General features: G+C 39.8%; 2 protein-coding genes across 3 annotated transcripts in view; both read right to left on the bottom strand.

Moving 5' to 3' along the window:
• Il17f (interleukin 17F) overlaps positions 1 to 3569 on the bottom strand; it is a 9278-nt gene extending 5709 nt beyond the window's left edge. The window contains exon 1 of the mRNA XM_076859491.2: positions 3471 to 3569. Within this exon, the coding sequence (XP_076715606.1) occupies positions 3471 to 3569 (99 nt within the window). The remainder of the gene's footprint in view (positions 1 to 3470) is intronic.
• Positions 3570 to 26447: 22878 nt separating this feature from the next.
• Mcm3 (minichromosome maintenance complex component 3) lies at positions 26448 to 43782 on the bottom strand. 2 transcript variants are annotated; one of them, XM_076860091.1, is made up of 17 exons: positions 43621 to 43782; positions 41717 to 41829; positions 41083 to 41291; positions 40460 to 40590; positions 38045 to 38283; positions 37442 to 37550; positions 36555 to 36708; positions 36075 to 36206; positions 35281 to 35489; positions 33102 to 33276; positions 32671 to 32797; positions 31777 to 31927; positions 29810 to 29950; positions 28706 to 28806; positions 28370 to 28455; positions 27865 to 27934; positions 26448 to 27204 (listed from the first exon to the last, which is right to left on the bottom strand). In XM_076860091.1, exons 1-17 carry the CDS (start codon positions 43696 to 43698, stop codon positions 27006 to 27008), a joined length of 2424 nt encoding a protein of 807 aa, XP_076716206.1. In that variant the 5' UTR covers positions 43699 to 43782; the 3' UTR covers positions 26448 to 27005. The 2 variants fall into 2 exon arrangements, with proteins under 2 accessions (XP_076716206.1, XP_076716207.1); XM_076860092.1 differs by lacking the exon at positions 41717 to 41829.
• Positions 43783 to 72089: the final 28307 nt, after the last annotated feature.

Raw genomic sequence — 72089 nt, 5'->3', positions numbered from 1 at the left:
CCAGCTTCCTTGGGCAAAATACATACATACATGTCCCCTAAAGGACTGGCTAAGCTCCCCCCATGAGATAAGAGTTTTAGGCCAACCTAACTCTATCATGAGTGATCACCAGAGACCATGCCTGTCGTTGTGTACCAAGGACTGCACATGCTAATGTGACCAGGGCAACCTGGTAGCTGATTATTAAAAAGAAAATGTATGGATAACACCCACCATCACCCGGTTGCTAACAGCCTCCAGGGGAGGGGAAGGATCACACTTTCCAACACAAGCAATCACCCCCTGGACAGCTCTCTTCTCCCCTTTTGGTCACTCCCACCTTTCGGTCAGGAAGACATGAGAAGAAAGGAAACCTAGAATCTACAAAGGGGCAAGACACTCCCACTGCCTTGGGCACCAGCTCTGGACCCTCTCCTTTCTGGAGGAGTCTCTCTCTCTCTCTCTCTCTCTCTCTCTCTCTCTCTCTCTCTCTCTCTCTCGATCTCGCTCTCTTATTCCTTAAATAAAACATATTGTCTTTCCTCAGCATTTCTTGGGTGTTTAATCTTCAATACCAGGAGAACGAAGACCTGATTCTGATTTTCAAGACCGGTTTCACTAACACCACTGGGGCAAAAATCATCAGGCAAGGAGTTATGTTTTACACCCCACTACAAGTTTTCTAATTATTATTTTCTTTCTCTCTACCAAGCAAGAATCAAAATTAAAGTCAGCTTTAAAGAAGAAGAAGGAGGAGGAGGAGGAGGAGGAGAAGGAATTTTCTAAAGACTCTAATGAAGGCTAACTCTAGAAATGTGCTTTTCTGAAATCCTAGGAATGCTTACCCTTAAGCTGGAGTTATTGCTACTCACCATGGCTTTATCATGGAGGCTCTTCATTATTTCCCTTCAGTTGCTTGCTTTGTGCAGGAAGCAAGTCTGGTCTCCCTGGGTGTGCCTGTGTGTGTCAACAGGAGTACCTGTCGGTTTTATAGCAATCACTGTCCTTGTTTTGAATGACCTGCTTACTGTCTTTGAGTTGTGGTTGACCCAGAGATACTGACATTGCTGACAAATGCAGTTTTGTTGTGTTTTTTTTTTTTTTTTTTTTTTTTTCTATTTCACTTCCTGAAGGGGAACCAAAGGGGACCCTTTACAAAAAGGGATGACGGGAAAGGACTAAATCTTCCTTTTCTTCCACCCCACTTCCACCCCAATTACCCTCAAATTATACTAAAATTCTTAGCTGATTTACTACAGAGATGAGCCAAGGTACAAATTACTGTCATGATCTTTTAGATTCTTCCACAAATTGCCAACGTCACGCACCACGTGTTCTACTTTCCAGTCATGCAATAATCGGAATTAAACAAGAAGAGCATCTCTAGCTCCATTTTTTTGTACAGGAAATCAAAGAAGTGATTTGTATCAGTGAGACTCAGGAGCTATATCCCCAGTAGTTTTGTGGACTTCCTGAACAAATTCTAATTAACCCTATGATTAGACCCCTATTGGTCCTTAATGGTCATTTTTCATATAACATATAAATGGCCATGCTCTTGGTTATCTCTGATTGATAATCCCTTTTTTTTTTTTTACCAAAATGAATTAGCAAGGAGAAGTCTTCAAATGTTCTTATGTGTAATTTTAAATAATGGGCAAAATTTTCATTTGTCCCAGTTCAGTTCAGGTCAACATGTATGAAGCACATGGTACCGTAGGAATACACAGACATTTCCAACAAATGGTAACTTACATTTTTAAAACCTCTGTTAAAATAAGGCAAAATTACACATGCACTTTTCAAAAGGCTGAGCACATTCTAGCATCATGAAGTTATTTTCCACTATTATTAATATGTTTGAATAGGTTTCCTCCATTTTTTTGTTAAGAAAAAATTGTACTAATGTGTTAATATTTCAGCAAAGTATTGCAACGGGTTTAAAAGGCAGACACACTATAAGAGGCTATAAAGTAACAAATAAGTTTTATACAATTAAAATGTTACACAGACTTATAGGATACATTGAATAACTACCACTTCCAAGAAAGGTCAAATTCAGCATTAGCACCTATAATATCTCTGAAAGTAAAACTTTTACTGCTTACTGCTTCAACCTCTCATAATGTATTTTTTAACTTTCTCCTAAATACAGTGCTCTCAAACCCAGAAAAGAATGAAGGGTATGAGAAACACAAACACTAGGAACACATAGACAAAATAAGAGCTAGAAATATTGACTAAGACTTGAGATTTTTAACTTTGAAGTCATTCACTCAACTGAACCAACCATAAGATTTCTGTTTACTGAATACTATATGAGGAATTTATGAATCATAAAGTTGCCAATATGATTAAAAACTAGCCTATTAAATTTTTTCTCAAGTTATACTTATAACAAAACTATAATTAAAATATTTACTCATTACACATTCAGGGACAAACCAGGAACATAGGTGTTTGATGGGTTAACACCCACTTTATTGTGCTTATTTATTTCCAAAATGAACAAGCAACACATACCACATCTTTCCAACATTCAAGGTAATGCAATAATAACATAAAAGTCTCCAAAGAAAATAACTGGAAATTGCATGCAATACTGCTTTAATTAGGTATTTTCGCTATAATAAAACAAATAACATTATACATAATTTTTTTCAATGAACTTCAGTTTGAGAAACTGAACAGCAGAAATCAATCTTAAGATTTGAATCATGGCAAAACTGGTAGTTCTATGAAATCTGGAAAATGCATGAGCCTAACTATACACATAGTCTATCCCTCACCTGGAAAAAAAAAGCCTTTTATTAATTTTCAGGAATAAGACTGAACACCGGCTAAGATACACCTTGAAACCCAAGAAATGAAGAGAATTCATGGTGCTGGTGGCAGGTAAGAAATAAAACTTTGCATTGGACTAACCAACTGCATATTTTATTAAATCACTTGGAATTAAAAAAAATGAAATGCTCCACTTTGTTTTCTTGGAAATGAATCAGAGTCCTACACAATCTGGAAACACAAAGTGGGTGCTGACAGACTAGAGTTCACTTCTAGTGTGGAGTTTTAGAAAGTTAGTCCTTGGAGTAAATGGCACTGCAGCTCTGGTAGCAGATACAAAGGAATGACGCTCTGGAGAGGAGGTAGGGACTCTGTGATCAGTCACTGGGTAGATGAGGGTCCCAGCTGAGGTGGGATCTTTAATTTTATGTTTTATCCTCCACTGCTCATGCCTCTGTCTTCACAAATGGTAATTTCAGCAACTTGAAGTCCTCACTCGATAGTGTCTTTCCAGGGGAATTCTTGGGGAGCACATATTTTCTCGTTCTATCCTTGAATATATTTTAGACTTTCTTCAGAACTTTCTCATAATGAGTTTCCATGCATAAGAAGATGGTAGATGCTGTTAAACAAGCCAAACAGCCTTCAAGATACGCTTGGCCTCCAGGCTTCTCTGCTTCTGCATAAAGGTAATTTAGAGTTCAAACTGATTCTTCAAACTGCTGCCTATCAATCTGGTTCTCCAGCTGTTCCAGGAACTTGGTCTGGAACCCACAGTGTGTGCCACTGCTATAGTCTCCTGGCATCTTCCCAGACACATGGTAAGGACAGCACAGGCTGCATGGCCTCTTCTGGCCTCCAGCTGTCAAGTCTTCTTTAGTTAAAGAAAATGGAGAGGAAGCTGTCCTTGGCTTCAGTGGAAAGGCCTCCAAAACTAATCAAAATTCTGTGATCATGGGCCTTTCATCCACTTTGCTCCTGTCCATGCCTATGAGTCTTCTCTGCACCTCTCCTCTGCAGAACTTTAACTCCTACAAGAAGTTTCTCGAATCATCTTTCAGGTACTGTTCCCTTCCTCATTAACTCTGAGCTTATATTGCGCCTGTCTTGCATTCACCTATGTGTTTTAGAATGGTTTTTTAGGGTCTTCACAGATTTTGGGTAACTTTAGCCCCTCCCCAGTTAAGTCTACAGCCTCTTTCTCCAAATATGCATCCCCAATATACAATCTAAATTAAAACAATACAGATTCAAGAAAAGTCTCCTACTCAGATTAAAGTCCCCAGGCCCATCTTATAGAGAATTTTAAGGCCTAACCATATACTTTCCACATACACAGAGAAGCTAGGTTCATTAAAAGCAAGAAGCATGCATTTAGCTTTCAGCTCTGCTTACATCACCCATGCTGCCAAAGCAAGATATGCAAGAGAACCTAAATTTCAGTATGTGGACTGAATCCCTCACTTTCTTTAGTGGTCTACTCCATACAGAGCTATAGCTCGATGTGCAGAACAATACACCAGCCATCTTGAAGAAGGAACAAGTACATCACTTTTAACTAAGAGTATCTAACTCAATCCAAGAGGATTTTCTGGATTGTGCAAGAGAACAAAATGATCCCTTATGTAAGAAGGGAACAACACTGACCTTTATATCCAGTGGTCACAAAGTTTTCTCCATCTGTGTAAAAAAATTTTAAAAACTATCTTATCAGGATGCCAGATTAGGGAACTAGTAACTGGCTATCACTAAGTTCAAACAGAATCAACAGCTCTCTAGCATTAATTCAATTAGTAATGACATGAGATTGTTGTACTGACGGTACACAGTTAGTTTTAGAAATCTAATTTCAAGAGGCTTTGTCCACATTTTAAAAAGATACATTTAATCAAGATATGCTGAAATATATCTGAAGATCAAGAAATCGAAGTGAGGTGCTGCCCTAATGCAAGGCTACTGAACAGTAGCATGGTGGCAGCAGTCTGGAGGCAAGCCATGCAAGCGGTCAAACCGTAGGCTGAATCAAAGATGGTCTGTGCTATGTAACGGCAAAGCATTAGGCAAAACTATTGCCTGCAATAACTTGAGAAGCAGATCTTAGACCTAATGACTTGTAGCTCTAGAGAAAGAGATTAAAAAACAATGTTTGTTGTGGGTGTTGGATGCTATTTTCTCTATTTGACCAAGTAATATTAGAAGAGAGAAGCTCAGGAAGGAGTTGATAGTCTACAAACAAAACAGAATGGTAATACAGAGAGTTCAGAAGTCCATGATTGAAAAATTGGAAGAAAGGAAGGGAGGGAGGGAGAGAGGGAGGGAGAGAGAGAGGGAGGGAGGGAGAGGTTATTCTATTATCCAAAAGTAGAAAATAAGATTGAAAAAAAGTTTTGAGGGAGAAATATCTAGCAAAACTTTCAACCAAATCAATTTTCTAAGGACAAGAATCAGAATGAAGTATGAAGTGAATCCTTTTAATTGGACAAAAAGATAGTTCTTGTAACCCAACTTTAAATCAAGATAGGAAAGTTATAGGAATGAAAAAGCTAAGAAATAGAAATGTTCTGGAATTTATGCCTCAAAAAAACTGGACTTAAATGAGAAGTTTGCTAGGTTTTTGAAAGAGCTTTCAAAATTGATCAGAAACCAAACTTCAGTCCCCTAACATTGAGGAGCAGGAACTGTAAGATCCCCAAGCCAAACATTCACCAACACCATTTCATATGTGGCTAAAGAGATTACTAAGAAGTCAAAAAAAAAAAAAAAAAACTTTCTTTGAATCTCCCAAAGAATTGATCTGGGGGCCACAAAGTAAAAGAGGTGATCCACTCCCAGAACCAGAGTGTGGTATAGAATATTCCAAGTGTCTGGCTATGAGTTCCCAATAATCTAACCAAGCCAGATTTCAACGTTGCTACAGGACAAAACTCCTGTGCATTTCCTGCTCTATTTCCAAGTAGAAGTATTTGTGGCTATTTTCCTGCTCCTATTCTACCTGCTCAGACCTTATATAATGAAATACATACACCATATAGAAACCCTAGATTTTCTTGAGATATTCTGATTGCATGGGGCTTTGGGGTGCTCTTTCTTAGAGAGGGAGTGAAGATATTATGCATGCAAGGACCAAGAACCAAGGATTTGGTGAAAAGAAAGGTGAATAGTGATCGGTAAAGTTAAGAGCAACAAAATGCCTCTTACTACGTGAGTGGCTTTGGCCCATGAAATGTGAGTGAAAGTGAGTGAAGTAAGTCATTTCCAGGCAGAAGAATGTCAAACCCATGTGTCATTCACCTAGCTTCTCTTCTGCCTTGGGGATTAAGGAAATATGTGGGGAAATGACAGCACGGCAAGAAGGTGCAACCCCTATCCACCTCAGGGTGACTACAATGAGTTGTCGCCCTGCTGACCTACATTGTGCATGGCAGCCTGGCCAAGAAATGAGCTCCTGGAGCCAGGGTGGTAGCTTGGTGACAGACCACTTGCCTAACTGTTCAAGGATCTGGGTTCCATCTCCAATATCACAAAACAAAACAAGAGCCTCTGGTATTCTAAGACACTGGAGTTGAGAAATCTCCTTCTAAATTATTTGCTTCTGACAATATGTCGTGGTCTAAACTAACTAGTGGAGACATTAAAGGATTTTTTGGTTTTCTGCTTATTTTTAATTTTCATCTGGGATCTGATTTTTCACTAAAACAGACAGTTAACAGCACTAGGTTTATACAGTTTAAACAGTATTCAAAAAATTAAATTCGAAAAATAAAAAAGCTATATATATATATATATATATATATATAACTTATTTTAGTCTGTCTTATCACCAAATAATATTAAAACACTTCTCCCTAATTTTCCTGAACACTGCATATCTATGTTAAAGTCAGGCCCCTCTGAATAACACCATCAGAATCTTAGGTCACAAGGCCTCAAAGTATCATGGCTTTTACTCTTGACCTTCAAGCTTTCTGTAGTTCTTTGCTTCCTCAAGCCTGAAAAGTTTTCCTCTACTTATGTTATTCAAACTAATTAAATGTATGGTTTATTTGTCATTTTAGTCCTTAGTATAGGAAGTCTAGGCCCCATTTCCCTTCATAATTCTACCTTTCCATCCCTGATTAAAGGAAAAAAAAAAAAAGGTGGACCCCTGTGAGAGCATCTGTTACTGAGTAGAGTGCACAAACCTCAAATAATGTCCCTGACTCCTTTTTTTTTTTTTTTATGCAAAAGAGTATTTCTAGTTTCAGGATTCTTTGAATATGTTAATTTAGCTTTTCTTGTTTGAGGATTCAAACCCAATATGTACTTTCTAGAATCTCCACAAATTTACAATTGACAGCAATGCAGTTCTTCTTTTTAAATGTAATAACTATTTGTCAGATGAAAATGCTGTGCCAGAGTCTTCATGTGCTGATGTTTATGAGAGTAGAAATTATCTGGGATTTAGAATTTAAAAAAAAAAAGAAGAAGAAAAGCCCTCCTTTCCCTCTGTCTGTTCTCTCTGTCTCTCTGAGTACAACTTTTGATCTTCTAATGAAAACAGTGGTGGGAGCAGAGGGAAAGGGGGAATCAGGGGCAAAAGTTGAGGAAGAAGAAAAGGAGGAAAAAGGGAAAGTTAGAGAAGGCGTTTCCCCACAGTGCTGTGTGAGAATCCTAGGTGATAATAGGGTTGAAGGCACTGGAGCAAATTCCTTGAAAGAGGGATCTCTCAATTCTGACCTGTGGAGCTTCTTGCATCACAGTTTTATCTCCTTGTTGACAAAAATATCATTTATGAAACATGCATTCTGTGCTTCTGTGCTGGTCACTGTGCTGGATAAGAGGGATAAAAATCAAAGAACAATCTGAAAAAGAAGAAGGGCCAGGGATGTAGCTTGCCCAGCATGCACAGGCCTAGTGCTCGGTACCCAGTACTGCAAAATAAATAAGTTGAGAGTTCAGAAGAGAGAAAGATATAAGTAGGTGGGTTTTGAGTAGAAAAAGAGGGATGTTGTGGAAGAATCTGGATTTTGGGTAGAGCTGGGAAGAGCAGGCCAGAGCAGTGGCCCTGACTGGCCACTCTAGGGAAAAGAAACCAGTCTGGAGAGAGTGAGGACAGAGAAATATAAAACATTTTGTGGAGCAAAAGCTGATAGCTGAGTTTGCCTCATATGTAAGCTTTGGGAAAGCAATCTTTAACTGGGTTGGGGCTATGAGATTTAGACCAACATGGAAGGAATTGGTAATTTAATCTAGGGGCAAGAATGGAGTGAAAGGCCATCTTTCTGAGCCTCAACTTGGCATCCCAACTCAACACCCCAAGACTTTGTTGGTCACTAGCAAGATGCCCTTGGAGAAGTGCAGGGACAAGAGTTGCTAATCCCTGGGGCCTGTACAGAAACAAACTGTGGAGAAGCTTTGGTGGGAGGAAGCAGGAAAAATTGATGGTTTGCACCAACACTCAGCTGGGCTTTCCCCAGGCATTGCGCTCTGGCAGCAGGTTGACTAATTGCATGCACTTCAAGGCAGGAAATGAGCCCAGCTGCTGAGTAAGTGGAAGTCTGCACGGAACCCTGAGCTGCTGCCCCGACCTGTAGTTACTAGGGTGGCCACAGCCATACAGCAGCCTCTCTTTCCTGTTACTCACTTGCCAAAGAAGCTTCCAGAGTGTAGTATAGGAGAATAAGTATGGTTCTTAGCTATCAGGAAATGAAACCCCCAGATTTAAGATTTCTGTTTTCTTAGCCGAATAGACTTTCAGGATACTCGATTGTCAATATCTCAGTTTTGGAAAATGTAATGCGTCCAATGAATCCCATTGCAACTTTGTGGGATGTCCAGCATTTTCCATGACATTTCATTTGGCCACTAACTAGACACAACTTTTCAGTCACCCACTTGAATGGGTATTTTTATGGCTTTGCCTTCTTAAAATTTCAAGTCTTTGTTCCTAACTGCTTTCTGGATCTTAAGCTCTTTGAAGAAAATAATATGACTTTTGTTTTCTGTTGTTCTCACCACGCCTTCACCTCTCGAATATCATTTTATTCATAGCTGGCACTCAGTAAGTATTCACTTGAACCTGATTTGATGACAATACTGTTTTTTTCTTCCACCTAGTTAATTGTTATATTTGATTCCTAAAATATCAGATAAGTTGTCAATAAAATTATTAAAATGGGAATATTTTAGAGAAAACTTACAGACACAAAATATCATTCCCAAATATTTGGAAGCTTTTCAAAAAGAAGAGGGATTGGACTGCCCCCAGAAGGTCACACTGCTTGATGAGCCTCTAGTAGTGATGCTTCAGGGGGAGTCACACATGGGGGGCGGAGGTGTGGAGGTTCCAGTCTGGACTTCAACGTTAGGATCCCACAGAAACCAAAAGAAAAAAAATAATATTATAATTAATCATATTCAGAATCTCAGCCATGGAAGTAGGAGGGTGTGGGTGCATGTGCTTGCCCAGGTGCATGGTGGAAAGGGGTAATACAGCTCCTGCCCCAAGTTTTTTCCCCTCTCTCTGTGGAAAGGAATTGCAGGATTCCAAATGCAAAAAAAAAAAAAAAAAAAAAAAAGGCTTCCCATAAAATGTCTGGATGAAAAGGGTGCAGACAGGATCAAAGAGAGAACCTTGAAACACTTCTGAGAAATGCATCACTCTTGTGTGGATGTGACTCAGAACTGTAATTCTCAGGTTGGTCACCTTTGAAGCAGTGGAGGCTTGAAGAAGACATGGAGAAGAAAATAGAAGAGGGGAGGCTCTTGAAGAGGAGAAGCAGAGCCTGTGTGCCTTCCCCTTTCTGCCTTCCAGGTTCCCATGATACTGGTCTTGGAGATCAGGATCCGGTCTTCTTGGTTCCCCCTGTATTGAACATTTAACACCCAAAAAACTCCAAGGCAAACTTAGAAAGCAAGTTTTATTTAAGAAAGGGACAGAGACAAACTTCTGGAGAGAGGTGGGGCCCAGGGCCGAGTGCTATGGGAGTGGATGTGTCTTGCTCTTTTTTAGACTCCAGAATACTCCACTATCTCTTACTTCTTCAAGAACGTACATAAGGGCAAGAAGGAGGAGAATGGGGGTAATCACTTGTGTTGGGAAGTTCGATCCTTGTAGGCGTTAGCAACCCGGTGAGCTTGGAGTGTGATCCTGGAGGTTGGCTGTTAGCAACCCAGGGATAACCAGCCATCATCCTCACCCCCATCATTCATTATTTACACCAACTGCCAGGCCTTCCACCCTTTACCTCAATTTGTTGAGGAATTTGACATGTTGCAGGCAAATGCTTTTTGGCAAAGAAATGCAAATGCCTGCTCCAGGCAAATTGCTTTGTGGCAAAGAAAGCACGTGGGAAGTCACTGCAGTGGGATCATTTTATAGAATCGCTCTCTTAACCTCAGGTTCCCACCATCCTCATCTATTTGACTCCTTACAATTCCCCTCAAGGACTTTGGACCCCTAAATTCTTTTAGGGCATTTGGGCACCGACTCATTCTGGTTGTTACCAGCTGAAAAGGGGTGATGCCTAGGGGAAGGAAACCCAAAGTTCTTGTTTCCATCAGGAGGGGCATGGAGATTTAAAGGTGTTTAGCAACAGGACAGTCTATAGGTCCCTGGTGGCAGTTGGTGGGGTGACTGAATGAGGTACAAATGGGGTAGGAACCATGCTATGACAACAATAAATAAGACAACAAAACATTATTTTTGCAAACAATTAGCATAAAAGCAATCAATATTATGAGCTGATCTCTGAAAACCATGAAGATGGCAACTCATTGATGTTCTATTTGGGATCCACATGCCACTGATTTGTGAGTGGAGGTGAGTTAAGGCTTTAGAAACATTGGCAGAGTTGTTAGAAACATACATAACATTTAGTTTTTATAATATCACAGGTGTCCCCATAAGATGAAGTTAAGATATGTAATGCCATCTGATTTTTGTAAAATACCTTTCTATTGTCATTACCTTTGTGCATAGAAGAGATCCCTTAATTTCTGTCTCTTAGGACTAGATAATCATACTAACAAACACAAATCAAGCCTGCCTATGTAGAAGGTTAGGAAAATATACAGATCTCAAATTGACTAAGAAAAGTTTCTGACTCTGATAGTCTTTTCTGATAGTTTTTGGGAACTCCTATCTAAGAATTCTTCTTTTATAGCCTCTGGCTTTACTCACTCTTCGTGGGACTGACACAGTGTACATCTTAAGTTACATTAAAAGAATCATTGTCTTTCCTTTTAAATGCCCAGATATGGTTGTGCTATGGTTATAACTCTCCTGTCAGGTGTTTAAGACAAAGATGTTCAAATTGAACCTTGTTCTTATCTACTTATTAAGGGTCAGCTGAGATTCCTCAGGGGGTCATTCATGGGAACTTGGGAGAAGCCGCTTAACTTCTTTAGTGTCATTTTCCAGGATAGGCCAGGATCTTGCTGACCACATGTGGTTTCCTTTGGAAGAATTAGGGATGCTTCCCTCTCTGATAACCCTCCTCTTTGCAGCATTGTGCACTGGTTGGCTTCCTGTTCTTTAGGGTTCCATTGATTCCCCCTAATCGGGAGGTCATGAGGTCCAGAGTTTTAAAGCCTATAGAGTAGTCCTGTCATTCCCTGGGTTCAACCTGACCTCAAAAGGCAAGAGCCAAATATTGGCTATTTTCCTTGGCCCTTTTATTTTCTTTAAGGTAGTCTCCAAATTTTGAGTTTAAATATCTAGAAGGTTAGTTTTACCCAATCTTGGAGTAGAAGTACTGGCTTTTAACTTTAATGTTTATAATTTTATAGTTATTTACCCCTTCCATTTACGTGGGGTCAGTATTGGTACTGGAAATCAATCTTATATCCTGTCTGTCCTAGGGTGAGGGCCATTATCTCAAATTAACTCAGGCTATTTTACTAGAAGTTGTACTTCTGTAAGGCACTAACAGATGAAGTTATAAAGCTTATCTGGAAAATACAAAGTGAAATTAACAAAAGTAAAAACATATTTAGTTTGTATAATAGCTATGAACCAAGAAGCATGATTTTTATAATCCCAAAACTTTATTTAGTTATATATTGTATTCCCTGTTTATATTAAGGTAATAGTAATTTTTATAACAAAAAAAATCTATCTTTTGGACTTAATTTTAAATGAATTTAAGTAGTGATCCTAACAAAGAATAAGGTAAGAGACAGAGTTTTAAGTTAGGTGGCCTCCTGCCAAATCTTAGGTGAAGTATTTTGTTTTATTTTTTAATATTTCTAGTTATACATGGACACGAAATCTTTACTTTATTTATTTATTTTTTAATGTGGTGCTGAGAATCAAACCCAGCACCTCACAAGCACTAGGCAAGCACTCTACCACTGAGCCATGACACCAGCCCTAAAGTGTTTTATTTTTGAAACTGAACTTTGCCTCTTTTTAAAATATTATTTTTCAAAGCCCACATTTATTACTCCCTGAGTTTATATGAATATCAGTTAACACAATACAACATTACATCTTAAACATGAAGAAAACAAGCTAAGAGAGCTTTTAGCCCCTTTTTTTGTGGGAGAGTGACAAAAGCTTTTTATGTTCCACATTTTTAACTGTTAAATAAATTAGGCTTTTCCTATTACCTTCAAAAATAAATTTAAATCCCTATCCCAATGTAAAGAATAACACAAAATGTATATATAAATTATTGATAAGTTATTTTTAATCCAATTTTAAAATATTAAATGACATAAATAAATTTCCAACTAAATTTGCTATTTTATATAAGTCTGAAAGAGACTACTACTACAGAAAACTTTATTTTGAAAAATACCAGCTTGGTAAAATGTTCTTCTAAACCTATATTTTAAAGACTTGTATACTTGGAGGCATGAATACATCTCATAAACGAAGAAGCCAGTAACAGCACCACAATTATACTAATATTCTTATATTACCCAAGTTTAGCTTTGAAAGAACAATTTGGAATCTTAGTGTAGTGTAATATTCTTAAATAACAGTTGTTATTTAGCCAGAGTTGTACAAGCCCTAATTCCTTTAAGACTAGTTTCCCCTAAATAATAAAACTTAACAAACACAAGTAATTATCTTGATAGGAGCATATTAATGTTTTTAAAAATCCTTGTTACTTTAACACATACAGGATTAAACTGGCTTATATCACCACACTAATATTTTACCTTAGGAAAAAATCTTAAATAATTTTAACTGATTATGATGATTATAGCCAACTTAGCCACACACAAACTTTTTGAGATTTACCCTTTCCACACCTTACTTAGACATTCTACACCTAATTTACTTTGCCATACAAAAGACTTTCTCATCCAGAAACATTTTTTTTCCTTTCCTTTCTCATTTCAAAATAGAATATATTTCCATAACTAGAAGTTTCTTATATCTCTTTTCTAGTTGTTGTTCCTTTTTAAATTTACATTCTGCAACAATCCTTATAAAATTTCTGAATTTAGACAAATTATTTCATTTTAAAAGATGAAATACTTTGTTGTTTATAATACTTTAACTGAGACCTTTTGTGTTCTTCGTGTATAGAATTATACCTGATAGAATTTTAACTCTTAGTAAACTTGCTTTTAGTGAAGTCACAGAAACAAAACAATCTTAAACTCTTTTTCCCATTTACCAATTTATGAAAACACACCTAATGTTTAAAAATACATTACCCTATTTAAGAAACATCCCTAATGTTTAAAAATACATTACCCTATTTAAGGAATTTAAGAAGTCAAGAGTGCTTGATTTTATATTTAGCAGTTGGTGTTTTAGCATTTTAACTTTGCAAATTAATCAGATGTCTCTGTAACAAACATTTATGATGAGTAATCCCATTTATGATAAATTGAATTTACTCATTTTTAACTATAAAAATCAAAAATCAGATAAGTGTAGTTAACAGTATAAGCCATCTCTTCCCTGTTGAAGAAAAATCCTGGAAGCAATGGATATTACATTTTAGACATTTTATAGACGCCAACATTTGTTTGATCACCTAGAAAAACTTGTGAGTTAGTATTTTTTAAAGACATCTTTACTCTCTTCTGTTTAACCAATTTAAATTGAACTTTTTCTTAAGTCACATGAACTAAAAGGTATTTGGATCCATCAAATTTTGATTTATGAGTACTCATTTACCTATATGCCAATTTTGGTACCACGTAAATGATATGTAGCTGGAGACACAAACTTAGACACACATACAATACAGAGGCATGCACAAATATACATAAAACCCAACAGGAAACAAGAATTTTGAGATTTCCCTTGAGTTATTGACTTCTAAATAAAGACAAAGTGCAAGAAACCTCTATAGTTAGATAAAATAAGGCTGATCAGAACAGAATATATTAATTTAGGTGCACAGGACTTAAACATAAAAGCACCAAAAACTGTAAGCTCAAAAAAAATATGTAGAAATTTTAAAAAAAATTTCAGAGTTCTAAAAAAAAAAATGGCATGGCCATAATTACTCTAGCAAAAGAGCATGTAAAACTATCAGATCACAGTGAACTTTTGGGTCAACTTAGAGTCAGTGCAGATATCTAAAGAATTTGAGAGCTCTGAAATCCTCAGGTAAAGGTTCTCAAGGTTGTATATATGAGATCATTCTATTTTCTCTCCCTGTGTGGTAGCATTTAGGGAGGAACTTGTTAAGAATGAAGGGTGACAAATTGCAAGAGCCATTTAAGTCCTGCAGTGGCTTAAATTTTAAAATGACACTTTTTTTTCCCCTTTGATCCCAAACTAGTTTTGGTCAATTACCTCTGAAGCTTACATTCCAGACGAAATCTTGGAGAGATACAGATCTGATGGAAAGCTAAGAAGTAAGGAAACTTTGAGCTTGAGAAGCAAAACCTCATGCATTGGGAACTTTTGACTGTTTTTTCTTCTCGCTTTTGTAAACTCAATCTCTTGAGGTGTGTTTGTAGTCATATTTCCTTTTTAGGTTATTTTTTTTATTCCCTTGGCTGGTAATCAGGCCTGGTTTGGATGTAAAATATTATAATACAACTTTTTTTTAACTGTGATTAGGTCATCTCCCATCATTGCTTTTGAGGATGAGGCTCCCCTTTGAATAAAAACTGTCTCTGGATAAAGGACATCTCCTTGCTCCTGGATCATCTAGTATCAGCAGTTCTCACCCCTTCTTCCATGACCCCTAGATTTTTAATTTTGTTATTCTTATTAGTTATACATGACAGTGGAATATATTTTGACATTCTATATATATATGAAATATAATTTTCCATTCTTCTAGTTGTACATGATGTGGAATTATGTTGATCATGTATTCATATATGCATATGGAAAAGTAATGTCCAATTCATTATACTATCTTTCCTACTCTCATCCCACCTCCATTCTCTTCATTCCCCATTGTCTAATCCAAAGTGCTTCTATTCATCTATGCTCCCACCCCTTATTGTGAGTTAGCATCTGAATTTCAGAGAGATTATTCAGCCGTTCATTTTTAGGAATTGGCTTATTTCACTTAGCATAATAGTCTCCAGTCCCATCCATTTACCTGCAAAAGTCATAAAGTCATTCTTTATGGCTGACTATTATTCCAATGTGTAAATATACCACATTTTCCTTATCCTTTCATCTTTTGAAGAGCACCTAAGTTTGTTCCATAGTTTAGCTATTGTAAATTGAGCTGCTATAAACATTGATGTGGCTGTGTTGCAATAGTATGCTGATTTTAAGTCATTTAGGTATAAACTGAGGAGTGGGATAGCTGGGTCAAATGGTGGTTCAATTCCAACTTTTCTGAGGAATCTCCAAACTGCTTTCCCTAGTGGTTGCACCAATTTGCAGTCCCACCAGCAATGAATGAGTGTGCCTTTTCCCCCACATCCTCACCAATATTTATTGTTACTTGTATTCTTCATAATTGCCATTCTGACTAGAGTGAGATGAAATCTCAATGGAGTTTTAATTTGTGTTTCTCTAACTGCTAAAGATGTTAAACATTTTTGCATGTATTTGTTGGCCAATCATATTTCTTCTTCTGTGACATGCCTGTTCAGTTTCTTTGCCCATTTATTGATCTGATTATTTGGGTTTTTTTGGTGTTAAGTTTTTTGAGTTCTTTATATATCCTGGAGATTAATGCTCTATCTGAGGTGCAGGTGGCAAAGATTTTCTCCCATTCTGTACTAGTGTGTTTAGAGCCTCTCTCCTTTTCATGTTATTGTTTGTGTCCTTTGCTGTGTGCTTTTTAGTTTGATTCCATCCCATTTGTTGATTCTTGATTTTACTCCTTGCACTCTCTCGGAGTCTTGTTAAGGAACTAAGTTCCTAAGTCAACATGATGTAGATTTGGGCCTACATTTTCTCCTAGTAGGCACAAGGTCTCTGGTCTAATGCCTAGGTCCTTGATCCACATTGAGTTGAGTTTTGTGCAGGGTGAGAGATAGAGGTTTAATTTCACTTGGCTACATATGGATTTTAGTTTTCCCAGCACTATTTATTGCCGAAGTCTGGCTGGGCATAAAATAACCAAGCCGCCACGAGGCACTTGTAGGTTCAAACAGGAACTCCTTTATTGCCCGAACTCCACCCGCACTCCCTGGGAACTCTCCCAGCCCCCAATGGAGGGCTCATGAGAACTCTACCGGAACTCCGGAGAACTCAAAAGTAGTGGGCGCCCGAGGCAGCAGGAGCCGCCCTATTGCCAGTCAGCAGATGTCTATGTACAACTGAATACACAGCCTGTTTCAATCCAGCATCATCCAGTCACAGCAATTATACACAGCTTAACTTAATTATCATCATCTTAATGGCTCGCTGGTGTCACCTCTCAACCACTCTGCCTGGCTAATGCCGGTAGCCATCCCGACTTGGCTGTGGCTCTCAACAATTTATTGAGGAGGTTACATTTTTTTATTCAATGTATGTTTATGGTGCCTTTGTCTAGTATGAGACAATTGAATTTATGTGGACTTTTCTCTGTGTCTTCTATTCTGTACCATTAGTCTGCATCTCCATTTTGGTGCCAATACCATGCTGTTTCTGTTACTATAGCTCTTCAGTATAATTTAAGATCTAGTTCACTTTTCCTGCGGAGGATTTCTTGGCTATTCTGGGCCCCTTATTTTTCCAAATTAATTCATGACTGCTTTTTCCATTTCTATGAAGAATGTCATTGGAATTTTAATAGAAATGGCATTGAATTTATATAGCACTTTTGGTAGTATGGCAATTTTGACTTTGCTAATTCTGCCTATCCAATGGCATAGGAGATCTTTCCATCTTCTAAGGTCTTCTTTAATTTCTTTCTTTAGTGTTCTGTAGTTTTCTTTGTAAATAATTATATAGATACACAGAGCAGAGGAATTAAGATGAAGTCTTTCATCTCTTTTGCTAGATTGATTCTCAAGTATTTTATTTTATTTTTGAGGCTATTGTGAATCAGGTAGTTTTCCTAATTTCCCTTTGAGTTGATTCATCACTGATGTATAGGAATGCAATTGATTTATAGGTGTTAATTTTTAAATCCTGCTACTTTGCTGAATTAGTTATGACTTGTAGAAGTTTTCTGGTGGAGTTTTTTGGGTCTCCTAAATATAGAATCATGTCATCAGCATGACTTCTTTTCCTATTCATATCCCTTTAATATTTTTCTTCTAATTGCTCTAGCTATAGTTTCAAGGACGGTGCTGAAGAGAATTGGTAAAAGAGGGCATTCTTGTCTTGTTCCAGTTTTTAGAGGAAATGCTTTCAATTTTTCTGTATGTAGAATGATGTTGGCCTTGGGCTTAGCTAAATAGATAGCTTTTACAATGTTGAGGTATTACTACTATCCCTAGTTTTTCTAATGTTTTGAACATGAGGTGTGCTGTATTTTTTTTCCTGCATCTATTGAGATAATCATATGATTCTTGTCTTTAAGTCTATTGATGTGATAAATGATGTTTATTGATTTCCATATGTTGAATTAACTTTGCAACCCTGGGATGAACACCCACTTGATCATGGTGTATCATCTTTTTAATATGTTTTTGTATGAGATTTGCCAGAATTTTATTAAGAATTTTTGCATCTATGTTCATCAGGGATATTCGTGAAGTTTCCTTTCCTTGATGTGTCTTTGTGCCTCTGGATTTTACTGCTACCTTATCAGTGTGGTCATAACCTCTCTCCTCCTTCATGGATGATCAGGAAAAAAATGCAAGCCTCCAGATTATCCACTCTTCCCATGTGACCTGTTACCCTGGGAGACTATGAGACCCTTAGATGTCTTTCATGTAATAAATTCTGGTCTGTCTGTGCTGAACCTACCATAGCTAATGAACTTTTGGGGGGAAATTGGGTCTCAATCAGAATGATCATAGCTGAATCTAATTTGCATTTTTGGTGCAATTTGGGTATTTTCCTTTGGCCTACACATAGGAATTTCTGATGATTTCCCTTTCTTTTTAAAGAACAGGCTAAGCTGCACAGTGGCATTAAAATTTATATTTCCCTCTGATGGACATGATTCTCTATCGGAAAGTTTGAATTGAGGCCATGTTTATAGAGGCCATATTTGCTGCAGGAGAAAATGAGGCACTTTTTCTCGAGCATCTGTGAGTCAACTTTGCCCCAATTTTTCAGTACACAAGCTAGTGGTCAACCTGGCATAACTGTTGAAATTAAACTTCTATCTGAATATGAGAAAACAGAAAGCAGATGCCTGTGTCAGAGAAATCGTCCATGTTGTTAGGGGCAGTTCCCTACTGGGCTTCTGATGGCCAGCAAATCTACTTCTTGCTACCTGGTTCTGTCAGGTTTATTGCTGCCTTACCAGAGAGGATATGAGGGCCTTTGTGTCACTGCATGCCCAAGACCTAGAGGATCAGCTGTGATTACTGATTTCCTCCTGTCACGTCAAATTTTCCAATATGATGACCCATGGTGGGGGTAGGGGAACCGCTACAGTGGGGTGTATTCCTTTGCTCTCTGTATCTATATAATTATGTAGTGTGGTCTGTAAGAATTGTCCCTAACGAGAGAATTTGAGAAAATTCTAGAGTACCCATAAACCTGGCACAGAGCCATTAGGACAGGCAAGGCCTCTCCCCTTTGCTGTCTTCCCCATCAGAGACTTCAGAAGGGGCGGTGTCTGGACCCTTGTTAGGGGCACGGGGTGTCATTGAGGCCATACTGATGGTCAGGAGATACAGGGCGATGCTGACTCTGGATGGTCCAGTTTTGGAGAGGGGTTGGAAGTCCTGTAACAGAAGCTGGTTCACAGTTTGGTTAGAGATCCTTTGAATCTGATCTTGAATAAATCTAATGATTCAGGGAGCATTAGCAAAAGGCCTATGACAAGGAGGAGGTCAGGAAAGGAAGTGTCTACTGGAAAAGGGGGTTACTTAGCTGCCATCCTTCAGTTCCAATGGCAGTGAGAAGTTTTGAGGCCTGACGGAGATCAGAGATAAAGGGGGCATTAGTAATTAAAGTTCCTTTGGTGGTAAGGAATCTGCACTCCTTCCAAATAGCAGAATGGGAGAGAAATATGTAGAAAGTATATTTAGAATCAGTGTAGACATTGAGGGAGGCTCCCTTTGCCAAAGTGAAGGCTCTGATGAGGCCAGCAAGTTCAGCCTGCTGATGGGATATATTATTGGGGAGGGGAGCCGCTCCCACAACCAAGGCTAGAGACTATAGCATACCCTGCCCAAGGAACTCCCTCCTAAAGGAAGGAGGAGCCATTTGAGCCATTGTATGTTGCTTGGAGCAAGGGGCCTTCCTGTACGAGGGAGGGATGTGGAAGAAACTCCTAAGAAGTGGGTTTATTGTCAGGAACCTGACAAGGCTGTTCTGCAAAAAGAGAGGGAGAGCAACAGCAAGGTGGAAAAGCAGGTATTGTGATTGGGCTAGAAAATGGAGGGGATTTTTGAGACAGATGTGAATGGGCTTGTGGTGTGAGGCGATAGAAGGACTTGAAACATCCCAGACAGTAGAATCCACCTCAGAAGTGGGTCATGGGAAGGCACTGGCAGACGGGATAGGGGATGGTCCTAAGGTAAGGGTGAGGATCAGGGGAGCGGCAGGCAAGTCTGGATGGAAGCATATGTGGGGGGGGGGAAGGAAGTATAGCCTCCAACTTTGTGAGGATGTCCCTTCCCATAAGGGGAACAGGGCACTGTGGAATGATCAAAAAGGAGTGGGTAAAAATTAGAGAGTCAAAAGCACAAACAAGGCTAGGTGTATGTAAGGGTTGGTAATAGGCCCCCAGAACTCCTTGAGGACTGACTATGTAGTCCTGGTGTCTACATGGAAGGAGACAGGCCTACCTGAAATATGTAGTTACCCTGGGTTCCCTGTGGAGTGATGGTAGTGGTCAGGTGATGGGGACCAGGAAAAGGGAAAGGGAAACCAGAAGGGCTGGATGGGCTTGGGGACAGTCAATGGTCCAGTGTCCCTCTTGATGGCATTTAGGACAAAGGCCCAGAGGCTTATGAGGCTTGGGACATGTATAAGTCCAGTGACCCGTCTGATCACATTTAAAACAGGGGCCAGGTGGTCCCAGGGACCCGTCCATTGGCCAGGGGAACCAGGGACGATGCTAAGGCCAGCTGGATGGCTTGAGAGAGCATCTGATATTTCTGCTTCTGGACCTTCTCATCTCCCCCGTTGTACACCTTAAAGACCACTCCCAGAACCTCTGCTTGGTGAGTTAGGAGCCTCCACTCAAGGCACCTTAGTTTGGCCTTAATATCAGGGAAACTCTGGGAGAAAAAGCAGGTCATTAGTAGTTGTCTCCCATCTGGAGACTCAGGGTCCAGATTAGTATATTCTAATAAAGCCTTGGTCAGTTGGTCTAAATATGCTGAAGGGTTTTCATTTTTATCTTGGATGAATTCCTGCAGCTTTTCATAATTGATAGCCTTATGGGCTGCCTTTCTAAATCCTGCCATGAGGCAAGTAATGAACTGGTTTCCTCTAGTTACTCCTCCAGTAATTATAACCCCAACTGGGGGTCCTGATCAGGAACGGCTTCAGTGCCATTTGGATGGGCAGGGGAGGTCTGATGTACCTCATCAGCATAATTTCTAGCTTGCTCCCAAAGTCACCTGTGCTCCTTGGGAAGGAGCTTATTTGTCAGAGCTGACAAATAAAGGCCATAGATGGAGAGAGGCAAAATAGGCTTGGGATTCAGGACTTTTATGGGGCAGGCTCAGGAATTAGAGCCAGTTGGGTCCTAATGGGAGGGCTGCGTTAAGTGTGGGACTGGTATGAGGGAGTGGTAAGCCTTTGTCAGAATCACCCTTGGGCTGGAAAGTGAAATTTTTCTTAAAATAGCAGCTGTCACTTAAGATGGCTGCCCAAATGCTAAGCAAGGGCCTTAAACGGGGTGGGAATAATATTTGGAAGTTGTCCAGGGCCATACAGCTATTAAATAGCAGAGCTGAATTCAAACAAAGGTATTTTAACTCTGAGCCCAGAGAAGAAGAAAATCACTTTCTTCAGATGCAGGCTGGAGAATATTGGAAACAGATGCACAGCCCATGGTGGAAAGGTGAGGGGTTGTCAGAGGATCAAACTTTAGAGACAGCAGCATCTGTAACATATGTCTGGCCCTGGGGTCATGAGCAACTGTCTGCTCTTTGAAAATGATGAGAGATGAGAGCTGAAACCAGTCTTTACTTTTTTGATTCTGAACCCTTCTCAATCTTTGCACATTATTTTACATGCATTGCTCCTTGTATTACTGATATGGCCATTAAGAGTTCTGCTCCCTCACATGTTGAAGTTTGAACATTAGAGAAGCACGCTGAGGCAAGCATATAATGTAGGGTTTATTTAAAAAGGGGTAACATAGACTTCTCCCGTGAGGGAAAAGTGGGCTATAGCTGGTATCCTGGTATCCCAAGAAGTGATAGGCTGGTTTGAGGTGCTAAGGGAACAAAGCACCAGGCAACCCACACACGTGAAAAAACAATTAATCAAGCACCAGGCACTGAGAGAGACAAGCAGCGATGGTGCCTTATAACCACCTGTCAATCAGCAGGGTCTCCTGACCAATCCTGGAAGGACACGGATCTCAGCAAGATCCCCTGACCAACCTCAAGAGGATAAGGAACTTTAAAAACCTCCCTTCCCTGTCCCAAGCCCTCCCTTCCTACCCTAAACCCAATAAAATTCCAATCCGACTGAGCCTGGGTGTGATTCCCCCCAACCAGCTCTGCTGGACCAGAGGGTCTCACCAGGAGCAAATCTCAATAAAGCCTTGTTCAGCTGCTTTTAATCTGCCTCCTTTTGATCACGGGTGCCTGACCTTACAGTAAGGGTGTTCTGCCTTTTTATAGGTCTCAGGCTTCCTTTGTTCTCCTGCTCTCTTCCTCTTATCTCTCTCCTTCCTGCTTATGACTAGACATCCTGATCAGGTAGGTTGGCCAAAAGATGGGAAACAGATGGCTAAAGGGGGAAGGGCAGGATGGAGCAACCCTGGATACATCTATACAACTTTATAGCTCCCTGTAGGGAGGGGTAATTCCTGGGACTGGATACCTTAGTAAAGGGTTGGAGCAGAAGAAAGTTCTTTTTAAGGGTGGAGGAAGGGCTCTGAAGGAATTAACATTTCAATCCCTCAGGGGACAGTCTCCAACTTCCAGACTCACTCAAAATTGGCCTCCGAGATCCGACCTGACTGGATTTACCTATCTATATGGACTGCCTAATTCTGGCTTCATTACCAAGATAAATGGAAACAAAATCAGGCCCTATAGTTTCAGTGACAGCTCTTCAGATGCCTCACTTGGCCAACTTTTTACCTCTAGTTCTCAAAGATTGTATACAGTGTTGAAAAGTTGCTTTTTCTACACTCACTCTGTTAATGATAGGAAGAATTTTCAAACCACTTCCTTATCAATGAGTTACAGGTTCAGTTGAATAGTAAACGCCAGTCGTTGACAAATTGGCTTCTTTGCCCATAGGGCACATTCCTGAAATTGCTCAGAGAGGTCAACCGGCTAAGGAAGGTTTGAATTTCAGCTCTAAACACTGATACCCACTTTAGGACCTCCACCACCCAGAGCTGCCCTTATCATCTGGGAAAGTCTCCTTTCCCAGCCATCTATCCCCTGGCCTGTTCTCCTTCCCGTAGCTTTGAGGTAGTTCACCATTTGATTCCTAATTTCTGGTCTGACTGTGAGAAACTGATGTGACTCCATTTTTGAGAAACCAGCCTCTACCTCAGAGCAAAGCCTGTCCAAGGAAGTGGGTGTGACCCTTGTCCTTGGAAAAACCCACAGAGCCTTTCTACGTACATACCCAACCCTGCTGAATTGTTTGTCTGCAAATAACAGGAGAGATCTGAGGTACCCTGTGTCCCTGACTCAGTTAGGCTAGGTGAGGATCCATAGCAATCCCCTTCCAACCACCAATCAGCATGAGACAGGGAAAATACCTGGGATGCCAGATGACCCCCCAGTAGTTTATGGTGGTTGATAACATGTTGGGAAACCATGTAGTTTAGCAAGTACACCCCTCGTGGCTTAAACCAATCAGTTCAAAGGAATCCCCCTCTTGAACTAACCAATCACCCTTACCTAACTTGTTCCCCCTAGTTAATGTGTTAATCAATGTTAAGAGTGGTTGTTTGATTTTCCCACGGTATGGAATGATTTGCTGTGGTGATGTGATGCATAGAGTATCCCCCAAAACCTATAAAATCTCACTGAACAAAGGACCGGGACTCACTCCCTGGGACCACTGCATCGGAAACGGTTGAGTCCAGGCTCGAGCTTGCAATAAAGACTCTTGTGTGATTGCATCGGATTTGGCTCCTAGAGGTCTATTGGGGTTCCATGAATCTGGCATTACAACTGAGACTGAGACCTACCCTGGCTAGCTACTTCTCCTGAGAGGCGTTCTTCCCTTAGTCCTGAGGGGTCCTGTTTTCGCTGTGGGGTCCCTGATTGTGTCCCTACAGACCTGTTCATACAAGAATTCTCATCCACCAGGTACACTGAGAGATGTAGCTCTGACCTTTCCAACACCCCAGTCCTTCCAAGAGAGCAACATGGCATCGTGGTCAGAACAGAGTAGTTATGTATCAAACAACTCTTGAGTGCGAATTCAAACTCCACCATCTACTATCTCAAAGCTCCTGGAGAAATTATTTTGGGGGCCTATTTCCTCTTCCATAAAACTGGGATAATAAAATCCACATCATAGGATTGTAGGAAAGGATCAAAAAGATAATTTATATGGTGCTTGCAATATTATAGCATGACCACTCCTTTTTACTTAATTACCAAATGCATGAATTAGTTTTCTGGGAGTCAAAGTATAGTTGGGGGTTTAGAATCTATATTTTTATATATCATCCACTGCTAATTATAATTTGCTTGGCTTTTCATTATCCATTAGGGTTAAGTGTGACATGAAAATGTTTGCATTTCTCTAGCCCGATTTTTAAAAATTGGACTTTAAATTCATAAAATTGTAAAAGCATCCTTAGTCCCTAAATCCCAACAGACTACAGTTTATAAATCTTAATTACCTGTTTTATCTCAAACTTGCCGACACAACTGGAAATGTTGTGCACTATTAAAATGTGCTTTAAAGTTCACCAAAAATAAACTATAGCAATCATGTTAGGGTAGTAATTTTTGGTTCTCTACTTTCCTAATATTCCATGTTGCTATATGCATAATACTTTGAAAAACTAAAACTATGATATGAGTTAAATTCCTATTTTATGCTTTGTTTTTGGAGATTTTACCAGGCTTGACTATGGCTTTCCTTTTGGACCCCATCCACTTAAATCACTAGAATAATACCTCCCTATACAAGCTGGCATGAACTGACTTTTCTATTGCAAAGTTGAATAGCAGTACCTAAAGGTAGAAAAAGCTTAGCTTGCTACAAAAGTACCTGCTGAGAGGACTATTATCTGAATGGTAAATCACAGCAGAAGCTAATATCTTCCTACAGGCTGTGGGAAAATACTCAGGACTTAATAGTAAAAAATATTCAGGAAAATAATTTAGAATCTTAATTCTTTCCCTTGCGGAAAAACTAAAGAGAATGAGCTAGGATTACATGCTGGTTAGTAATGGACCAGCCAGAATATAAGACTCATCTCTGAAGCATCAGACCTGAAAAAGTAAACGAGGTTTATATTTTAACAACTATAAATGAATTAAGATTAATTTTGTTCTAAAGTCTTTCTAGGAATTAAATAAAAATCCTTTGAGATCACTGAAAACATTCCAGATGCTACTCACAAAATAGGGAAGCATAGAAACCTTAAAGGCATTCAGTTGGCCCTCTGAATCTACAGGTCCATATCTGTGGATTCAACCAATTCAATTAAGAATATTCCCCCCAAAAATTATCTGGACTGTATGGACTTTTCTCCTTATCAATATTCCCCAAACAATTTAGTATAACAACCATTTATTTTATAGTATTTACTTTGAATTAAGGGTAGGTAATCTAAAGATGATTTAAAACATTCAGGAGGATGTGTTAAGCATCCTGTGATTTGGTATCCCTCCTGGATTGCTGAGGTGACAAAATGCCTGTTCAGACCCGTCTCTGCAGGCAGCCTGACTGGGTTTTATCCAGTGTGCCAGGGGTGTGTGGACTCATTCGCATTACCAGAGGCAATTCAGAAGTTAACTTGTTTGACCACTCCTTCCCCAAAGAAACCATGCATGTCCCTCTAAGAATGTGGCCTGCCTGGCTTGGCACAACACTTAGATACAGGGTCAGAAAAGGAACCGAAAAGCACTAGTGCAGGGTTCATTTCCCTTGGCCAGCTAGGGGTCCTCTGGTAAGGTTCCCACGAAACTAAAGCAAAACATTCCACCTCCTCACTTGCAGGAAGCTGGCATGGTATTACCTAGCTTCCGGGGAGACAGGCTGACAGGGATGAAGAACTCTCAGAGGTGTTACTATCCTGGGTATCTAAGGCAGTCAATACACAGCCAACTCTCACACCTGCCTTCATCCACTGACCCTTCAGGTAGATCTCACCTTGGAAAATCTGGAGTCCTTAGGACAACTGGTATGTATAGTCTAGACACTCGAGAGAAATGAGAAATGGCTGTCTGATTTCTGAGTCTTTCTCCTTTCTCATCCTTCTTCTTCTAATGACCCTACCTTGCAGGGCTATTTCAAGCACTCCTCACAATGGGTAGAAAAATCCCAGTCCTTGGAAGAAAGCTAAAGAATCTATTGTCACAAGCTAGAAGTAAGAGTCTTCCCTGTGACAAGTACTTGAGTGAGAGCCATACTGACTGGAGGACAGGAGCCGTCAAGGAATGGAAAGGTAAGGAAGGGAGGAACTCAGAAACACAAAATCAACCATCTTAGTCTCTTTTATGTTTTGAGGTTACTGAAGAAGAAAACTGACCCAATAGCCAGAAATAATCCCCAAAGAGATCACAGCAGGCTGCTGCCACCCTGTGGTAGCTTGGTGCAAACATGGGTGCAGAAAATCGGCTGGCCAAGCTTTCAAGAAAAAAACAGTAAATGTGTACATAAAAAGCACAGGCACCTATAATCCCAGTGATTTAAGAGGCTGAGAAGGAAGACTGCAAGTTCCAAGTCAGTCTCGGACCCTTGGTGAGACCTTGTCTCAAAAATAAAAATAGCTGAGGATGCAGCTTAGTGGTAGAGTGCCCCTGGATCCAATGCCCCATACTGTAATGAAATAAATAAATAAATAAATAAAAGCACCATTATTAAATCCTTGTGTACAAAAATGGTTAAGTTTATTCAATGTCTTTGATGTTTACTTCAAAAGTACATATGGGTCTTAGCTGCAAAAAAAAAAAAGCTTTCTCATGACCTGCCTCAGAACCTCTCCACTAGCATAGAACTCAAAGTCTTTTCTAGATCCAACTCAAAGCCTTTTCTAGATCCAATGCTTTGGAGGAAAAGCAAAACAGCCAACAAACACAGAAAGGATAAAAAGAAACCAGCTATGACCCCAAAAGACTCAAAAAAGTCATGTTATGTACATAAAACAATTCTGGGTCTGTTTGGGATGGAAAGTGCGATGTACAGTCCAGTCCTTCTGCAATGACGATAAAAAGAGTTCTAGTCCTCCCCATTTTCCCTTGCCTTACTTCATGGCAGTTTTCATCATCCATTTCCAAAGCTCCCACCAGGTGCTGATCCAACTTCATCACCCATGTCTCTCAACTTACACATTGTTTTTTAAAGGTATAAGCTAGTGCCAGGGAAGGGGTTAGAAACTTGAGAGAAACTTTCTCAGCACAATTCCAAATTCAGAGATGAGGTCTTCTCAGATAAGGAAGATGATACCCTCAGACACCATGACCTGGTTGTCATCCTGCATTCTGTTCAGCGCAGACTGGATCTCTTCTACAGAGAAAGGCTCTTCTTTGTCCCGGTTGATGGATTCTGTGAGGCGATTCATGCCCACAGACTGGGCATGAGCTTCTCGGAACACGTCCAAGAGAGCCACCTTGAATGCCTTCAACCTGCCCAAACGGGAAAAAGAGTAATGAACAGTAAACCCAAACGCTCTCAGGCATGATCCATACTGGGAAAACCCAGTGAGACAATACAGCAGAAGTGTTCCCAATATTCTCATTTGACACACACACCCCTCACTCTGATGGCTGCTCATGAGTATCTTTCTTTAAAGCTAACCTGGCGTACTATTAAGCTTCCTGCACATTGAGAAATAATACCACTTTAAAACTAGAGGCCTTTAGCCAGGCATGGTGGTGCATACCTGTAACCCCAGCAACTGAGACAGGATAGAAAGTTTAAGGTCAGCCTCGGCAATTTTGAAAGGCCCTAAGCAATTTAGACCCTGTCTCAAAATAAAAAATAAAAAGGGCTGGGGATGTGGCTGTGGTAAAGCACCTCTGGGTTCAAGCCTCAGGAACAAAACAAAATGAAAAATAAAAAGTACATATCCTTTTATAAGTTATAAAAGCTACCAGTTCTTTATACTACCCTTGCAACATTCCTCTAAGTCTGATATTATAGCCAGACTCTGAAGTGTTTAAAACCTCTTAGTTCCCCAGTGTTACTCTGTTGCTAAGCAGCTCACTGCACACCCTCCCCACCCTAGGAGCAAGTTCTTGCCTCTGTAGGAATTCACCCAGTGCAGGACCAAGTTCTCCACTCACCTGGATTCACTCAACTCTGCCTTCTGGGATTCCTTGGTCTCCTGCGTGTCTGCTGCCTTCGGAGTGTGCACTTCAGAGGAGGATGGAGAAAACAGCAAAGTGAAGCCACTGCCACCCACACCAAAGAAGTTATATTCTCCACTCTCCACCCCTCAAAGCCTGCAAACACATCTTATTTCCTGTGGTTCTTATGGGCCAAGCAGAACAATTAGAAAAAGGGAAATCACAACTGAAAATAAAGAAAAGAAGTCAGGCCTGGGTGCTTATACCAGGCTTGGCAAAAGATCACAGTTCATTGTGGAGGAAGCAAACTGAGTGAAACTTATTTCCTCCTATGTAAATTTCCCCCGAGATTCTCTTGGGACAAACCTCTTCAAAACAGGCCCCTCTAAGTAGGGAGCCAAATGGGAGACCATGAGAAAATACAGTACATCTCTGTGCACTTCTAAAAAGATCAGAAGTCAAAGAAACAGCCTCTTTGATCCATTAGGGAAGACTCACTCACCTTGAGGCATTTCCTCTTCTGTGTCACTGAAGTCATAGGGGTCATAGGAGTCTCCATCCTTGGCATCTGACTTCCGAGTCTTCCTCCTAAAATATCCACAGAAGTTAAGTGAGACTTTGGAGAGCCCTATCCTGTGCCTCTGACCAAAAGGAAACAGAACTATCTACAACTGAAGTGAAACACCAGGACCAAGCCTGTCCATACTACTTTTTCTATACGAGACAATCTCCAAACAAAAATAGGCCCCTGATGTGGAAAAGTAGCAATGGCACCCCCTCTACCTCTCTCCCCAGCTCCAACAAGACTTTCCTTTTACTTGGCTTAGCTCCACCCTACCTCTTCCTCTTCCGCTCATGGTCCTCCTGGCTTTTCTCTTCATCTTCTGTCTCTGATTCATCATCACTTCGCTTCTTACGTTTCTTCTCCTTCTCTAGAACCTAGAAACAAGAGAAGTGTGGGTTCCTTGAGGGGTCACTGATGCCAGGGAACTGAATACGGAACTTTTAAGTAAGGGTTCCTTCTACACCATCAGCAGAAATGACTTCCACATGTCTAATGATTTATCTAACCTCTCTTGTCCCCAAGTCCCAGGAAGGGAGTAAGGCTGCTACCAGCCTTACTGGTAGCAGTAAGGCTGTCTTAAAATGCTGGGAGGCCTTTCCTACAGTGGATACTCAATATTATGTTTACTGAATAAAGAAACAAATGGGGATAGGGTTTGAAACCACAATGGTCAAGTGGAAAAATTTCTTTATAAATTGGGTGTTCAATTGAAATTTAGGACAACCCCCTACACAACAAAGAGCAAAAGTGTAACAAACCCACAATTAAATCCCCAAGGGCTGCAATTCACCAAATGGAGCAAGCAACAAAGAAGGAAAAGGGGTCAAGGCTTTGAGACTTGGTATCTAAAATGGAGCAAGCAACAAAGAAGGAAAAGGGGTCAAGGCTTTGAGACTTGGTATCTAAAATGATGGAGATGCAATGTCACCAACAGAAAGGAGAAGACAAAATGAGAAGCAAGTTTGAGAGTTCCTCTTTTGACATGAGTATTTGAGATGCCAATGGGCCACTTAAAGAGACTGCCAAGGGGAAAGGTACAAAGGGAAGAGGGGAGTCTCAAAAGACAATTCTTCAGGAAATATCTACTTAAGATGCAAAGGAAGCAGATGTAAAGAAGCAGCAGAATGAACCTGTGGGACATCAATTAAACCAGAATCTCTAAGAGTCCTGGCATTTGTATCACAGAGCTTTCCACAACATTTCAGGTGCAGCCAGGGTGGAGAACTGTAAATTCCTTCCCGAGGAAGAAAAGAGGAACAGGCAGGCAAATGCTACTTTATGCTTTTAACCCAGATGCAGAAGTGAGCCATCCTGAGAAGTCAGTGTACCTCTGATTATTTAGAAGAACCTCTCAGGCCCAAGCATCTCAATCCTCACCTTCTTGAAGTAAGCATATTGGACCAGCTCCACAGCTTCCTCTGCATCCTGCAGGTCCACAGTCTTACTCATACGGGCCTTTGCATGGGCCGTGGCCAATCGAATAAGAGTTTCCAGTGTCCGTGCTGTAACTGGAGATGTCTGGGGAAGAAAACAAGAATTACTTATTCAGAATCCTACAGACATGCCCAACATTCATACTGCAGCAAAAGGGAAGTGAAAACACTACCCAGAAAGCTCCAGAACATCCAAGTGAAAAATTCTGAACTGTTATTTCACTTAAAATTTAGAAAGAAAATGATAAAGGAAATTTACATCAGAGTGTTCAGAAACAGAGGGGCAAATGAACAAAGAAAATTAGACATCTTACAGTTGGAAAGTTAAAAGGTTAGAAAAAGTACATAAGGGAGAAAAACGATTGCCGGTCTACAATGCACCAGGAATATTAATATTTGTTCTATCATTTAACCCTCTTAAATAGAAAAGTTCTGTAAATGAGGAAAATGGTAATCAGAGTTTAAAGTAATTTATCCAAGATCCCACTAAGAAAGTGGCATAAAATTGGTTATCTGAGGGCAGATTTTTAAAAGTTGTGTAAATTCACATAAGTCCAGAGGAAGAGGAAAACTCCTGCATATTTCCAGCAAGTGGTTCTCACAGGATGGGTGCTTTTTATTTTCTGAATGGAATCAGTTGCAGGTGATAAAACCCCAGTCTACACTAGTAAACTGGAAAATTCAAACGGAAAGATCTGTCAAACCCACTAGGAACACAACTAAAATGCTGCTTTATGATCAGTTCTTGGTTCAATGAGAGGCTCTTGGACACGCTAACAGTTCGTGTATGGGGAGAACATTTAAAAAGAAAGGGAGCTGTTTTCATGCGAAGAAGACAAGTGATATCTAAACAATAACATGAGTGGAAGTCACGGGGAAGCAGGTTTATGCTTTATTCTAAGTTCTCTTACAATAAGAGCTTATTCGAAGACTTCAGTACAGTGATGTGCTAAATATGCCGCCACTGTGGGTAGAAAGTCTGGGGCAGGAATACCAGAAGACAATGGGTGTGAGGCTGGAGTAGACAGTAGATGATCATGCCTACATCCAAGCATCTGTATTACATAATGAGGGCTTTGAACTTGGGTCTTTCTGCTATGAAATCCTATGTGAACTACACTGCTTCCAAAATATTTACAAAAATTCAAGGGCAGCTATATTATCTTACTAGAAATTGCTCTGAGTAACAATCATGGTTGTTCAACTCTTGGTTGTTCACTCTTGGTCATTTGTCAAAGTCTAGCTCAAACATCACATTTTGGGAATCCTTCACTGACATTCATATCCGTCCAGAAAATTCTATAGAAAAAAATCAGCATCTTCTTCATCCGCACTCAAATTCACTCATTCATTCCTCCATGAGTACTCCACTGGCGTATGTATATTTAAATATGTATACATGATCTTTATATCTACCTTTCTATCTACCACTCTCAAACTGAAGTTCTTTGAGGATAGCGCTTATTATTTTTACAACTGCACAGAAGAATAGAGATGAGGTCAGTTCCCAGAAGTCACTCATATTTTGCTGAATGAGATGCATGTTATCTATAAAATCCTTTTTTTCATTCTTTCTTTTTTTTATAGTTGTAGATGGACAAAATGCCTTTCTTTTATTTGTTATGTGGTGTAAGGGTCAAGCCCAGTGTCTCACATATGCTAGGCAAGCGCTCTGGCACTGAGCCATAACCCCACCTCCCTCATTTTCTTTTTAAAAATTATTTATTAAAAAATGTGTCAATAGGAAGCCCTTCAGACCAGGAAGGAATTTTAACTAGGTTGAAATTAAATCTTAAAAATTTAATTAAACTTTAATTAAGTTAAAATGCTGCCAAAGCTCCCATATACCATATTCCTGTCCAAGGATACACTAAAGGGATCCCAAGGGCAAGGCTCCCTCTGGACACTTACTCTGGCAGTATCAGAGCTCATGCTGTCCTGGCTGCGCAGGCGTGAATATTCTTCTGCAAGGTAGGCAGCTGACTCTTGTGTCAGAATGGGCTTGATGATTTTGGCCACATGGATGTACTTCTTCATGAATGCGGCACTCACCATCTTCTCCCTGGACCCAGGCACAGTGAATTACACTACCCTGCCACACCTTACTACCTTCTGGGTGAGTGGCCTGTCTTTCCTCAGAGAAGTCAAGATCAAATGGCAGAGCAAAGAATCCAATATCATAATTGCCCTACTTATATAAAATATACATAAGGCCCTTTCATGTATTTTTATTTAACTTTAATTTGTAAGTTAGGTAGTTGAGATACCAAGTTTAGGTATCATCTGCTTTGTTTTTTAGGTGAGAAATTACAGAGAAGCTAAAGTTTAGTCAAATTCAGTTTTCTGACTCTAAAATTCTGTATAAGCAAACTAAAATGGCTTTGACAATTATACTATATACTTCTTACTGTACCAAGGCCAAAACCAGACACACTCAATCCCACATTTCATGCTTTGAACACCTGATCACAAGTCTCCTTTACCCAAATCCACTTGCAATTCTCCAATGCTTGCTATCTACTGATCCTTCACCATAAACTCACCATGAACAACTACATGGAGTCTATGAGGATGGTATCACATACCCACCATGAGGTGGGCATGTCATCAGAACATTTTAGAATCATCCACCATTTACAAAGGACCGGCCAGAATACATAATGTATCTGTGGACTCAGAAAAGAAGAAAACAGGCCCACACAGTTATGACTCCAAGCATGACCTTGGCATGAGCACCTAATGCCCTAAGTAAGCTCAGATGTACAAATCTCTGATCACTTAAGGGAAGATAAAAGAAATGCTCACTTTTTCTTCTTTGTCCCGTGCAGAAGGTTGTCATGCTTCTCATAAATCTGGGTGTCCTGCTGTTCATCTTGGGTGAAGTTGGGATCATCTGTTGCCAGGATATCCACAGCACTACCCAAGGGCATGGCTGGGGAACCCAAGTTGGTTGAAAGGAGAGTAAGAAAGAGTTTATTTAATCCAGGGAAATGCTTCTTCTATAGCAGAGAAGGAATAGAAACCAAGACTCACAAACCAAGGACCCAGAAGGACAAAGACACATGGAACCAACAAATAAGGGTAGAACTGCCTTGCCCAAACAAGATGCCCAAAGGTATTGCAGGACTCAAAAAAAGTTGAGAGCATCTGAAACACCCACTTTCCCCTGGGTTGAGCCCGAGACAACAGCATCTGTTGAGGACCCCTTCCATTAGTCACTCTTCTCATGGCCTCACCATCGCCATCCTGCTCCCCAGGTGCTCTGTAACGATGCATCCTTAGGACATGGTCTGAGATCTCCCGATCCTGCTCAGGATCCATCTGATCCAGCATGATGAAGAGCAAGTCAAATCGAGACAGCAGTGAGTCCTGGAGTCCAATGTTCTCCATTGGGGTCTTGTACTGATCATACTGGGGAACAAGAAAAAAGTAGAAGTGACATCCATAGGAAGAAAGCACATGGCTAAAGTAATTCTGGGAGCAGAAATAGAAGACTGGACCATAAAAAAACAGACAAGAACTGGTAAAAACAAAAGGATTTTAAAATTATTACAATACATACAGCATCTCTTCTTCTTGCGACCCTTACCTAGCTGAAGCTCAGGTAACCTAACTAGTAGCCCACTTCCTAGCACATGCACTCTAACAGACTGAGCATGGTATCACCCCAGCCCTGCCCTTCCCAAGCTTGATTCTGCTGGTCTCATTCACAAGACAGGACCAACTGAGAGGTGAGTCCATCCCCTACCTGTCATAAATATAGGACCAGCTAGATCAGAGAGATTAGAAACCTTGGAATCTCTTACGAGGTGATGAATTAAATCTCAGCTAAAAAGGCCAATGACCTAGAAATAAAAAATGTCTTAGGAGTTCAGGGACTTTTCTTTGATATTGAAGAAATAATGATACTGAATTATTGGATTTTTTTCTTTTCTGTGTGTGTGTGTATGTGTGTGTGTTTTGCCAGGGACCAAACCCAGGACATGCTAGGCAAGCAAACCCTGACACTCTTCATCTTTCAGTTTTGGCCCCTTTGGGCTGATGCCTGTCTTCTCACATTTCATGGTCAGAGAGCATTCTAACAATCTTGTTGGTAATAACAAGAAAAATGTGGACCATGGTCACATTCAGATCCTGCCACTTTCTTATACTTCCCAATCCTTCTTCAGAAGGATTAAAAACACATTACTGGCAATTTAAAAACCTACGGTTCTCAGTCCAGGCTGCACATTAAAACCAACCTATAGAACCTTCCTCAACCACAGCTATCAAGAGGTCCAATCCAGAGATTTGGATTCAGAAATACACACTATGGGATTATTAACTGCCAAAGCATCATTTGAGCTGTGGATTCAAATCCTGCATTTTCTGGTTGTGGTACTTCATAAATTATATAACCTATGTTTCCATTTTCTCATCTACAAAAAAAATTTCCTACCTCATTTTACAGAGAGAAAGAAAGAAGTTGATAAAAATAAAGCTATTAGGGCTGGTGATATGGCTCAGCAGTAGACTATTGCCTAGTATGCACAAGGACCTAGGTTCCAGCCCCCATACTGCAACAAACAACAGCAACAAAAACACAACTCTTGTCTCTTCCACTCCCAGCCTATAATTTCAGTGAAATGGTGTGGAGTAGAACACAAAAATAAAGCTATTAGAATACCATCTTTTCTCTCTCTCTTTGTGGTATTGGGGATTAAACCCTACCATTTTAGCACTGAGCTACATCCCCAGCTTTTTTATTCTGAAATGAAGTATTGCTAAGTTTCCCAGGCTGGCCTCCAACTTATGATCTTCCTGCCATGCCTCCCAAGTCCCTGGGTTTGAAGGCGTGCACAGGCATGAAGCAGTACTTTCATTTTAATAACACAAGCTACCTGGATTGTGAGACTACAGATCATTTTGTTTACTTTTTTTTTATTTTGAAAGAGTTATTTATTTTTAAATAAATAGCTTTTCCAGAGAATTCTGCTGTGTAGGAATGGGTAAGAACACACTACTCCAAACCAAGCACAATAACAAGACAATAAGGGTTGGAGTTGTGGCTCAGTGGTAGAGCACTTGCCTAGCATGTGTGAGACACTGGGTTTGATCCTCAGCACCACAATAAAAAAAATGCAAATAAAGGTATTGTGTGTCTAGAACTACATACACACACACACACACACACACACATACACACACACGTGTTTGTGTACATATATATGTAAAACAACATATATAAATATATATATAAAACATATATATATAAAACAACACATACATAAAAAACAATATATATAACAACAACCGAAAAAAACAAGATGTGAATTTACTTTGACCTGTTATTCCCCCAGAATTAACTTCTTGGCCCAGTTATTCAGCAAAACTAAACAAAGCCAAGGACATGGTTAAGGGCATTATTCCACTCACCCTGCCATAGACAGGATTGGCAGCTGCCAAAACACTGCAGCGGGCATTTAGCCGAGCATGGATACCAGCCTTGGCAATGGTCACTCGACCCTGCTCCATCACTTCATGGATGGCTGTGCGGTCCATGTCAGACATCTTGTCAAATTCATCAATGCAAACTACTCCTCGGTCAGCCAAGACCATGGCCCCTGCTTCCAGACGGCGCTCCCCTGGGAAGAAAGAAAGAAAAATAAAGAGTTTTTCTTATGGTCTAAATCTGAGTTATAGGTGACAAAGAAGAGGAATTATAGTCTCCTTCCTAAGCACATGTAAAGACTTTGGCTCTGAAGTTTACAGGAAACTAGCGAATTCACCTTTTCAGTCCAACCTGAACAGTATCTCTGTCTCACTCTGACCCCTAAGTTAGCCTCTTCTAAATTTCCTTCATAGATTTTCTCTTCCTCCTCCTCCTCAAGTGATAACCAGATAGACTCCCTGCTCTTTTCACTGGTCTTCAAATCCCTTCCTCTAGTTGATAAACTGTCAGACTTCATTTTTATTTTCCTTCTAATTTACTAAGCTTTCCTCTTTGAAATTCTTTTAAATCATCTTTTAGGAAACATTCTTGTCAATAGAAGCTCACCCAAAGACTTAAAATAATTCACCCATTACTGCAGGATACTCAGTCCTCTACAACCTGGCCCCAACGAACCTTTTAGCTCTATCTGCCAAACATAAGCCAGTGCCTAGATCAAGTTCAAGATTCCATGCTTGATTTCATTCTGGGTCTTTGCTAAAGACCCTTTTGCTCTTACCTGTTTCCTGGTCTGTGGTGACAGCAGCTGTCAGACCCACTCCAGAGGAGCCCCGGCCAGTGGTGGGGATAGCCCGGGGTGCAGTGTAAAGCACATACCGCAGAAGCTGAGACTTGGCAACTGATGGGTCTCCTGTGGGTTGGAGGTGGTAATGACTCTTTAGAAAATGCCCCTCATGCCACCCTGCAGTGAGTTCTACTTTCCAGCATAGTTCTTAACACCACAAAGATGTACAGTACTGTAACTGTTTCTTAAATATTATTTTCTTCACTTTTTCCTTTACTACTCATGGAAGGATACATTTCAGATATTATAAATCAGGAATACCAGGAATGATTTTAAGGAAAAAGATCCACCTTTGCCCTCTGATAGGACTGAAATACTACTAGGTGCAGAATACACAATCTTACATATTACAAGTTGTCATCATCAGTCTTCAAGGTCAGAGCAAGAGCCTAAAACAAATCCCCAACACCATACCTATCAGAAGAACATTGATGTCCCCACGGATGTGGCTGCCATTTTCTAGGTCTCGTTCCACCCCTCCCAGGAGCAAGCAGAGGATTGCCTTCTTCACATAGTCATGCCCATGGATACTAGGGGCCAGTGACCTGGCCAGCTGGTCAAAGATATCCTAATGCAGGAATAACAATAGAGTATAAAGCCTAATGAGATTCATTGTAGTTTTGCAGAGCTCTACTTTATGTGCTAGTCTACAGAAAATGCTTGGGGAAATACACAAGCATGAACATTCTTCTGAATTATAACAGCTTCTGAAGACAAATCACATTATCAGACCATCATCAGAGCAGACACAGAGTCTAGTTCCAAAACTTGTGTAGATGTTTAATCTTCCAGTAAAAGGAGGGGGGAAAAAAAGAAGTGTTTCCTGATTCAAAACATTTTAGGCTTAATAAGAGTGTGTACTGTACTTCAGCAGCAACCTTTATCACACATTGATATATTTTATTCAACTCTAAATGTGGATATCCTGTCTTCATTTTAAAAAAAGAAAAAAGCCAGGCAGAGGGGTGCACACCTGTAACCCCAGCCTCTCAGGACACTGAGGCCCAATGGTAGAGCACTCATATAGTACATTCGAGGCCCTGGGTTCAATCCCCATTACCACAAAAAGAAAAATAATAATAATAATAATAAACTAAAACAAAAATAAAAGCATTGTAAACTTATATAATAATACATCATTCATGTCTTCAGTAATAAATAAGACTCTATGGTACACTGATATTCTAACTTCAAAGAAAAACACCTGACCTTCCTCCTGATCCAGTACAAAAATAGTGACACACTCAAACACAACTCTTTAAGTCCATTCCCACCCTTAGTCCCCTGAAAGGGGCCCAGACCTTGGAGCGGGTTTTACTGAACTTCTTGATCTTGGCTATGTCTTCTGCAGAGAATGAAGGCTGAGCATCCTTGCTCATCTGCTTCACATTACAGGCAATCAGAACAGTCCTGGAGCAAAGAGGAGAGTAAGAGAAAGCCTGTTATATTCAGTTCCCAACATCAGGAGCTAGTTCCTCTAGCAGCAGTATGCCTTTTTAGGCTACTGAAATAGAACAGCAAATCCAGAGGATAAGGCTATCTGAAATGAACAATTGATCTGCTCTGTCTGTGATCCAAGTAGGTCAATGATGCCCACTGCTAAACTTTATTTATCTCCTACTGGGTTACAGAGGTTAAGACAGAAGTGTATATGGGAAGGAGGTGGGAGTAAGTGAGAAATTTAAAGATAAGCCATGAGGCGGTAATCTTGTCAGCAATAACTCCTACTTTTGACATAAAATAGTAAGAATCACCAGCTTTATCTGACAGAAAAGTGGTATCAGAGGGATCCCATTTTGCAGACAGGAAGTGTGCTCCACGCTAAAATACAGCAAGCTGGAGAAATACACTATCAGAACAGAACTCCCAACAGCATCCCAAGCACTTCATGGCAGACTCTTTACCTGAAGGTCCCTGAAGTGTAGCCCCCTTTCTTCCCAGGAAGGCATCGGTAAGTCCCCACCACCTGGACTCGGTCACCAGGTTTCACTTTATCTACTAAGTCATCATCCAGAATAACATCCACAGAGCGGGGAAGCTGGCCAGCTGGGGCCTTCTCTGGCATCTCCTGGATAGTGATGGTCTGGTGGTCCTTATAGACTGAGAGGCCATATTCTGTCTCAAGGGGATTGTTTTCCTCATCCTACAGAAAGGCACGTAGAAAATAGTGTTATTTTAGTCTTGTCTTAAAAATGCCATACTCATCTGGTGTGGGAAACATAATTCAGAGTTGACTTCATAAAATTTTAGCACCCAGGAACAACCCTATCTCTGGTCTATTTATAAACTACCTAATTAAGGGACAACACATACTGTGATGGAACTGTGGCTGTATTAACATCTAAATTAGGATTTTTATTCCTGCTATGAAGGTGAATATATGCTTAAACTCAGTTTTTCCACTGCTAGGTAATACTCAATAGAAACATTCATCCAAAGCCTTTCACTACAATGTTCACAGTAGCACTATTCCTGATAATAAAAAAATTCAACAAGTATCCAAACCATTGATAATAGGATGGTTAAATAAACGTGTCTAGTCCCATAAATGGATACTACACAAAAATAAAAATATATGAAACACCCTTAAAAACAAAATGGATGACTCTCACAAACACAATGTTAAGCAAAAGAAGCCCCACATAAAAGAACAATTATGTAAAACAGGTAAAATTAATCTATACTGTCAGACATAAGGATAGCATGGCTCTCAAGAAGGACTGCAGAGTGCTAGGAAATTTCTGTTTCCTGTCTGGACGCTGGTTATACAGGTATATTTGGCTTATAAAAAAAAAATCAAGTTATATACTTCAGTGAGCTTTTCTATATGCATACTAAACTTCTATAAAGAATTCTTAGTTTTACTTCCTTAATATTTGAATTTTCTAAAAATAATCAGCCAGACATAGAAGTGTATATCTGTAATCCCACTGATTCAAGAGAGAGGCAGAAGAATCGCAACTTGAGGCCAGGATAAGCAACTTAGGTAAGTCCTAAGCATCTTAGTGAAACCATGTCCAAATTAAAAAAATAAAAATAAAAATTAAATAAAGGGCTAGGTATGTTGCTCAGTGATAAGCACACTTGGGTTCAACCCTAGTACAAAAAACAAAACAAAACAAAACAAAAAACCACCACTTATTGTGCACTGGCTGTGCCAGGAATTATGTATAATTTTATGAAATTATCTCATGTAATTATCACAGCCTAAAGAAGATGTTTTTCACACTTTATGGGCAAGAAAATAGATTGAGAGAAGTTAAGTTTCCCAAAGTCAAAAAGTACGTAGCAGAACCAGGGCTCAATGCAGGTGTAACTTCAAAGTTCATGTTCTTAAGTATCACGTTAGACAATATCCAGGAGACCTGGCCCACCATAATTCACTTCACAAGCAAAAAAAAACTTGGCCATAGTCATCAGCAGAAGAGTAGTCTCTGAAGAAGAAGAATTTTTGAAAATAGAGAACTTAACGAAGACAACAGGGGAACTTAAGAAATGCAATTGGCCTACACTAAAGACACAAGGGTCTTAATCCTTAGGCTCATCACTAACTGGAGCCATAAGTGAGTCACTTAGGCTTTCCAAATGTCCGAATTTCATCAGAAGTAAACCAAGAGATTCTAAAATGTTTTTCAGTTAAGATTCTGATAGTCTTGTTTTAGGTCTTTACATGTTTGATTTTCCTACCAGTTGACAAGACTGAAGACAAGGATCCACTCATATTTTATCTTTGTCCTCCATAGTGCCTAACAGTGCTCTGGATACAGCAACTCTTGATTAAAATTTTATAAAACCAGGGGGAGTGGAATTCTTTACATACTGAGTTCAGACATCAAAGTAATTTATTTTAATGATCTTCTGTCTCATAAATATATAAGAAATCCTTGCATTGTCTTTAATTTAGATCCATCTGAACAATAAAGCTATTTCTAGGTTAACCTCTCCCAAATCCAGTAAAATATTTACAGATTATACAAAAACATAATGAACCATAAATATTTCCCATTTTTTAAAAAAAGGACACATAAAATTATGATTATAACTTTGCTAAAATATCTACATAGGTAGCTTTTTTTCTTTCAATCCTTCCATAGTATTTCGTATTTTCTAAAGTAAGTATTCTTTTTTAAAAAAAAAATAAGAAATGTGGGATTTTCACATTAAACTTTAGCCTATATTGAATCTTTCCTTTGGATTTAACCTTATTTTTCACCCTACCTATCTCTAGAAGAAAGACCAGCTATTAAACAATTACTTGAATTAAAGGTATCTTTCGAATCCAACCCAAAAAGAGGTCCAATTAATTCATTTCTCCTCACCTTGGTGGGATAGACAGAACTGGATGGAAATGCCACCAGGGTGGTAAGATCAGAATAACGTCGTTCTAGGGTCTTCTTGGTAGCAGGACAGTAGTGGACACTACGAACAACTTTGGGACGAACTAGAGAACCTAGAGATGGAAAATATGCATATAAAGTCAACCAGTTACACAGTGATAGGTGTGGGCTCCAAATCCATGCAAGCCTATGATGACTCCTAATGCTGTGTTTTCCTGAATGGTTAAGCTATTTCAATACTACTTGTTGTTTTTTTTATATATATATATGTATATATAACACATCACCAAGTCCATGAAAAATTTTAAGTGCCAGCGATCCCGACCAAGGAACTACAGGAATTCATGGCTGAACTGAGAATGTCAAGAGCTAAGACTCTTCTAGTTCTCAGCAGAATTAATCAATTGTGCCAGCTCATGTCACCACTAAAAGTCCCCCTAATCACTGTGCACAAACTGAGCTCCTCCAAGTTTTACTACATAATTTCAATGCTCCACTTCTCTGAAATTAGAAGCTACCTTGATCTACCTTGCCTCTCCTGCTTTCCTGGCCTTCCTCAGTCTATGCCACCTCCATTCCTGGGTGCCTCCCTTTAGCCCACTCACATTTAGTGACGATGCCTTCCACACAGACTACACAGCTGAGGAAGCATGAAGTTAGAGTCCGGGGAGAAACATGTTTAGAGCCAAAGCTGCCCTCCAGTCCTATGTAGAATTCCTCATACTGCTTGGCATAGGTAGCATCAATAGAAGCCACAAAATCCTTTAAAGCCCGCTGGAAAGCAACCAGTTCCTCAAAGGCATTGCTTAGGAGGCTGCAAATGGGCAAGAGAAAAAAAAATTAGGCAGAGCATGCAGAACTTGGGAGGGGGTGGGGGGGTAGGCTGACCCTCAAAACAGAAGTAAACATTCTTAAATAATTATGGTCAAGGAGAAAATCCAGCTCCTACTTTCTTCTTCCACCTTATGAAGTTTTAGCAAGGATTCACTTTAATTCAAATTATCAGAGATTTTTAAATGTTATTCAGCTAATCATTGGAAGGAGGGACACTTGAAAAGAAAATGCTCACCACATCCCTTTGAAAGTAAACAACATAGGAACAAGAGAAGCAATGAAGGCTTGTAGTCAATCCCATGTTACCCAGCCCTTTCCTAGGAAGCCTGTTACAATCTGGGCAAGAGAGATGGAGTCATTTTCACTCTGAGCCAGGAAATCCCCCCAGAGACCTCTGCCACTCACCGGTTAGCCCTCTTTTCATTTTTCCTGCGCAGGTCATTCACATTGACAATCAGCCGGTATTGGTTGTCACTGATTAGTTCCCGAACTTTGCTCTGATAGATTCCCTGATCTTCCTGCAGATTCAAATTCAAATGAACAGATTCAGAACTATATGTTTTTAAAAAGAAGCAGTTCTGGGCTGAGGTTGGGGCTCAAGGGTAAAGCGCTCACCTAGCACATGTGAGGCACTGGGTTTGATCCTCAGCACTACATAAAATTAAATAAAATAAAGGTATTGTGTCTATCTAAAACTAAAAATATTTTTTTAAAAAAAGAAGCAGTTCTCCACAGCAAGAAGAAAAACAAGAAGAAGAAGTAGTAGTAGTAGTAGTAGTTGTTGCTGTTGTTCTCCACAGCAAGATAATAACTCAATCTTTGCAGAGGAGCTGAATCCCAATTACATGTTCTTCAATTTCTCCTTTTCATTCACTAACACCAAACTAAAAGTTTGTTACCCTACTGGGGACCCTATAAGAATGATAAAGAAAGCCAGGCATAATGGCAAACTATTCAGGAGAGTGAGGCATGAAAATCCCAAATTCAAGGACAGCCTCAGTAACTTAGCAATGCCCTAAGCAACTAAGAGATCTTCTCAAAAAAAATAAAAAGGGCTGAGGATGTGCTCAGCATTTAAGTGCCCCTGTTTTCAATCCCCAGTACACAAAAAGTAATAATGACTTCCTTATTTCCATTATCACGAACAGCTCTTCTATATGCTGTCATTTCTTTGGGGGAATTAAAATAAGTTCATAGGAAATCTGAAAAGGACAGTATTAAAAGCCTTGCTAAAAAATGGAAATTTAAGCTTGTTAGGTCCCTAGGCCAAAACAAACTTCATTTTGAAAATCAGCACCTGCCCACCCAGGCATGACATTCCAGTTAGGCCCACCTTGAAAAAGTCCCTAACCACCCAAACCACAGTAACAATCACAGGACCAGGCGGGCTATTTTTTTTTTAACTACTGCATTGTACATGACTATATACTTAAGAAATTTTCCAGCAGGCTGCTGCACCTTGCAGAAAGGCAGCCTGGTAGATATTCTCTGTCAATAAACCTTTGCTTGAACTCAGAGATGTATCTCTCTGTGCATATTTGTGCCAACTACCCTAACAATGCTAACTCGCTTGACCTGTAGTAAGCATTCCACTCCATGTATCAAAACATGTCATACACCTTAAACACATACAACGAAAGTGTAAATTAAATGGACTCTTTAAAAATTCCTCATTTAAATTGCTTTTAATTTATCATCAAACTTTCAACGTGCTTTATCAACATTCAATAGCTTTAAATTAAGCTGCACACAAGAACCCCCTTTTTGCAATGTTTTGAATACAAGACACTTTATCTGCATCTTATTTGGTATGGAAGAAAGCAGCCAAATTAGGAAGTTTTTTTTTCCTTTACTACAATCTGAGCACCTTACCACTCGGCGGGCAGGTCACTACTGTCCTACAGCAGTCGCTCCCCATTTCCCTACCCCCACTCCCCATGAAGATCAAGCCTAATCCCTAAAAGACCGGGGCGGGCTTTGCCATTTTGTTTGCACTTGCTGGTAATCTGTTGCTTTTCGCGCGTGGGGCCGTCACTTGTAAGGCTTGTAGGGGCAAGTTACAGGATCACCAAGAGGGCACCTATAGAACACTCACTAGCGATTCCGGGAACCGCGAAAGAAGTTACAAGATCGCGCTGAGAGGCTCTAGTGCCGATCCGCCAGCTCAGCCGCTGCACACAAGCTGCAGATGTGGACAACCTCTAGTTCCCCGCACCGATGCTGCTCCGACTAGGAGCTGCAACCCACGAGGCCTCCCTGCGGAAGCAAGGGCACCAAGCGCCGGAGCCGGATCCCGGCGACCCCCTCACCTCGTCATCCAAGAAGTCCAGGTAATCTCGCTGAGCCTCCCGGAGCTCCACATCGTCCAGGACCACGGTCCCTGCCATGCCTGCTGCCTCGGAACTGCCTCTTACAAAGCCGCGTGGAGACCTCCACGGATGAGCTCCACTCCGACGCAAAAACTTCCGAACTTTTCCCGCCACAAAGCCTTCCTGGAGGAAAAGGCGGGACTCAAGGAGTAGATACACATTATGATTGGCTGTCCCTCCAACACCAAATTGCTAGCATCCAATCGAGACGCTGTTTTTCCGGGGTTTCCGCCTGGCGTCTTGAGGTGGCGGGAAATATGCCTTCCGGAGTCCTATGTTGCTCCCCTCCCCATTCCGCCCTTTTGGACCGGAAGGCTGACGAATGGGGTAGAGAAGTGAGCGGACCCTGCTCATTGGGCCGCTGCAAGGAAGAGCTCTAAGAGACGGGGAAAGCGCTGCGTTCTGGGAGTTGTAGTCCTCTCCTTTTCCGGCTCTTAGTACAGAGGTTTTCTCTTTTTTTCAAGCTGCAATTTGGCTTCCAGCAGTGTCCAACTTAATCCGGCAGTGGGACTTTTCTTAAAAGCAAACTAAACAAAAGAGAACGGAGGTTTAAAACGCAGGGAGATGAAAACATAAAAGCAAATGGTTTTTAGAATGTATCCAAATCATAACTGCCCTCAAGGTCATGGCGGGGGGAGTTGATTTTTGAGAATCTATGGGATGGAAACTAGAATCAGCATCTTAAGGAAAAGTTTATTTAATGCAGGACCCATTTGCTATCTGAATAGCGTTGCTTGAAGTAGCTTATAAAAATAGCAGGGCACGAAGACTGTGAAGATACACCTGCAAAAAACAGAGACCTCCTTGTGTATTCTTATACAGAATTCTGAACAGAATTACCACCCTATCTTACTTGCAAACCGGTAAGTTAAAGGCTTTCTCACCTTATAAAAAGATCACTGGATTCTTTTAAATAACTGTTGTGAGCGAGCTATGGTGATAACAGACCAAACACTGGTGTGTTTTTCCACAATGTCAGAATTTTTGAATAACAATAAATTCCAGGTTATACCACTTTCATCGGTGGCAGTTCATCGAATACTTGTAGGTCACCTTATAGTCATAATCCAGGCAATCCCAAATTCTTTTATTCCAATCTTAAAAGGTTAAGAAAGGGTTAAGGCAACCACACGGGTTGGGGAGGCTGAAGTGAGAGCAAAGGCAGAGAGCAGATAAAAATGTAGTCATTGTAGGCGTTCAGATAAGATTAGAACCAGCCAAAGAACTTGTTCAGGGTCTCAGTACTGTCAAAGGGCAGGAACTTATCGGCCAAGGTCTGGACAGAAGGCAGTCTCAGAATGTCAGCTTGAGATGTCAGCTTGGAATGGGGTGTGTGGTCTCCGCTGAAGCAGAGGACAGAGAAGTTACTCACTGTGGCAATTTTCCTGGGCAAGACTCATGAGGAGTGACCAGGTGATGGGGTCAGGGATTCACTGTAGCCAGGCTCAGGTTGCTCCTCCTTTTCTGGGCCTGTGTGAGGGGGTTGCTTTATTTGGTGGTTTGGTGTGCTCCATAAGCTCATGGGTCTGAAGTTTTAGATTTGAGTTTGATAAACCAGTGCATCCATGTGCTTCCGATTAATTTTATAAGTTCACAGATGTTCGTTTTTTTAGCACAATTATTTTGTTTGACAGTTTGTGCTTTGGGTTGTGCTAGGCAGAGGGTGGTTGTTTATTTTGTATAAACAAGGTATAGAGTCATTCCACTTCTATACCTTAAAATGGAGTAGCTCATGGCACATTGCTTTATTAAGTAGAGTAACTTAGGCATAGTCTGAGAACTACTGTTCTATACATCATGGAGTAACTCAGAGCAGGACACCATCCTGCTCTCCACAGAAACTTACTTTACCAAAAATTTAACACCAAGGGGAAAAGGTGTTTCATGATATCATTGATTAAATATCAATTAGTAATTAAGATACTGTACAGCAAGTCTGAAATTACAATTTTTAAAATATCAATCGCATATCCAGGTTTTTTGTTCATTTTAGTTCTTTGAGTATTTTTTTGTATTTTTTAATTTTATTTTTGTGGTACAATTTGTATGCAGTAAAATGCCCATGTCTTAAGTGTTTATAGCTCAATTAATTTTTACCTATGTACATCCCCATGTAATCACTCAGTGCACAATAAAGAACCTACCCATTGCCCCAGCATATATTTTTAATTTTACTGAACAGTAAGCTAAAAGACCAGATTGTTTAATAAAAAATATTTGGTAACTCTGTAGCTGAAATTTCCATCAACTGATTATTAACTTATGTTTGAAGGTGTCTAGGACTATGCGCTGATAAATATCTTAAATATAATCAGCCTAAGCAAAATGTACATGCCATTTATTTGTATGTGTATATGTATTTCTAGTTATCATTATTCAATTTATAGTTACTACATGTTTTGTGCCATTGTGGTAGGCAGATAAATTGATCCTTAGTTAAAGAAAAAAGGATGTCTCTTGACTGCTTGTTTTTGTATACAATATTGTATACAATAAAAGACAAATTAAAAGAAAAAAATTTAGAATAAGGATCCTGTTTATTTACTGAGATAATTACTTATTAACCTAAGAATATTTTTATCACTTGATCATAACTCTCATTTCATGAATATATTGTATGCAATACTGATAATAATCTCTGCTCTAGAAACAACTTGAAATTAACACTAGAACCAGGAAACCTAGTTCAAATTAGCACAGGAATTAAGTCATTTGCAGTGAAAAGTCCGAAGGAGTGACAGTTTGGTAACCACATCTTTGATTCTAACATACTTTCCCCCCCCCCCCAGGCTTCAGTTTCTTCATACAGAAGATGAGGAAATTAAATTATAAAATCTCTAGTAAATCAGTTCTACTCTAACATTTTCATTAAGTCTATGGCTTAATGTGTAAAGACAAATTCCATTTAATGAATTATGCCATGGTCTTGATAAAAACTTGATTTGCCCTAATGTCATCATCTTCAACCATGAAGGACACGTAGATCTTTTAATTGGTATTTCTCTCTGTTTTCATGATGATATGAAATCATTAATCAGAGAAATTATGTTTCCTTGATTATCTCCCACTCTTTCAAATTGCCCAGAGAAAACCACTGGGTTGTTCTTAAAAATTAGGGACATTTGTACATATTTCATTTAAAGTCCACGTAAGCTTAACCAGGGTCTCACCCTCTCTACTCCTGACTCAAAACGAAGAAGCACACATTATTTAATGAAGTAATGTATCTATGGTTTCTATATTTGCTCAAATTCTTGCTTTCTTCCTTGTTTTATTTCTACCTTAGAGCTTGATGAACTTAATTACCAAGGCTGAATAAACGCTAGGGGGCTCCCTGGAGTGCAGAATGTGCAAGAAAATTGCGGAATACAGATTACAAATTATATATAATACTTCCATTTTTCCTTGTCCTCAGGGACCAAAAAGTACTCAATGTCACAATTAAAAAAAACCATAATAAACATTACTAATATTTCCTAAATGACATATATGCATATGTGTATTTGTGTGTGTCTCTGTGTATATATATGTATATATATATATATTTTTTTTTTTTCCCTAAACCAGTGAGCAACTTTTTATGTTGAAAAATATTTTAAACAATACCCTATGGTTAATAAATTGTTTTAGGCCCTCAGGAAATTCATTATCAATTCTTCAACACTAGTTTATAAGCCACAAAAGCATAGAGGTTAGAAAAATCTGTTTCCAGGTGCTAGGGAAGCTTAAGGGATAATCTGAAGGTGCAGGCTTGTCCCAGCCAAGTAGATCTGTTCTCTTCTATGGTATGGACTAGTAAGAAACTTCTCCAGGTGTCATAGGTAGGGTTTCAAGCACCAAGACAGAGGTAAAGTTAGTCACTTCCTGGCTTCTCGGCTGGCAGTTTACTTAACCACTACTTCAGTTCCTTCTTCCAAATTAGGCTGTATGTAATATGTAGCTCAAAGAATGATTCATTGTAGTGATAAGGGATATAAAATATTGAGAAAAATGCCTCGTATGTAGTAAGCATTAATGTTAGTGAATAGTACTGGTGATGGTATTGGTGGTTGAAGAGGGGTCAAGAGATGGGGAGAGAACGGTGACACAGCACCCTGATGCATTCTGGAACAATTCAGACAACCAAATTCAAGCTCCCTTCCCACTCCTACCAAAATCTTCCAATAGAATCAATCCAGACACTTCCTAAATAAGACCTTGTCTACTGGAAATCCAGTTGGCTAAATGAGTAACACAGAGACATGTTTAAGGAATATTATGAAATATCAAATGGTCCCTGGAATCAATCAGTGTGTCTTCTGAAAGAGTCTGCTGGCCTGTCTTTTATCTCTCATATTCCCCCATCTTTTATTCCTGTAGTCCTTCAGGTTAGAAATATTAAAAGAACAGGAAGGTCTAGGATCCAGGGAGCATCATGATCCTGATTTTACCATTGAATTTGCAACACAGTTGGCCTGCCAACAATTTGTGATTCATGGTCATTTGCCAAGGTTAATTTCAGCAGTCTGATTTCTTAATCCCTGAGAAGTCATCTCCGTTCTTCATGACACAAATCTTTACTGAGAATCTGTTTGAAGAGCTTTGCCTCAATGCTTAGAGGCACAGATTGCAGAAGGTAATTAATTGTCAAAAACTAATTGATTGAATATAAAATGGCATGTGAGATTCCCTAATAATAACTCCATTTGATAAATGTGCCTGGATTTGTTATAATTGTGCATTTTATTTATTTATTTACTGGTATTACAGATTGAACCCAAGGGAACTCTACCACTAAACTACATCTCCCATCCTTTTTATTTTTTATATTGTGAAGGGTCATTTCAAACTGTAATCAATATAAAATGCTTTAATGAGATATATTACTTTTTATCTTGACTTTAAAATCCAGTTTTAAAAATCTCAATTCAAACTAGCCACATTTGCCTACTGGCTACCACATTGGACCAAACAGCTTTAGAGGATAAAATCTATCTCTTGAAAGATAAGAGCTTGAAATAAGAGCAGCCATTCATTGAGCATGTACTATGTACTAGACACTGTGCTAAGCACTTTATCATATAGTCTTATTGAATTTTTTTAAAGAGAGAGGGAGAGAGAATTTTTAATATTTATTTTTTAGTTATTGACCGACACAACATCTTTGTATGTGGTGCTGAGGATCGAACCTGGGCCGCACGCATGCCAGGCGAGCCCGCTACCGCTTGAGCCACATCCCCAGCCCAGTCTTATTGAATTTTAACCACACCTTGGAAGATTGTTATTTTTAATCCTCATTTTACGTTGAAAAGATTGAAGCCTAAAAGATCCCAGATTTTCTCACCAATAAGGGATAGAGGAAGGGATAGGATGTGAGTCAATGTGGCTATATCAAATACTATTTAAGACCAAATGAGTATGTTCAGATCCAAATGCAGAATTTGGCTCATAAGATTCAGTTCTAGTTACATAAATATTAAGTAAACAAATATTTTATATCTTAAAATACCTTAATAAAAAACATGTTATAGATCTGGTATAAAATCATTTGCAGGGATAAATAGTAGGTATAAATTTACCCTGAAGTAATAAGGAAAGGTTAAAGAAATCAGCCCTCCATATTCATATGCTGTGTGTCTGTGTATTCAACTTATCCCAGATTAGAAAAAATATTACGTATTGTATCTATGCTATATGAACTCTTTTTTTGTCATTATTCCCTAAACAAAATATAGCATTTACATTTACATGACATAGTATTTACATAGCATTATTTGGGCATTATAAGTAGTCTACAGATTAATTTAAAGTATGCACAGGCTCTATGCCATTTATATATATATATATATATATATATGTATCTCTTAAGCTTCCAAAGGTGTGGGTGTGTGCAGCTGGAACCAATCCTCCTTGGATACTGAGGGATCAAAAAGTGGGCAGTATTGCCTCTGGAGAGATGCAGTAATAACATTCTTTGTAGTTATAGCAAAACACTTGAGATACCAAAAAGCCCAGAATGAAGGGCTGGGGGAAAAGGTAGGGTAGGATTGGAAGCAATCAGGTACATCAGATCTGACTCTAGAGGACACTGACCAACAGAGTAGGTAGACTGTGCTTGACATAGTGGGCAAAAGGGAGCCAGGGATGGCTTTGGAGCAAAGGATAGACGGTATCAAAGTTGTACTTTAGGAAGAGAGATCTGGCCAAAGCATGTGTAGAATGGATTATTTTAATCACATAAAAGAAACAAGGCCAGAAAGGGTGTTCAAAGAGAACTCAGGAAAAAAAAAATGAGGGTGACACATTTCAGGTGGAAAACTGCCAAAATTGAAAGCTATGTATTTGGATAGAAGAAGGAATGAAGGAGAGGGTAGGGTAAAAATTAGACACACTGCCTCCAGGGCTTACAGAAAGCATACAGAGTTTAATTGTCTTTACTTAGATCTTTATTTAGAATGAACAATTGTTTTGCAGTTAAAACAAAAAGGAAAAGAAACTGAAAGACCACTAAATCTCCCAAAACAGCAGCAGTAAAGAGAGGAATACAACCTTGACATTTAGTTTCAAAACTTTGTCTAGGATATTTTTGAAAAGGAAAGAAAATTATATTTTGTTGAACAAAATACAAATAAATTAGACTTAAAAAGGCAAAATATATGTAAATTATACTAAAATCAGGTTTATGCTAAAACTCTAAGCAAAAATAGTAAATCAACTCATAAAACTTAAAAAAAAAAAAAAAAAAACTCATGATTGCAGCTAGAGAGAAACAGGGTGGACCGCAGCCAGTGCCACTTCAAAGTAAGTTGAATATTAATTTTAATTAGATCCATACCATTTGCCTGAGAATTTACAGTTCCTGTCCTCCACATTCACAAGCAGCTTTATAGAAGCCAGAGTTTAAGATGAATGAATCTTGCTACTTCCTCTACTCTGAACATTTGACAAAATAGGAGTAGAAAAATATGTGTAAAATACTGCACTTCCCCCTCCCCACCAGAGCGCCTACCCAGAGTTCTCCTCCAGCATCTTATTACATTCTTCCAACTCGGTTGTGGGAATCTTCAGATAAAAAGCAATACAAGCCTTCATTATATTTCCAATCCTTCAATATTTTGTTAATTTTAGAGAAGGTAGAAAAACCATTGGCACTCTAATTTTATATTTTATGGGACATAAGGATCCAAACAAAGATCTCTGTCTGAGAAACTGAGAGGTTTCATGTTCACCACTTTCCCAGTTTTTTGCTGGATTCTTTGATGAGCCTCCAAAAAAATATCTCTGATCTGAAACCAAACCCGATGGAAACTTTTCCTGGCCTGTGTCCATCTGGTTAGCCACCTATTTCTCCCTATAGTTAATTCAGCAAGGGGATCTGAGAAAGCCAGAGGTATTGGCTCACAGCCTTAAAGGTCTGGGTAAGATAGCTTTTAAAATAATCATTCTTTACACACTGTCATACACCAACGACATCCTCATTACTTAGAAATACAAAGTACAAATGTCTATTTTTTAAAAAAATCCAGAAAATGCTACATACTAGAATTTCAGAGCTAGAAATCACCCTACTAACCATTTAGTCTAAAGCCTCATTTCATAATTTGGACAACTGAGGTTCAGAAAAATTTGGATATAGTCTAAGTTCAACATTATTTAAAACAAAAAGGCTTTTTTTTTTTTTTTTGTATTGGGCATTGAACTCAGGGGCAATCAACCACTGAGCCACATCCCCAGCCCTATTTTGTGTTTTATTAGAGATAGGGTCTCACAAGTTGCTTAGCACCTCCATTTTGCTGAGGCTGACTTTGAACTCACTAGCCTCCTGCTTCAGCCTCCCCAGCTGCTAGATTACAGATGTGCGCCACCGTGCCTGGCAAAGAGGTTTTGTTTGTTTGCTTGTTTGTTTTTTAAGGTAGAGAAATAATAAAGAACAAGACTCTGAAAGAGATGTAGATTTGAGAAAATCAAACTTTTAGAAATGAGAAATATAGTTATTGAAATAATAAATTAATAACCTAGTTAAAAGCAGAGTAGACGCTTTTAATGATGACCATTAGCAAGGGAATAGAAACTAGATGGAAATAACTAGCAATGTCTAATAGTTATTCCTTCAGTGATGAATATGTTCTAATATCTGCTCTGTCCAATATGGTAGCCAGAAGCACTTGTGGCTATTAAGCATATGAAATGTGGCTGTTTGAATAAGAACATTTTAAAATTTTTCTTTAACATCAATTAATTTAAATTTAAATGGCCACCTGTAGCTAGCAGCTACTATATTAGACAGCACCACTTTAGACAATTACAAGTGGCCAGAGCCAACCAAAGTTTAATATTCTCAGATCTTTGTGTTATTTGGGAGGAGAACAGAGATTTTGAAATAAGTTATTCATGTTAAAGTTCTAGGACATTTTTGGAAAGGAAAGAAAATTATATTTAAGGACTGGAAAATTGAAATAAAATGTATCATTTACAAGGTGTAGGGGGAAAGAAGAAGGAAAGCACTACAATACATTGAAGATAGGAAGAGGTAGAAGAAATAAATCAGATGGAAATATCACAAGAAATTAAAACCTGGTTTATTCTCACAATGGAATACAGAAGTTTAATGGAACTCCCACATCCAGAGAATACTGGGTGAAAAAAAAATAAGATAGCAAAGATATTCATAGTATGAGACCTGTTTTGTAAAGTTTTAAAGCATGTAAACTTACTATTTTACTAACATGGAAATGAATGACACAGACCCACTTTAGGATAGTGGCTTCTTCTAGAAGATGAGCACAGAAAGGGGTATGGACCATTAGTTGACCCTAAGTAGTTTATTTTAAAGAAACATTTGGAACAAATATGAAAAAATGTTAATGTGTATAAAATCTGGGTGATGAGTATGGGGTTTTAGTTATTCTGTTTGAAATGTATAATAGTTGCAAATTATTATCTTTCGTAAATAAAAATTAAAATTCAAAAGAAACACATTAAGCCAAACCATTCAGATACTTTTTTGTCTGTGTTGGAATATTTCTATCTGAAGGGTTTAAAAAAATCTTAGGAATTGAACTTGATTTTGTATTGCTTAGGGAACTTTGGTTCACAAAATATTAAGCAAAAATAATGAGCCCTCTCCACAGTAGAGGACTGAAGAGCTGGGCCTTCCAGTTCCACCAAGGGATTTTATTTCCTTAGAATAGGAAACAGCAACTTATTTAACACTGTGTTCTATTAGTGGAACCAGTCCATACCCTTGGGATCCATTGGATGGCAATGGGAAAGGAAGAAAAGGGAAAAAAGGAAATGGGTAGGGATCACAGGGAAGAGGGAAGGCGAAGGCTATGGTGGAGGGTTCCCAACTGCCTTTGCCTAGAGAGCCACCAACAACACATGCCTGTAGAGGAAATGGAATGGAATGACCTCACCTTCTTGCTTGGATATTTTTCTGTGAGTGTATGCTTCTTTTATTTTCTTACAATTAGCGTTTATATATCCGACTCTCCCAATAATCATGTCCTATTCTTCTCACCTGGAGTGCTCACTTAGCACATCACCTGACATGGAATTTGCATTAATGAATGTCAAATGAATAGTGAATGCATAATGTCAACTCATAATTGATTTCTTGACTTCTTGTTCTCATTCACACTACTTTCTTTTGAGCTGTAATACCTCCAAATTTCTCTGTTTTGTTTTTTTTCCTAGTACTGGGGTTTGAACCTAAATTGCTGAGGCTGGCTTCAAATCGAAAGACTCAGTCTCCCAAGTGGTGGAGATATCAGGTGTGCACCACCATACCCAGCCCAAGCCTTTCTCTTTTACTTTATGGAATTCAAGGGTCCCTCTTTCAGGATATCAAATTTTGAGACCTTTAATCATTTCTTATCTTTGACTCCTCACAGACCATTCAAACCAGTGCCTCACAGGTGCCTTTTCAGGAAGATGAGAAAGACAGATTAGAGACAGTGTCTGAAAACAGGAACTTTCTGGAGTCCCAGGGGTGTCACAGATACCTGAGCCTGAGATTTTTAACCTCATGAGAGCTGTGAGTGACAGGGAGCCAGAGTAGATAGAGAGGATAGAGAGCAGGGTTGTGGCAATTCTTGATGCCTAGTTTTCTTATCTTTCCTCCTCTTTTTCCAGGTTGTTTAGGGCTTGTAGAGCCCTAAACTTCCTTTTTCCAGGAAGTTTAGGGCTCTACAAGCATTATCTCACACCAGCCCTGGTCCTCCAAAGTCAGTCCTGGTCTTCAGGATAACCATCCACTTTGCAAGAGAAATCAGCTGTGCTTATTGCTGTGGGTGGTACTATCTTAACAAAGAAAGCAGTCTGGCCCAAGATATTTCTGTCAACTGTGCTGTAAGAACCAGTCTGTTCCACTTGGTTGCAGCTTAAGAGAATTTCCAACAAAGATGTTGGGCGCACCCCCATCTGCTGGAGAGCAGCTGGCCTCACCTTGAATACGCCTCCTGTCCATGGCCAGCCAATGCATGACCTGCTGGCCTTTCAGCAGTGAACTATTAAAGAGTTAGGTCAAAGAGGGGGCAAGTTGGGAGAAAGGCTGAATGTCACTAGATGTTTGCATAGTCACTGTACAGCAAGGCAGACTTGCGTGGGTGCACAGTCACCTGGGGCTTACTTAGAAGTCTGATGTTTGCTTCAGAAGAAGACAAGACTAACAGGTCTATATTTCTCTCTCCTTGTCAACCAACAGGTCTACGCTTATCTCTCCCTGTCAACAGATTGGGGTGGCTGTGGCTGGCCAAGGAGACTCCCTGTGTAATAGCTAGTCTCTCTGGGTCCTACAAAGTCTATGGACTCAGTCAGGTAGCCTAGGTGGAGAGGAGCCTTTAGAACAATTCTCTGGTTCCTTTCTTCCTTGCCATAGGCTCTAGATTGAGCAAAGCAATGGCAAAGCACAGGGCCTAGGACATTAGCAAGCTCAATGATCTGGAGCCTCCACAGCATTTTCTGTTGTACCAGGAGCTTCACCAGTGATCCTCAGCAGCTAATGGAGCACAAAAAGCAGCAGCTTTAGTAAATTTTGCAGGAGTAGGGGCTTCTCAGGGGGTTCTTTCCTTAATAACATTGTCCCTCCTCTTTTGACAAACAAGCCACTCTCTGGAATAGAAATAGAAACAGGGTACAGGACCATTCATGTTAACCCGACCCTCCCAGGAGAGAAATACAGCAGTCTTCCTCTCCCATAACCTCCTGTGAACTCCCTCATAGCACAAATCACTTGTCTCATGCTACACTAAGAGACTTGAACAAATGTTAGCCTGACTTCCCACTGCACTGGAATGTGTCACTGCCTTAGTCTGTGTTGTGTAGCAAAACACCTGAGTCAGGGTAATTTATACAGAAGAGAAATGTATTTGGTACAGTTTTGAATTCTGGAAAGTCCATGATCAAGGCCAGCAGGTTTGGTGTCTGGTGAAGGCCTGGTCTCTCTTTCCAAGATGGTGTCTTGAGCCCTGTGTCTTCATATGGCAGAAGAGCAAAGGGGGATGGTTGTTATTTCCTCCCAGCCCTTTATGAGGGTACTAATTCCATTCATGAGGGCTCTGCCTTTGTGACTTAATTGCCTCTTAAAAGGCTCCATCCTTAATGCTATTACACTGCCTGTTCAATTGCTACACATAAATTTGGGGGACATTCAGATAATAGCAGTCTCTAAAGGTGACCTCAGCTGTCATGCTTAAGAAAGCTCATGCAGCTGTACTTTAAAGTGAGCAGCTTTCCTCCACCTTGCCCTTTTGCCTGATGCTTCACCTCACCCAAACCAGTGAGTCAGCTGTCTATGGACTGAGACCTCTAAAATCATGTGCCAAAATAAACTTTTCCTCCTCTAAGTTTGCTTTGTCACTTATTTTGGTCATAGCGATACAAAGCTGACTAATACAATGTCCATGAGAGAGTACCCCTCCTAAGGTTATCTCTTGGTTATTTGAAGCAGAAATGAAACCCACAACCACAGCCTCTGCAATACCCAGATTTTCAGTGCTAGGGATCAAACCCAGGGCCTTACACATTCTGGGAAAGTGCTCTGCCACTTAGTCATACACCCCCAGCCTTTCCCCTCCTTTTCCTTTAGGAGAAATTTGAAAATTTAATGTGGTAGTTAACAAGGTGAACTAAAGGTAAGGGAACTTAGGCTTTTAATTGAAAGATACTTATATGAAAACATTTAATGATTTGGGTTTTTTTCCCTCATATTTCATTCTATCTTGGCTTTGAGGCATAACATGTGCCTGGATCAGGGCTTCTAATGATCATGACCAGGCCTTAACGAAGAAGAATCATGGTCCATGTCTCTTGTGGTTACCCCTCAAGTCCCTTCTGTTATTTTTCATTAATTCAAGAGACATTTAGGGTCTACTTTATGAGCAGGCATTATATTAAGCATGGGTATTCATTCATAATAAAAATGCACATTATCTTTGGAAAACAATATAGAAGTTCCTCAAAAAATTAAAAATAGAATAATTAGCAATCCCATTTCTGGGTGTGTATCCAAAACAATTGAAAACAGGATGTTAAAGATATATAGTCACTTCCATGTTCATAGCAACACTATTCACAAGAGCCAAGAAGTAGAAGTAACCCAAATATCTGTTGATGGGTGAGTGGATAAACACATTGTGGTATACACATACAGAGGAATACCATGTAGCCTTAAAAAGGAAGGAAATCTTGTTTCCTGATACAACATGGATGAAGTTTGAGGACATTAAAAAAAGCTAAGGGAAAGAAGCCAATCACAAAGAACAAATCTTGTATGATTCTATTAATATGAAGTATCTAAAGTAATCAAACACACACACACACATTAACAATGGTCATCAGAGGCTAAGGAGGGGAGCAAAAGGTGGTATTTGTTTAATGGCACTATGGTCTGAATGTTTGTGTTCCCCCACTTGATTCATTTATTGAAACTTAATTCCTGAAATGTTGCTGTTAAGAGATGGAGCCTTAGGCCATAGCACAGAGCTCTCATGAATGGATTAGTACCTGTCTTAGGCTATTTTCTGTTGCTATAAAAAATACCTGAGGGTAGATAAGTTATAAAGAAATGAGGTTTATTTTGGCTCATAGTTCTATCCAAGATCAGGTGGCCACATCTGGTCAGCTTCTGGTGAACACCTTGTGCTACATTCTATCATTGCCAAGAAGCAGAAAGGGGAAGTAAGCACATGCAGAAGGAGCATATCTGCAAGAGAGACCAAGGGTAGTGCCAGGTTGTTTTATAAGAACCCACCTTTGTGGTAAATAATCTAGTCCCACAAGACTTAACTCACTCCAGTAAGACCTAATCAAGTCTCCAGAGAACTAGCCCAAGCTCCTGAGACAACGTTAATCCATTCATGAGGACATGAGAACATGCCCTGTGAGCTAACCACTTCCTGAAGGCCCCATCCCCTGATACTGTTGCTTTGAAGAATTAAGCCTCAAAAATGAATGAGCTATGGTGGGCACACCCATGTTCAAATCATAGCAGTGCCCATTATAAATACGGCCCCAAAGACATGCCTTGCACCTTCCATCATATGAGGACACAATGAAAGTGGGCCCTTACCAAACTCCAAGTCTGCTGGCACTGGACCTTGGGTTTCCAGGACTCCAGAACTGAAACATAAATGACTGCTATTTATAAGCCACCCAGCTATGGAATTTCATGATAGCTACCCAAAAGGACTAAAACAAATGGATATAAAATTTCCAATTTGCAAGATTAAAAAGTTCATGATTTCTGGAGATCTGTTTTGGCAGCAGTGTAAATATACTGAACACTATTGAACTGTACACCTAAAAATGGTTTAGATGGGAAGGTTTACGTGTTTTTCTAAACTACACATCATCCTTGCCCTCTTGTCCCTGATAATTTTAATAGGAAAAAATCATTAAGTGAACCTGAAAGTAAATGAGCAGCACTATAAGGAACAAGAGTAATCAGGTAAAGGTAGCAGTCAGACTTCCTTTATGTGACTCCATCAGGTGTCTCTGATTGTCACCAAAGTTAGATATTTGTAGGCTCCTCACAGAAAGTTGCTTCTCAGTCTTTTCTCCAAATGTGAAGTCTTGAAATGCCGCAGTCCGGGTGCAGCAAAATAACCGGGGGGGGGGGGGGGGGGGGGGGGGGGGGGGTGGTGGTGACGAGCAACTTGTGTACATTGATACAGCAGGAGTGGAAGCTGTTTATTGTAGGACAGGAGGGATATATATATACATTCCACACAGCTTATCTTAATTAACATAAACTAGATACAGCAGTCAACCAATAAGGAATCTCCACACTTAATGGCTCGCTGGCGTTACTTCACAAACCACTCCCTCTGCAAAATGCCAGGTGCCATCTTGACTTGTTTACAGACTCTAACATTTCCCCCTTTTGTTTAATTTAAATAACGACCATAGGTTTTTACACAAACACCATAAATAATCTGCTACAAGCAGAAGGGGAAGATACAAAATGCCACAATACCAAGCCAATTGATGGCTCCATGCAAGAAGCCCTTGGAAAAATTATACCAGCAATGACACCATTTGCAAAGATACCGAGTTACAATTTGTTGTAGATTACAGTTTGTTGTCTCAGTCCAGGTAAAGCAGTGTCTCAATAGATTAACTCACAGTCCAGGTAAATCACAGTCCTGGTAAGTTTTGCAGGCAGCTAGCTTGATCTGAAGTCTCGTCGGGTTCTCAGCAACACTGGAAATTCTTCCACCCTCCTCCTCACCGGCACAGGGATGAAGGCAGGAACTGCGGCAATGATGCTAAAGAAAATCCTGTAGCATTCCACTAAGAAAACAACCTTCTGAACAATTTAGTACATTATTTCAAGGTTTTTTACATTTGAAATAAGCCTTAATGGTGCTCATTATTCATCACCCTCCAGGTGTGAGAGAACCATTGTAGTTTAGTTATTAGCATTGAAAATAACCAAACTTTAGGGGCACCTTGTGCGTCCTCCGCCCTGCTGCAGTGTCCTGGAGTGTCCCAGACTCAAACTGCCACTGGGTACAGGGAGCAAGAGCCTGTGAGACCGTGCCTCTGCAGCAGTGGTATCCCGCTCCCCGGGCGGGGGGCGGGGAAGAGCCCGCTGCCGCCACTTGGAAAGTCCTTGCTGCACTATGACCGGCTCGCGCACATGGCAGCCACTGCACCAATTCACCCTCCGGTAATGAAAAGTATTCAGTAATAGCCTTTTGCTGCAACTTTTTTCCTGATAATCCTTCTTCTTCTGAACTTTCTTTTTCTTTCTGACTAGAGTTCCTGGGCTCTTATCAACACATGCCCTAACTATTCTTGGTTCCACTGGGGTGCCTTCTTCCCTTAGTAATTTACTCAACACCCCTTCCATATTTTCGTCACAAAGACAATACAACATTTCAAGACAAAACAAGACACAAACATGCTGTATCAATCTTCTCCATTTTCTCAAAATGGCCATTTTTCCTCTCGCCCTATCTAGGGACCAGCAGATTTGCTCCCGTCCTATCTAGGGACGGGCAGCTTTTTTTTTCCTCCGTCACTTACCCCCAAGTGTCCCGGGGCTACAGAGTCTGTGAACAAGTCAAGATGGTGCCTGGCATTTTGCAGAGGGAGTGGTTTGTAAAGTAAAGCCAGAGAGCCATTAAGTGTGGAGATTCCTTATTGACTGACTGCTGTATCTAGTTTATGTTAATTAAGATAAGCTGTGTGGAATGTGGCTCCCACTCCTGCTGTATCAACCTACACAAGTTCCTCGTCACCCCCCACCCCCCCCCCTCACCCCGGGTTATTTTGCTGCAGCCGGGCTGCGGCATTGAAATGAGTCTACAACTCGATTACAAGCCCAGCTCTGATGACTGCAGTGATAGTGGTGGCAGCAGTGGTGTTAGCAAGGCTCCTTAGCCAGCACAAACACCACAATGCCTCTTCATCCCTGTGAAGCCAGATTTAAAGTTAGGTAGTCAGTGTAGTGAGGTAAATTGGGTCTAATATCGAGTGAAATCTAAAATGGAGGCCATGCTGGGAATGACTCAGGGAAAACGCAGGACAACTCATGGAATGTTAATGAAGTCCTGAAAAGGCCCTAGGCCAAAGTCCACCTCAAAGAAATGTTAATGGAGCCCAGGAAAACAGCCCCAACAGACTTGGAGATAGCCCATCCCAAAAGGTGATAATTAAGCCCACCTGTAGGCCTCCAACCTACATTCCATCACTGAAAGAACTATAAAAAGGGGAAAGAACAGCCCTTCCACGGATTCCACCTCTTGGGTCCCCTTCTTCCTCCGGGAGAAGTCTTTTCTGCTGTCCTTTAATAAACTTCTAATTTCTATTCTGACCTTGCCTCGGCGTGCTTCTTTGGTGTTATTCTTCAACATTGGGGAAGCAAGAACTCGTCACCGGTCAACAGCGGTTTCACCTGGATTCCTTGATGCACAAGAGGGGCTGGGGTGACAGTTGTCTGAGCTGAAGCTGGAGTATTCTTTTGTATTGTCGTAAGCAGTTTTTGTCTTTTATGAGTAGATACTACCTATTTTCAGCCTCACAGTTTTAGAGCATCTTTGATATCTCATTTAGAGTCATACTGAAAAGAGGAAGAGGCTGGGGGATGTAGTTCAGCAGTACCGTGTATGGTTAGCATCTACCAGGCCTGGATTCAATCCCTGGCACCACCAACAGCGGGGGAGGGGAGAGGAAGAGCTACAAAGACATAACTCACAAATGCTCATTCCAACTAATCTTTGAGGGTAGGTGTTTTAACTGAATATTTTCAACCTCTATGAAAGGATGAGTCCTTCGTCAGGTAAGAGATGCTTCTTTTGATGCTTTCTTGCCAAATGATGAGGCTTCCCTCCCTCTGCTCCTCTGATGATCTCAGCTTCTAGTCAACTGCACAAATCCCCCAGTAGCCCAGGGTCTTGTGGTATCCATGGCCCAGGGCTCTATGTAGGCCTTTGAGGTATCAGCAGTTAAAAATGGCAAGGGACAGGAGTAGCAGAGTCTCTTCATTCCTCCCATCTTCTGTCAAACAGCTAATAAGTCTTCACCCAAGACCTGGGATCAGTTCTGATATTATCATTTAGAGGTGTCTGGGGCCTCAGAGAATGTTCATGTGTCTACCATGAGCACATATAAAAGATATTTTTATAACAGAAGTGATGCAATGTTAGACTTGGTGAATATAGTTGGACTCTTTCATGTTGCAGAGGAAGAAGTTGATGCTTGGAGAGGTTCTAGAACCTTGGAGTTTGGGGCAGTAGCCTCCCTAGTCCCCAAGTCTACAGCTTTTCCAAGTTTAAGGTTTACCCAGAGCATTACTATAATCTCAACAGACCAACAACCATCATCTTCGTGGCACAGTTATCTCTTGACAGAGTGCTGGGGCAGATAAAAGATGGATCTGACGCACTATTTTAATCTTCTGATCCAAGTTCGAATGCAGCCACTCTCCAATAATCACTAACAACTGATGTCAGTTGTTAGAATTTTCCGGGCTTTAGGAGTCTCAGAACCAGCATTCACCTCAGCTCAGTTCTTAAACACTCAGAAATGAGACTTAGGCCTCTTCCTTCTCACTCTCAGATTAACAAATAAACACCTGCCCTCTCCAAACAAGGGCCCCTCACCAAAATAAAATCTTCCCTCTCTACCTTATTGTAGTCGTTAACATTAAAAATCATAACACTATTGAACTGTACACCTAAAAATGGTTTATAAATTACCTATCACCCTACCCAGCCCATAAATCTTAAAGGAAGTAAACAAGGATTTACAGACTAACCAAAATATTTTTTTAATTATACTTGTTTAACTAATAGAACAATCTAATTTAAGTATAATCATTCACTTTAAAATTCCCCAACATTTCCTATCCACCTCTGCACTAGTAGAAACTGTGTGATGTAAGTAGAGAAAACCGGAAGACAGGAGGAGAACACGGTAAACACAAGTGAAATTACAGCGGGGCAAGGGTGCTGTCTGGCTGCATTTCTAAAGATGGAGAACCCGAGGCTCCTCCTCCAGCTGTGCAGAATTCCTGTCCAGTGTTTGCCTTTCGCTCTTGAAGTCTCTGGATCCTTCAAAGATTGCAGCGCCTGGCCTCAGCTGCTGGGTGGGATGCCTTGGGGAGGAAGGCTGAGGGAAGACAAGGAATGAAACTTGTTTTCACAAAACTGCAGGAGGGAGCACAGCTGCAGAAACTACAACTTCCAGATGCCCCTCAGCTTAACCAACCGAGAATGAACAGCTCCACCATCCAATAAGCTCCTGAAATACAGTCCTGAGATAACCAATCACAACCAGAAGAGGGCGGATACTTAACAAGGTAGACTTTATCTGGGTATTCTGATATTATATTCCCACACTCACCCTTGTACATACCCTCACGCACACGCATACCCACGGGTACAATTCAGCATCCAGCTTTCACATATTATCCTGAAAGACCCACCGATTCCCTGTCCAGGAAAGACGCACGAGGCACTGGCTGCAAATGCATGAGGTTTATTCAGACACAGACGCCTGTGGGTGCTCAGCGAAACCTCAGCCGGAGCTTCGGTGAGCTGGCACACCGGGCTTTGGGGTACAGGTCTTTTATAGGGTCAAGGGGCAGGTTTCGCGCGCGCGGTAAGCAACAGGTTTCTTATTGGTTATTTTGAACCCAGCATATAGGTTACCTAAAGGGTAAAGTTATTTTTCATTTTATGTTCCTGAAACAATACCACATGACAGTTACATATGAGCACTCTGATTTTTCTGTTCCTGCTTATTAGCCCCTGTTTATTCAGGCATGCCCTGGAATCTGTTTTTCTGCTCTTTCCCAACCATCCTGTTTTTCCCTTTTCAATCGGTCACACTTAACTGATTATCTGAAAAACACATTGTCTGCAGGTTTGTGACGTGCCCTAATAATTTTGCAACTAAGCCTAAGGTTGCTGGGCTGGGGTCTTTCATTCCCCCCTTTGTCTGGAAACTTGGGAACCAATCATGGTTCCCTCAGTTGGGGGCCTATTTGGGCTGGCTCTACATCTTGGTAAACAGTAATCCTCAGGGGACAGTCTTTAACTTCCCAGACTTACTTAAAATTGACCTCCTAGATCCAACCTGACTCGATTTACCTATCTACACTATCTATCTACTTTTGGCTTTGTTCCCCCCCTAATTTTAGAAACTTTATTGCTGTGTGGAGAAGGGGCGATGACTCGTTCTTGCTGCTTCAGAGCTGAAAAGGGGTGTCGAACATGAGGGGGCTTGAAGACGTTGGGGAGCGACGTGGGGGACGTGAGTTTCCTTTTAGAAGTCAGTTCCATTTGAGGTCTGGTTGGGGAAAAACAGGCTGTCATCTGGGGATGGGTGCTTCTATGAGAGAAACAAAAATCATGAGTACTGAATAAGTGTTGCAGCAGCTGGGACATGTCACTGTACATAAGTTTCCTCATCAGGCTTTAACATCCCCAGTTACCAGGACTGTAAACATAACATTTAACTTTTAGGGTTACAGATGTCCCTTTTTTAAGACACAGTTTAATAATTTAATGTCATCTGATCTTGTAAAATCTTTAATTCTGTTATTAGGGCTGAATAACCATACTAGCAAAAACTAAGCCCACCTGTATAGGTTAGAAATAAAGGCCTTAACCTTAAGCTAAAATTACTCTGGCAGTTCCCTTTTGATGGTTATCAGGCATTTCTACATAAGAATCTCTTTTGAAGCCTCCAGTTTATTTATTTATGGAAGTTACATTTAACTATTATTTTATTTAAAATGTCCAGGAATAACTGTGTTTTGGCTTTGACTGTCTTTGCTAAGTGTTTAAGATGAAGCAAGTCAAACTGACTTTTGTTTCCATCTATTGTTAACAGTCAGCTGAGTTTCCTTGGGAGTCCTCGGGAACTTACAGCAGCTTTTCAGATCTGCTAGTGCCATTTGTGCTAGGATGGGTCCAGGCCTTGCTTGACCATGTGGCTTCCCTCGGAAGCATCAGGGATGTCTCCCTTTTCTGATGACCCTCCTCTTCACAGCAAATGCACTGATTGGCTTTCTGTCCTCCACTGGTCTCATTAATCTCCCTGTTCAGGAGGTTATGTGGCCTAGAGTTGCAGAGCCCTTTGGAAAAGTCCCCTATCCCCTGACTCAGACTGACTCAGAGGGCAAAAGCCAAATTTTTAATTTTAAAACTTGATCTTAAACATCTAGCAAATAAGTCAACAGTCTTATATTAAGAGCACTGGGCTTTAATGTCTATCTCTTTATCCTGTAGGTGATAACTTTTTATCTTACATTAACCCAGGTTGTGAGTTCTTAAATCAGTACCTCTGCAAAACATTAACAGGCAGTCTTTCAGCCATTTTGAAAACTACAAGATAAAATTATCAAAGAGTAAAAACATATTTAGTTCATATAATAGCTACCTTGAATTTTGGCAGAGTTATACATTATAATTTCCTGTTTGAGATCTTAGTAATCTTAACAAAAACTAACTTTTGAACATAACTTTAAATGTACTGAAATCTAGCCTACTTTTTTATAGTCACTTTTACATATAGTGGGATGGGACATAGAGCTTTATCTCAAGTAAGGCGGGGCTCTTTATAAATCTTAAGTACTGCAGTTCTGAGACTGATCTTTACTTTTTAGACATCATTTTACAAAAGTTTACATAAATTGTTGTGAACTTGAGCAAACATAACATAATATCACATCTAAAACATGAATTAAAGAAAGGCTGAAAGCTTTTAACCTTTTGTAGAAAAGTGGCAAAGTACTTTTGTGTTTTGCAATAAAACCTTTACACAGATTAGGCTCTCATTAACTTAAAAATATATTTAAATTGTATCTCAGTGTAAAAAGTAACATAGAACTTTACATATCTTATTGATAACAAGTCCAGTTATAGAACACAAATGATATAAATAAATCTCTAACATTTTTTTTTTAAGCCTAAAATTACCATACAACTTTAGGACACCAGTTTGATATAATGTTCTTTTGAAGCTTTTACCTTACAGACTTGTATACCTGGAAGATATAAACATATTAATGGCACCACAATTACATTGATGTTTTTATATTAACCAAGTTTAGCTTTTAAAGAGATAACATAGCACAATTTTTTAAAACAACAGCACTTGTTTAACCAGCTGTTTAATTTTTTTAAGATTACTTGTTTAAAAACTTATACTTATAAGCAACTTACACAGACCTTTTTTATATTATTTACTTAAACCTTTTTAATTATTTAATCATATAGACTTTTATCCAGAAATTTTTTATTAAATTTATATCTAGAACCTTTTTTTTTTTTTATCTGTTTACCCAATTTAAATTGAACCATTTGAATCACGTGAGTCAAAGATATTTTGGATCCATTTTTAAAATATTTTATGAGCGCTCCTCATCTGTCAATTGTCATATCACTACATGATACACGGACATACACACATACAGACATACTGACATATAACACGTAACAAGTGTAACACAATACAATAGTAAAGGCCTTGTTGCTTTCTCAGGTGATATCTCATTGCAATGTTTAAAAACTCCATAGTTGATCAAAAATAGAACTTATCAGAAAAACATTAACTTGTCTGTAGGATCAAAATCATGAGCTCAAAAAAATACAAAATCTAAGGAAAAAGCAAAAATCCTAGAAAAAAATTGACTGGCCAGTAATTAGTAAATGTCATACAATTTACCCTCTGGTTTAATCTAGTTTGAGTTCCCATAAAAAGACACTTTTACTATTTTTTTTTATACTAGAAAAACTTGCTCACACAAAACTGAAAATAGGATCTTACTTAATAATATAAAGCTACCTTTCAGGATCATTAAGTCACTTTCTTTGTTCTGAAGTTTTTAAAGTAGTACTAAGTTACATTAAATCACCTGGAAAAAAAATCTTAAAAGAGAACCACACACTACCACTACCATGTATATCCAAAATTAAGCTTTAAATATTTTCAAGACTGTTGCTATTTAATGTTATTTTAATAAGCCAGACCAACATCTTAATTTAATTTTTTTTTTCTGAATCTTACACACTAAGGGGAACAGATACCAAATCATAATTTCCTATCCTTGCCCAAATTAATGCACTGGTACACCTAGTGAAATCTTTTTAGGCTACCCAGTTCAAAATTGATGGAAAAAATAAAACTGAATGATTGGGAGTTACTTGCCAACTTGGAAGTAGAGTTCTTTTAATTTTTTTATCTTAAGTATTTAAGTTTTCTGGCATGAATTATCTGAAATCACAAACTAAACAATTACCTAACCCCAACTTTTAACTGCAGGATTATGCAATGCTTTAAACTTATTTAGGTACCGGATTGTTACTATAAAAAAATTATCTTTTAGACACACATTTAACCTAGATTATCCCCAAGAAACAATCAGACAACTAGATAAGAAAATATCTCTCCAGGTTTTGAACTTCCATTTAATTATGACTCCTATCAGTGGCACCATAGATTTTCCACGAGTGGACCAGATGTTTTTACATAGGGGCAACTATAGGTATAAAATCAAGGGTCTCAGTGTGACTGACTTTACTGCATTCAGGTGGAGTAATCCTTGCAGTGCAGGGAAAGAATGAGGAAATTCCCCAGAGCGAAAATGGCTCTGGCAGCTGCTGGGAGTTTCTCAGTCTCTCCTTTACTTACAGGATTAACTCCTTTGGATAGACCCAATTTCAGGCAATCTGGCATATCTCCTAACTTTCCAGTAGAGTCAGTTTTTATCTGTCTTAGGTCTTAAAGGGGGAAGAGGGTATGTACTTTGATCGGCTCAAATTTTTTTTCTTGACTCTTTTTCTCCTCATGGTGGATCTGTAGACTAAAGAAGCCACCTAAGTGTTAAGGGATATCTACTGGTTTTAAGGTCCCATGTTAGTCTTAGATGGAATGAGAAAGTACAAAGGCAAGAAGACAGACACAAATATCAGACTGGACACAGAGAACGCTGCGCGGCTGGAGCACAAACCAAACGGATTAGGGAGAGGAGGGATACCGTCACCTCCGTCACCCACGAGTACAGTGTACTCTACAGAACATTGGAGGCCCCCCCAGATGGGCCTCCCTGAGTCCCTGGGACGTCTCCCAGGGTGGCAGGGGAGAAGTCTGAGTTCGTCAACTCCTTCTCAAGCTGCCCAGATACAGAGCAATTACGCGTAATTGTACAGACGCTGCGCATGAACAGATAACAATCAGACATAGACAGAGACACACAATGACACGAACTGGCCAGCTTACCTCCCAGTGGTTATCGGGTGTTCCTCGGGCAGGGATCCGGACGGGGTTACAGGAGTTCTCCTGGCTGGCTCGCCAAATGAAAGACCCACCGATTCCCTGTCCAGGAAAGACGCACGAGGCACTGGCTGCAAATGCATGAGGTTTATTCAGACACAGACGCCTGTGGGTGCTCAGCGAAACCTCAGCCGGAGCTTCGGTGAGCTGGCACACCGGGCTTTGGGGTACAGGTCTTTTATAGGGTCAAGGGGCAGGTTTCGCGCGCGCGGTAAGCAACAGGTTTCTTATTGGTTATTTTGAACCCAGCATATAGGTTACCTAAAGGGTAAAGTTATTTTTCATTTTATGTTCCTGAAACAATACCACATGACAGTTACATATGAGCACTCTGATTTTTCTGTTCCTGCTTATTAGCCCCTGTTTATTCAGGCATGCCCTGGAATCTGTTTTTCTGCTCTTTCCCAACCATCCTGTTTTTCCCTTTTCAATCGGTCACACTTAACTGATTATCTGAAAAACACATTGTCTGCAGGTTTGTGACGTGCCCTAATAATTTTGCAACTAAGCCTAAGGTTGCTGGGCTGGGGTCTTTCAATCCCATTGACCTGCTACCTGGTCCTCCTGTCCCCAGACAACTTTATCACTTTATTACACTTTAATCTTTATTACTCAGGGTTACTTTTTTAAATAAGCAAAGATATCATGTCATCCCTTGTTTAAATTTCATCAGTGATTCCCTTTGGTTCTTAGGAAGAAATTCAACCTTTTTAGCTTGGCATGCAGGCCTCTGCCTGCCTCTATATCTGCCTGCTTCCCCCTCACCCTGGCCCCTAGCTCAACTAGTACCATGCTGTTTTTGTCCCTGTGCCTACTTCAGATCCCACTCCCTGGAGCTAATTTCATCATCTTATCCTTTACAAAGGTAACTTTTAACTGGGCCTACTCAGTTTGGTGTCCTTCCTCTAGGTAGCCATAGCGCCTGGCTCTTAGAACAACTCTCTTACTGTGTTTTGTCAGTTTATTCAGCTTTTCTCTTAATTCCTGAAGGCAAGTATTATATCTTTTTCACTTTTGCATACCTACTGCCTAGTACCTAAGAGGCACATTAAATGTTTGGTGAATGAATGACCTTAAGAGTATATGCACTCACTGGGCGTGGTTGTACACTCATGTAATACTAGTGACTCAGGAGGCTGAGGCAGGAGGATTGCCAAGTTCAAAGCAGCCTCAGCAACTTAGTGAGGTCCTAAGCAACTTAGTGACTCAGTGGTTAAGCATCCCTGGGTTCAATATCCAGCACAAAAACAAAACAAAACAAACAAAAAAAGTATATGCACTGCAATGCTGGAAGCATCACAATACTGACTTCACATTCTACTACAGAGCTATAGTAACGAAAGCTCCATGGTACCTGGCGTAAAAGCAGACACACAGACCAATGGTACGGAATAGAAGACTCAGAGATGGACCCATACAGATACCGTCATGCGATCCTTGACAAAGATGTCAAAAACATATATGGAGAAAAGATGGCCTTTTTAACAAATGGTGCTGAGAAAATTGATTATCCATACATATACAAAGCTTAGACCCTGATCTCTCACCCTGCACAAAAATCAACACAAAACAGATTAAAGGCCTAGGAATTAGATCAGAAGTTAGAAGAAAATGTAGGGTCAACACTCCAGCATATAGGCACAAGCATACTTTCTCAATAGGCCCCCTAAAGCTCAGAAAATAATGCCAACAGTTAGTAAATGGGATGGAATCAGATTAAAAGGCTTCTGCACAGCAAAGGAAATCATTAAGAACTTAACCTACAGAATAGCTACCCTTTTGACAGAGGATTACTATTTAGAATATATAAATAACTCAGGGGAAAAAAAAACAGTTAGTGAACAGGAAAATTAATTGAACAGAATTTCTCAAAAGAAAAAATACAAATGGCTAATAATTATAAGAAAAAAATATTCAACATCATTCACAATTAGGGAAACGCAAATCAAAACTACACTGTGAGCTCATCTCACACCAGTCATCAAGAATGCAAACAACAATAAGTGCTGGAGAGGACGTGGAGGAAAAAGAAAACTTTTAAACTGTTTGTGGGGTTGTAAATTAGTACAATCACTATAGGTATCAGTGTGGAGGTTTCTCAAAAGACTAGGCATGGAGCCACCAATGACCCAGCTAAACCACTCCTTGGTATTTATCTTGAAGACTTGAAGTCTTCATACTTACAGTGATACATGCATATCTATGTGTACAGCAGCACAATTCACAATAGCCAAACTATGGAGCCAACCTAGGTGTCCATCAATGGATGAATAGATAAAGAAAATGTGATATATTTACATAATGGAGTTTATTCAACCATAAAGAAAAATAAAATTATGTCATTTGCAGGAAAATGGATGGAACTTGAGAATGTTATGGTAAGTGAAATAAGCCAAATTCAGAGGTTCAAGGGTCATATGTTTTCTCTCACATGTGGAAGCCAGAGAGGAAAAAGGGAAAGAAAGGGAGGGATCTCATGAAAATCAAAGGTAGATCAGTAGAATAGAGGAAAGGACCAGAGAGTACGAGGTGGGGAAGGAGAAGGTGATGAACTGGGGAGTCAAATTGATTAATTATATTGTTATAATGTGTGCTTGTACTAATATGTAACAAAAATATCCTACCATTTGTATAACTATAATGCATCAATAAAAAAATGTGGGGGAAAAAAGAAAATACCTGGCAAATAGCAAGCACTACTTCCCAAGGGTTTGTTACCATCACTGAAGGGTGCAATAGATTTCAAAGATCACTCCAGGATATTCCAGAGTGGAGTTTATTTTAGAGGTCTTTATTCACATGTACAGGGTTCAGTGAAATAGAGGAAAGGGATCAGGGAGAAGAAGGGGAGGGAAAAGGGAAATACTGGGGAATGATATTGGCCAAATTATATTGTTACATCATGTGCATGTACAAATATGTAACAATCCCATCATTCTATACAATTATAATAAACCAATACAAATGTAGAAAGTGAAAAAAATTTCCTAACTAATCAATAGTAATAGTGGAATAATAATCTTTTTTAAAAAGTAGAATTCTATATTTGAACAAAAAATGTAAATGTTAGAAAACTTGAAGATTTTTATGGAAAGTTGATAGTTGATAATTTTGGTTTGCTTGATAGAGGGACATGAGTGTGACAAAATTTCATAAGTTAGTTGGTTTGAAGTTTACGCCAATACCACTGTTTTCTTCTAAGTGGTTAAAAAGTTAAAAGTGATTTTTTATTGGTGTCAGGCAATTTAATGATGATGGTGGATACAGAGAAATTCAAAGAGAACTTTTGTTTAGTCTTCCAAAATCAGTGGAAGCCAGGCCTGGTGGTGCATGGCTGTAATCCCAGTGACTTAGAAGCCTGAGGCAGGAGAATTGCAAGTTCAAAGCTAGCCTCAGCAACCCATTGAGGCCCTAAGCAACTTATTAGAACCTTGTCTCAAAATAAAAAAAAGGGCTGGGGATGTGCCTCAGTGTTTAAGTGCCCTTGGGTTCAATCTCCAGTACTGGAAAAAAATATATATATATATATATATATATATATATATATATATATATATATATATATATATATATATTCAGTGGGAATTATATATATATTATATATATATATATATATATATATATATATATATATATATATATTCAGTGGGAATTAAGGGGTATATGGGTAGGTGAGGGGATGAGTATATGTAGTTAGGAGAGATTGAAAGATGAGATGACTTCATGCCTCGAAGGTTCCCAGGGCAGCTTTCATACACCTATATTCAATTCCAGTTGTTAATCACTTTATATTAGCTTAGGAACATGAAATCATTGACTATCAGAGTTAAAAGGGGTTTCAGAGCTCAATAGCATCAGGATGGAGTAAAAAAAGATGTGCCAGCAGAAGAAGTCAGAAAAGTGAGAAGATGCTATGCAGCCTTGAAGACAAAAAGATGGGGAATGTAAGTAGTTCTCAGAATATGGAAAAATCAGGAAGCAGATTCTCCCCAAGAACCTTCAAGAGATATGTAGCCATGTTGCAATGGTTAATTTTATGTGTCAGCTTGAATAGGGAACAGGATGCCCACATATTTGGGTAAACATTATTTCTTGCTGTGTCTGTGAAGATTGTCTAAATGTTTGTATAGCGCACACACACACACACACCCGCCACACACACCCCCACAAGGTTCATCACCCACAAGGACACACCCCAAGGTCTGCTTCCCTATTTTCTTTCAGATAGCAGGGAAGACAAGGCCTCCATCTCCCCTATAGCAAAACCAACTTGCCTCTAACATATATGGATTATGGCTGGATCCTGGGCAGCCTACAAATATTTGCCTGAAACAAAGGTCAGGACCAGCAATGGCTTAAAAAACTATGGAAAAGTACTGATAACAATTAAAAAAATTCTTTTCCTGCCCCTCAAAGCAAGATACACAATGTGTGTACCCCTAATGCCCTAGCACTCATTAGAAGCCATATTTGGTCTAGAACATCTCCAAGACTTTCTCCAGGATGGGCTGGTTTCCAGGAGGTGCCAAAAGATTACAAATAACATGTACAACCTCATGGAAAACATACTCAGCAGTAGATCTGGACACCCCAAAGAGCTTGGCCACAGTTCAGGCACAGATGCACTGGAGAGGCCAATCAATAGGGCCTAGTGGCTTCTTTCTAAAGCACAGAAAGAGGCAATTTCAAGTGAGTGGTATGCTTTTAAAGATGCGGAAACATTTTTTTGTAGATACATTAATGTGTCTTGTAAAATATGTGAAAGATTTGTCTCTACCTTTTAGGCATAAGTCTGCTTGCTCAGATGAGAGTCCTGGTCCTGTGGACTCTTAAAAGAAGGCAGGCATCTGTGGTTCTGTGAGCAGAGAATAGACAACCTGTGTGGGTCCTCCATGTATGGAGGATGGCTTGATTTAGGGCTGGAACAGTGCCTTCTCAGCGACAAGCATAGTAGCCATGGCTCCCATTTGCAGGACAGCTTGTGCAAAAAGTTGCAGACTGTCAGGAGTCTGACCCCCAGAGCATGCTTTGGGGGCCATGGGTGTTAATTAGCTGAGCTAGGGAGAGCTGTGTGTGAGTCTGTGTGCCTTTTCTAATGAAGATCAATTAAATTCTCTCCCAGTTTAAGTGTGGGTACCAGG

The sequence above is a fragment of the Callospermophilus lateralis genome, chromosome 6, assembly GCF_048772815.1.
Source record: "Callospermophilus lateralis isolate mCalLat2 chromosome 6, mCalLat2.hap1, whole genome shotgun sequence".
Classification (NCBI taxonomy): domain Eukaryota; kingdom Metazoa; phylum Chordata; class Mammalia; order Rodentia; family Sciuridae; genus Callospermophilus; species Callospermophilus lateralis.
This window is presented reverse-complemented; position numbering and strand designations above follow the sequence as displayed.

Coding starts and splice junctions, on each gene's coding strand:
- Mcm3 (XM_076860091.1), bottom strand. CDS start 43,698: ATGGCAGGGACCGTGGTCCTGGACGATGTGGAGCTCCGGGAGGCTCAG. Junction 27,935..28,369: donor AGAAGAGGAAATGCCTCAAG/GTGAGTGAGTCT, acceptor CCTCCTCTGAAG/TGCACACTCCGAAGGCAGCA. Junction 27,205..27,864: donor GCAGAGTTGAGTGAATCCAG/GTGAGTGGAGAA, acceptor CCGTTTGGGCAG/GTTGAAGGCATTCAAGGTGG.